A 72,089-nucleotide genomic window follows, 5' to 3' on the forward strand; every position below is an offset into this window, starting at 1 on the left:
CCTCCCCACACAGCAAACACACAGACATGATCCTTTTCAGAAACACTATGGTATTACATTGTCTTATCTCAGACCCATTTGGGCACCAATTTGTTGTCTCTCAGAGGAAAGGAGATCTTTAACTAACTATATATACACTTATATTACCCAAAACCTTGGGATTGTGTTTTTCTTATTTGATGAAATATCATCTGTCTTGTCATTGTGTAAAGACACACAACTGTAACCTGTAGTCAACAGGTCTGGTCAGGCTGCAGCTGCTGTCTTAGCTGGAAAACACACATCATGCATGCACGCTCACACGCACACACGCACACACACACAGCTAAAAGGTGAACCATATGACCATCAGATCAACCTGTCCTGCAGGTATTGTTATGCAATGGTTGTTTACTTACCCAAATGACCTGTTAAACAAATTAAACTGTTCACATTTGATTGGTCGAGCATCCCAAGGTACTGTTGTCTTTGGTTGTTAGCTAAAGGTAACTTCCTTTGATGATGAGGGTGCTGTTTTACACCAGCATAGTAGTTTATTTTAGCAGCTTCAATGGAAATGATGGTTAGCCTAGAACCCTAAATAAAGGCTACAAAAGAGCTACAATATATTGTAACGGGGTGGTACAGTACACGTCGGAATAGCCTGTAGCTACAATATTGCTACTATAGCCCCCATTATATCTATAGGCTCCATGTACATGCTGCAAAGATATTACTCATGTAGGGCTAATAGAGATAGGCTATAGCGGTATCTTTGTTTCATTGATCCTTACCTGCAGGTCAGCTTTATCCAGCTGTGCCTCCTTCTCTCCTACATCGCTGTCACTACCACTCGCTGAAGGGTCCGCAACCAGCCTCTCCAGGCACGAGGACCCCAGCGAGGAGCTCTTGTGGTGGGATTGCACCAGCTGTACTAGCGTGGGCTTCGGGATTCCCGAGCCGCCAACGACTCTCTGTGTGTCGGGCTGCATCGGCTCTTCGCCCGCCTGTCTGGAGCTGTGGCTGGTGCTCGGGTCCACTTTGCCGCAGAGGGGCGACTCCTGCAAGTCCAAACCCACCGGTTCAGAGAATAGGTCGGGCTGTGAGGAGGAGATCACCCGATCCAAAACAGGGTTTTTTTTCTTCTTCCGAAACATCCACAATGATCCCTTCTCCTTTTTCTCATCTGTGTTTCTGGCGCTGAGTTTGGGGCTAAGGATGGGTTTGGCTCTCGCTTGAAATTGTTTCCACATTGTGTTTTGCTGGGACGAGGACGAGGAGGCTTCATCGTCGTTCTCTTCACTTCTCTCCATTCTCTCCTGCTCGTTCTCTCTCTGTGTGGTGCGCTGCTGCTTTCGAAACGATAAGTGTCACAGCATGATGGACTGACAAGGCGCACTGGAGACCAGCAGCTATTGCGCATTACGCAGTTTCTCCTTTGAAGACATCGCAACGTTGCTTCGATGAACTCTGTAGGGTAGACCAATGGAGTGAGTGATAGTAGCCTAATTGCTTTACGCGGAAGTACGCTGATTTGCCGTGAACGGTAGGCTACTCTGAAAAGGGGGTGTTTGCATTTTGCCCAGATGTTTCAAAACAAGCGTATTCAACAGCCCGCAGGGTGCCAAAAATTCCTGTCTGTACACCAGGTAGACTACAAACTAATAGGCCTGTGTATAATAAATGATCAAATTAATATTACATAATGTGAGTAGCCTACTATCAAACTAGACATGCTGTTAATGTATACCAAGCTGGTTAAATAGACCTATTTAATCCAGGGGTGTAGGCATGGGTGGGGCAAAAATAAAATGCTCTTTAATTAAATGTCAGTGTTCCAAATGGGACATTATTTGTTTTTTTACATACACATGCAAAAACCCTCAGATATATTTATCATTGCAAGCAGTGCACTCGGTTAGTCAGATTTTACTAAATATAACAGAACAGATGACATGGAATGACATTCACTCTCACTGGATGGTCTGCCAAAAAATTATTAACTGAAAGCCACACACCCAATAAACCATGAATATGACTGCATTGAGGCATATGTCACTGTGCTTCTGCGGCTATTTGCACCATGCCTATGCCTATTTCATTTGTTCATTTAGAAAATAAGAGAGTTCATAATACAGTGCCTTTATCACAGTCAACACACCTATATTTGACCTTTAATTAACATTAAAAATGCATAATTTTCTCTCAGTTATCACGTTTCAGGTAAGACCAAAATGCAGACTGTGTTGAAGTAACAATGTTTATCACAGCAACAGGGGCAGGTCAAGACAGGCAGAGGTCGATAATCCAGAGTAGTGGGGCAAAGGGTTAAAAGGGTCCAAGGCAAGGGTCAAAACTAGGAGGGTGAGAAAACGAGAGACTGGAGGAAAGCAGAATCTGAGACAAAACATTGGTTGACTTGACAAACAAGACGAACTGGCAACAGACAAACAGGGAACACAGGTATAAGTACCCAGGGGATAATGGGGTAGATGAGCGACACCTGGAGGGGAATGGAGACAAGCACAAGGATGCGATGAGCATTAAAACTGCACATTTATCTCTCTGCCCATGGTAAAATATGTAGAATTGCAAGAAATGTGCTTTAAAACCGTAACATTTTCTCTTAGCATCATGGCAAAAAGTGTAAAAATAGCATGAGATTAGCTATAAAATGGCACCTTTTTCTCTTTGCCCCCCGGCAAAAACTGTAAAATATCTGGAAGTTAGTCGCTTTCCCCCTCCCAAGTTTCTGCAGGCCCACCCACCAACAAATTATTGGCTATGCCACTGATTTATGCAACCATTGCCCCTGACCAACCTTTAACAGATAGGCCTTAACTGAAGTCCCTCTATATAATGTACACTGAGTGTACAAAACATTAGGAACACCTGCTCTTTCGTGACATATACTGACCAGGTGAATCCAGATGAAAGCTATGATCCCTTAATGATATCACTTTTTAAATTCACTTCAATCAGTGTAGGTGAAGGGGATGAGACATGCCTTGAGACAATTAAGACATGGATTGTGTATGTGTGCCATTCAAACTATGAATGGGCAAGACAACATTTTTAAGTGCCTTTGAACAGCGTATGGTAGTAGGTGCCAGGTGCACTCGTCTGAGAGTGTCAACAACTGTTGCACTGTTTTTTTAACCTTTCTAAGGCAGGCGTTCTGCTAGCGGAACCCCTCGACAACATTCCGCTGAAAAGGCAGCGTGCGAAATTCAAAAATATTTTTGGGAAATATGTAACTTTCACACATTAACAAATGCAATACAGCAAATGAAAGATAAACTTCTTGTTAATCTACCCATCATGTCCGATTTCAAAAAGGCTTTACAGCGAAAGCACACCATATGATTATGTTAGGTCAGAGCCAAGTCCAAAAAATACACAGAAATATAGATACAATTAATCACTAACCTTTGATGATCTTCATCAGATGACACTCAAAGGACATCGTGTTACACAATACATGTATGTTTTGTTCGATAATGTGCATATTTATATCCAAAAATCTCAGTTTACATTGGCGCGTTACGTGCAGTAATGTTTTGATTCCAAAATATCCGGTGATTTTGCAGAAATACTCATAATAAACATTGATAAAAGATACAAGTGTTATTCACAGAATTAAAGATAGACTTCTCCTTAATGCAACCGCTGTGTCAAACTTTACGGAAAAAGCATAATCTGAGTACGGCGCTCAGAGCCCAATCCAGCCAAAGAAATATCCGCCATGTTGGAGTCAACAGAAGTTAGAAATAACATTATAAATATTCACTTACCTTTGATGATTTTCATCAGAATGCACTCCCAGGAATCCCAGTTCGACAATAAATTACTGATTTGTTCCATAAAGTCCATCATTTATGTCCAAATAGCCACTTGTTGTAAGCGTGCTGCACTACGTCCAGACAAAAACTCAAAAAGTTCCGTTACAGGTTGTAGAAACAAGTCAAATGTTGTATGGAATCAATCTTTAGGATGTTTTTAACATAAATCATCAATAAGGTTCCAACCGGAGAATTCCATTGTCTGTAGAAAAGCACTGGAATGAGAGCCAACTCTGTCGGGACCGCACGTCACGAGCCTGAGACACTCTGCCAGACCCATGACTCATTCAGCCCCCATTCCCCCCTCCTTTATTGCAGAAGCCTGAAATAAGTTTCTAAAGATGGTTGACATCTAGTGAAAGCCTTAGGAAGTTCAACTTGACCCCATAGACACTGTGTATTTGGTAGGCCAAGCTTTGAAAAACTACAAACCTCAGATGTCCCACTTCCTGGTTGGATTTGTCTCAGGTTTTCACCTGCCATATGAGTTCTGTTATACTCACAGACATCATTCAAACAGTTTTAGAAACTTCAGATTGTTTTCTATGCAATACCAATAATAATATGCATATATTAGCATCTGGGACAGAGTAGGAGGCAGTTCACTCTGGGCACGCTATTCATCCAAAAGTGAAAATGCTGCCCCTATCCCAAAAAGCTAAACAGTTTCCCGTGTGTATCAAAAATGGTCCACCACCCAAAGGACTTCCAGCCAACTTTACACTGTGGGACGCATTGGAGTCAACATGGGCCAGCATCCATGTGGAACGCTTTCGACACCTTGTGAGGCTGTTCTGAGTGCAAAAGGGGATGCTGTATATCAGGCTATATAATTATATCTAATGTATTTTAAATGTGACAGATTACAGAAAATGGGAGGAATGGCCATACCGTATGTATGTAAAATTTAATTTCATAGCATCCACTTTAAATATTTCTGTTCCCAATAAATGTTTGCTTCTGGTTGCAAAATGCTACTCCTCGTTTAATTAAGGAGAAGCAAAAGAGAGAGATAAAGCTAGCTATATTTCGTAGTATATATATATATATATATATATATATATATATATACATACAGTGGGGAGAACAAGTATTTGATACACTGCCGATTTTGCAGGTTTTCCTGCTTACAAAGCATGTAGAGGTCTGTAATTTTTATCATAGGTACACTTCAACTGTGAGAGACGGAATCTAATACAAAAATCCAGAAAATCACATTGTATGATTTTTAAGTAATTAATTTGCATTTTATTGCATGACATAAGTATTTGATACATCAGAAAAGCAGAACTTAATATTTGGTACAGAAACCTTTGTTTGCAATTACAGAGATCTTATGTTTCCTGTAGTTCTTGACCAGGTTTGCACACACTTCAGCAGGGTTTTTGGCCCAATCCTTCATACAGGCTTTTCCAGATCCTTCAGGTTTCGGGGCTGTCGCTGGGCAATACGGACTTTCAGCTACCTCCAAAGATTTTGTCTGGAGTATTCCAAAGTAACATCTGACAAAAATATCTAAAGACACTGAAGCAGCAAACTTGTGGAAATTAATATTTGTGTCATTCCTAAAACTTTTGGCCACGACTGTACAGTTGAAGTTGGAAGTTTACATACACTTAGGTTAGAGTCATTAAAACTCGTTTTTCAACCACTCCACCATTTTCTTGTTAGCAAACTATAGTTTTGGCTAGTCGGATAAGACATCTACTTTGTGCATGACAAGTAATTTTTCCAACAATTGTTTACAGACAGATTATTTAACTTCTAACTCACTGTATCACAATTCCAGTGGGGCAGAAGTTTACATACACTAAGTTGACTGTGCCTTTAAACATCATGGAAAATTCCCCAAAATTAAGTCATGGCTTTAGAAGCTTCTGATAGGCTAATTGACATCATTTGAGTCAATTTGAGGTGTACCTGTGGATGTATTTCAAGGCCTACCTTCAAACTCAGTGCCTCTTGGCTTGACATCATGGGAAAATCAAAAGAAATCAGCCAAGACTTCAGAAAAAAAAATGTAGACCTCCACAAGTCTGGTTCATCATTGGGAGCAATTTCCAAACGCCTGAAGGTACCATGTTCATCTGTACAAACAATAGTACGCAAGTATAAACACCATGGGACCACGCAGCCATCATACCGCTCTGGAAGGAGATGCATTCTGTCTCCTAGAGATGAACGTACTTTGGTGAGAAAAGTGCAAATCAATCCCAGAACAACAGCAAAGGACCTTATGAAGATACTGTTGGAAACCAGTACAAAAGTATCTATATCACAGTAAAACGAGTCCTACATGAAAATAACCTGAAAGGTCGCTCAACATGGAAGAAGCCACTGCTCCAAAATTGCCATAAAAATAGCCATACTATGGTTTGCAACTGCACATGGGGACAAAGATCATACTTCTTGGAGAATCCTCTGGTACTCTGGTCTGATGAAACAAAAATAGAACTGTTTTGCCATAATGACCATCGTTATGTTTGGAGGAAAAAGGGGGACGCTTGCAAGCTGAAGAACACCATCCCAACCGTGAAGCACGGGGGTGGCAGCATCATGTAGTGGGGGTGCTTTGCTGCAGGAGGGACTGGTGCACTTCACAAAATAGATGGCATCATGAGGCAGGAAAATTATGTGTGTACAGTGGGGCAAATAATTATTTAGTCAGCCACCAATTGTGCAAGTTCTCCCACTTAAAAAGATGAGAGAGGCCTGTAATTTTCATCATAGGTACACTTCAACTATGACAGACAAAATGAGAAAGAAAATCCAGAAAATCACAATGTAGGATTTTTAATGAATTTATTTGCAAATTATGGTGGAAAATAAGTATTTGGTAACCTACAAACAAGCAAGGTTTCTGGCTCTCACAGACATGTAACTTCTTCTTTAACTTGTGACTAGGGGGCAGTATTTTCATTTTTGTAAAAAATAACGTTCCCAAAGTAAATGGGATATTTTGTCAGGACAAGATGCTAGAATATGCATATAATTGACAGCTTAGGATAGAAAACACTTTAAAGTTTCCAAAACTGTACAAATATTGTCTGTGAGTATAACAGAACTGGTATTACAGGCGAAAGCCTGAGAAAAATCTGATCTGGAAGTGCCTCATATGAAAGCTCTGCGTTCCAATGCGTCCCTATTGAGCAGTGAATGGGCTATCAACCAGATTACTTTTTCTATGTATTCCCCAAGGTGTCTACAGCATTGTGACGTAGTTTTACGCATTTAAGTTGAAGAATACCCGTAAGCGGCTACATTGTGTAAGTGGTCACCTGATGGCTCTCAGAGTGATTCTCGCCATGTACAGAAAGTATTGAGATAAACTTTTGTTATTGACCAAATTTATTATTGACCAAATTTTCCACCATAATTTGCAAATAAATTCACAAAAAATCCTACAATGTGATTTTCTTGATTTTTTTTCTCCTATTGTCTGTCATAGTTGAGGTGTACCTATGATGAAAATTACAGGCCTCTCTCATCTTTTTAAGTGGGAGAACTTGCAAAATTGATGGCTGACTAAATACTTTTTTTGCCCCACTGGATGCATTCAAACTCACCTCTAATGCGATGGCTGAAACTGCTTATCTTTGACGAGGCGTTTGATGTCAGCTGGCGTTGAAGATGATGCTACTCGCAGCTGGTTTTCCAGGTTCGTGTCAGTCAGTCTTGAGCTGAATCGAGTCTTTGCAAGAGTCCGTTTGGAAAAGAACTGCTCACAGCAGTAGGTCGTCCCAAACTCAGATGCAAATTTAAGTGCATGTCTCCTCAGAACAGGAAAATGCTCAGCACTAACGTACATTTTGTAGAACTCAAGGAGAGGGAGGTTGTTGTACCTGGTGTTGAGCTCGTCATTGCTTTGCAGCTCAATGACTTTGTGTTGTAGGCCATCCGTCACATCCGCTGGTTCCACGTTAAACGGGGTTGCAAATATGTTCAAATCCAGTTGTTTACTTTCAAATCCTTAAACCACTCCCAAAATGCCTTCGTGAGCTTTCCACACTCACCGGTATATTCCGACATAATCTCAGGCTCTTGTCCTTGCAGAGTAGGACCCCAACCCCTTTCCAGTTGGACTTGTCATAGCTTTAATTTCGCTTCGAACGATTTCACGTTTGACAGCAGATCGCTGAGAAGCTGGTTCGGCCCTTGGAGCTTGACGTTCAAGTTAGACAGATACTTGGTTATGTCCACCATGGAGGCCAAATCACACATCCACTTGTCATCACTCAGTTCCACGACAGGTTTCCCCTTCATCTCCATGAATTGTTTAACTTCATCCTCATACTATACATCGTCCGTAAAACCGCGCGAGCATGTTTCCAAGGCTCAACCATCGCACCTCACAGTGGTAAACCAGATCACTCTCGCTCCTTAAACTGGCGGTTGTTCGGCCGTTTGCTTTTGATAAAATGGATGGTCGACACTACAGTTGCCATTACGTTGTTCGGCTTCAGGGACTGTGCACACAGACTTTCTTGATGTATGATGCAGTTGCATACAATTAAATCACTTGGATCAAGACTGAGACGACTCATTTATTTCTTCCCTAATGAGGTTAACCCCTTTTTCGAGCCAACCATGGCTGGCGCTCCATCTGTAGTAAGGCCACTTACATTTTTCAAACCGTAGCTCAAATTTGCTCATAGCCGAGACAAGTCTCTCAAACAAGTCCTCTGGTGGTGCCATGCATGGCTTCCAAAGACAGCAATTCCTCCCTGGTGTCAAACTCAAAATGGCAAATTGGCCAGTATTTGTTATGTCAGTTGTTTCATCACATGCCAAAGAGAAAAACTAGAAATTTCCTTAAAAGTTTAAAGACTAGAGTCCATAAATGTTTTTCCGATATCTTATGTCTTATGTCAGTTATCCGCTCCGTGACGATTCTTCGAGACAAACGGACAGTTTGGAACAATTTAACTTTGTCTGGTGCTAGCAAATCTGCAGTGGCAAGGAAAAACTCTTTTACAAATTCTTCTTCTGAATGAGGCTTCAGTTTCTTTGCGATTAAGCTCCCTCACCACAAAACTTGCTTGCATAACATTTTCCCAATCCAAACAAGGTTTCGTAAAGGCGGCTTGTTGGGCACCCAAACCCCGCTGAAGAGCAATGTCTTTATCCACACGAAGTTGTCCTCGCAACTCATTCAGTTTAGCATGTTTCGAGCTGTAATGACTCTCCAAATAAGCCTTTTTCATTACTGCAAGTGCATCCCCATAAAACTAGGCATACAGGTTAAATATGAATTTGTCCATTTGTCTTGGAAAACGCGACACTCCGCATCTACTTTTCTTTTCTTTACGGTAGCCATTTTTCTGATGTACAGGTGCTCAATGATGAAGAGCTGTCTGGGAGCTGTCTGGTAGATTTTTTTTAATTGTATTTTTGTGGAAAAACGACATCTAGAGATTGTTTATGAATTTGGGCCTGATCAAACGATCTAGTAGGCCGTATACGGCCCGGATGCCGGACGTCCCCCAACCCTGCTCTAGGGCAATTCAGAAAGCTGATTGAGGACCTTATTACTGATGCATATGTTTGTTTTTTATGACTGTGTATTTTACATGTTTGTGAGCCAGGACTGCACAAAGCTATACTTTTTACATAGTCCCACATTTAATAATGTAGTAGTAGACAATAACCAGAGTGACTTACAGTAGTTTACTCTGTTCACACACTGAGTGACTCCACTGTTGGGTCAGAATCTTTTTTCAATTATTGTATAAATAATCTTAGAATGATCTTATAATAAACAGTTTGTTATGGACAGTACATGCTAGAATTGTTTACATAATGCATAGGTCATGAATCAAAGATGGGGTTTGTAAAGCAGCATACAGCATGTGTAACTGATAATACATGATCATCTACTGTAAATACGTTTTTACAAATATTTGAAACATTTCAAAAGTTCTGATATAAATAAACATTCCTCATCATCTGAGCTAGTTCTCCATAACTATATCAAAGTCTTTTGAGTTCCTGCTCCATATACCTGAGCTGGTGCCATATTCTGAATGTCCAGAGCTGTACGTAAGCGTCTGTTGCCGTTTCAGCATAACATGGTAGTCTTCCAAGCAGACCATGTCAGGATATTGCCTCTGAGATACAGTGTAGTTTGCTCAATAAATATTTATTTTTTAAATGTAGCATCGAGCACTTAAGTAGACAAATTACACCACCTTTATTTACCAGCTGATAAATACTAACAATACCAACCATATCATACAAGTTATTTTATCAAGGGGGGAGCATGGGGGGAAAAAAGCAGAAAATGTATTTTATTTTCCATTAAGCAAACACATATTTCAGTAAATGCGTTGATTTAATATTTAGTTCCACAGCAAAACAGTTTGGTTTAAGGATTTCACCAGCTTCCCCTTTTTTCACATGTGACATTTCCAGATGTGAAATCATGTGATACCATGTGTTTTTGGAACACATCACATGTGGCATTTCCCATCTTTTTGAGTGATTTCATTTTGAGTGATTATCTGCTTCAGGGTTAGTGAGTGTAAGAAGGCTGTAGGATCAATCCAACTCTTATTTAATTTGTATTTATATAGATTTTCATAGAAGCTTTTAAAATTGTTATTAATAGTGTTGTTGTTTCTAATAAAGCATTTGTATCCTTATCTTTTAAAATTAGAACTGGTTTGCATGTATTCGTTTTTTGAGGGCTGCGATTTGTTTACCAGGTTTATTTGCCATTAAATAGTATGCTTTATTTAAGTTTAACCTGTAGTTGTTCTCTTCAAAAGAAAAAAACATCATATTCCTGCTTAAGTTCAGAAATTGTATTTTATAATTTACGTTCTAAATATTTTTGGGGTCTTTTTCTAAAATAGTGATGTATTTTCATTTAATTAAAATGTCTAACTCTTTCAGAGTATGAGATTATCCTTCCCATAATGTATGCCTTTAAAGCATCCCAAATAATGTTCGGTGGTTGGCTTTTCTCTGTCATCTGTCCTCTTGTAATGATAATGGTCTTTAGTTTTTCATTTTCATATTTTAATACATTTCGGATGTTGAAAATGATCTCTGTTCATTCTGCATATTCTGTCACTAAGTGTATTTCCTGTTGGTGTAGTTAAGCATGATACAGGAGAATGATCCGATATCACTACATCGTGGATTTTAGAACCCAGTACAGTATATTGTTGAGTGTATTTCCTGTTGCTGTAGTTAAGCATGATACAGGAGAATGATCCGATATCACTACATCGTGGATTTTAGAACCCAGTACAGTATATTGTTGAGTGTATTTCCTGTTGCTGTAGTTAAGCATGATACAGGAGAATGATCCGATATCACTACATCGTGGATTTTAGAACCCAGTACAGTATATTGTTGAGTGTATTTCCTGTTGCTGTAGTTAAGCATGATACAGGAGAATGATCCGATATCACTACATCGTGGATTTTAGAACCCAGTACAGTATATTGTTGAGTGTATTTCCTGTTGGTGTAGTTAAGCATGATACAGGAGAATGATCCGATATCACTACATCGTGGATTTTAGAACCCAGTACAGTATATTGTTGAGTGTATTTATGGAAATAAAATGGAGTCAATTCTTAAATAGCTTTTCTTACTTTGAGAAAAATATTTGTAAAGAGTTATTTTTTCAGCCTCTTTGAAGGTTCCTTGAATTTCCCCTTTTTATTGCGATGTCTGTCTAACTTGCTGAATTATTGATTCAGGTCACTTGCTGAAATAATGCTTCCTGTCTGGGTTTGATCTAAAATAGCTTGAATTATATCTAAAACACCAGGTTTGCCCCTGGGGGGATACACAATGAAATCAATGTGTATTTTTCCCAATGTAACATACAATAAAACATTTGGAAACGTCCTTCTTGGTCCGTATGCTCGGATATAAGGGAAAAGTGTGTATTCTTATTCATCAGGATGCCTACACCTCTGCTGGTACCACTGTTAGGTGGCAGCATAGATCTCTCCAACCCAACTTCTCTTTAAATATTGCATTATTAAATATTATTAAATATTGCATTATTTAAAAAAATGTGTAACACTTGCAGAAAAACCCCCATCTGCTGACAATCTATTTAAATGTTCAAGAACCTGTGCACATTCCATGTAATAAGTTGAAGTTGCTGGCCTCTACTTGTACAGAATCAAAGTTAACCTTGTCTGTTCCGTCTGTCATTGAAGAACCAGATAAAACATTTGAGCAGTCATGTCAAATGAAGGCTGTGGACATCTCATGGATATGGGAGTCAGAGTATGAATACAAATGTATTACATACATTACATAGAGTATTTAAAAGGTGTGAACATGTAGGAACATAAAACATACAGCAACTACTTCTTTGTACTTTGAGGTGCTGTTCCTTTTTAGGGCTTTAAAGCGCCAACTCCTCTCCTAACATGCCAGAAATCTGTGGATGATGTCATTGTAAACACATTGGAGAAAGACTGCCACTTAAATACTGTGGTCAGTTTGTAATACCTTGTGAATTAAAATAAAGTATAATGGTTGATGGGGCTCTACTTGGGGAGAGTGGGTCCACCAAGAGACCTACGTGAGATGAGTGGAGGCACCACACCCACTTCAAGGGAGTGTCTGATTCCCTCCAAGCTCCCCTGCCCTGATCCCTTTAATAGAGCCCATCTCCACTCTCGCTAACAACCACAATTGGATCTGAAATATAATCACAAACAAGGAATAATTATTATTTGACTTCTTAATTTGTCCAGAACTATTATTTATTTTACAGCTGGTTTGCAAGACACAAAAATAAATTCAATTACATTGTAGTATAGATAAATCCTTACTTCCTTCCCTCTTTCCCAAACTACAAGCTTGTCCATCTCCACCTCCCGCTCCCAGCTTTCCTTCCCCTTTACCCCCCCAAGCCAAGCTTGTCCCACCCTGCCATCCTTAACCACCCTTTTCCCACCGAAGCTAAGGTTGTCACAACCTCCCTTCCTTGCCAACCCTTATTCACCCAATTGAAGTTTGTCCCCATGTCTTTTCCTATGCACCATCCCTTTTTCTCAGACACATTTACACCTATCCATACATCGACTTACTCATCCATTCTCATTCAACATATACGTACTCATTTTCCTCCACATATTCATATTCACCATTGTTCACACACACACACACACACACACACACACACACACACACACACACACACACACAACAGTTGTTGAAATACATGCTACAATTCCTCTTTTGTATAGTCTTTTCTGTATCCACGTAGATAATCGGCTACTTCTATTGTTACATCCTCAAGAAGAGCAGTTATCATTATTCTTTTTTAAATCATTCAAGCTCTGTCAAATTGGTTGGTGATCATTGCTAGACAACCATTTTCAAGTCTTGCAATAGATTTTCAAGCTCATTTTTGTCAGACCTTTAACTCGGCCACTCTGGAAAATTCACTGTCTTCTTGCTAGCAACTTCAGAGTAGATTTGGCCTTGTGTTTTAGGTTGTTGTCCAGCTGAAAGGGGAATTGATCTCCCAGTGTCTGGTGGAAAGCAGACTGAACCAGGTTGTCCTCTAGGCTTTTGCCTGTGCTTAGCACCGTTTTTTTTATCCTGAAGAACTCCCCAGTCCTTAATGATTACAAACATACCCATAACATGATGCAGCCACCACTATGCTTTAATACATGGAGAGTGGTACTCATTCATGTTTTGTATTGGATTTGCCCCAAACATCACACTTTGTATTCAGGACAAAAGGCTAATTGCTTTGACACATTTTTTATAACATTACTGTTTTAATACTTTATTAAAACATGATTTGGAATATTTTTTATTCTGTACAGGTGTCCATCTTTTCACTCTGTCAGTTAGGTTAGTATTGTTGAGTAACTGTTAAAGGAATATAACAATTCCTATATGTGTTCATTAACCAATTCCATTAAAATCACTCTGTCCATTTCTAAGAATTTGTAAGATCCTTATTTGCATAAAATAGACAGTCTACCAAAATTTGCCAATAGCATTTATTCTCGAGAGCGCTGCTCATAGTACCATGTACATCAGTTTATATATTACATATGATGTCATAGGTTTAAAAATGTCCCTCCCCCTCACCAACCAGGACAAAGCAGCTTCAAAAGTTCATTCCAACTCACTAGCACACTATATGACACACTATATCTGGATTAACTCCTGAAGCCTCACTATAGTTTATTACCACTTAGCAGACAGTTCCAGACCCCCCCCCAGATACGGAAACCCTGGAGGGGCTCTCGCTGTTATTTTATCGCCACAGAGTTATAGCTGAGTCGGTTCAAACATAGGTTAAGGATCCTCTTTGCTTACTTTAGACACACACACATGCATTCCTCTCTTCCCCAATGGTTATCATTTCCAATTTCCCCTCGTCCATGCAATATAACCTCTAATCCTAATGGTTAAGTTTCTGGGTAGAATTATTGAATCATTTATCTTAAACCTTGATAAAATATCTTAACAGTAACTACAATGTTGTTGATCCATCCTAAGTTTTCTCCTATCACAGCCATTTAACTCTGTAACTGTTTTACAGTCACCATTGGCCTTATGGTGATATCCCTGAGCTGTTTCCTTCCTCTATGGCAACGGTTTTGTTTTGTCTTGATCATACACACCTGGTTTCCATTCCTTTCCACTTACTTATTTTTGGGTAAAGGACACATGTATCGTTGTAGTGACTGGGTGTATTGATACACCATCCAACGTGTAATTAATAACTTCACTATGCTCAAAAGGATACTTGTCTGCTTTAATTGTTTTAAACCATTTACCAATAGGTGCCCTTTTTTGCGAGGCATTAGAAAACCTCCCTGGTCTTTGTGGCTGAATCTGTTTGAAATGTACTGCTTGACTAAGTAAGGGACCTTACAGATAATTGTATATGAGGTAGTTATGTATATGAGGTAGTTATTGCACACAGAGTTGGTCCATGCAACTTATTATGCGACTTGTTAAAAACAAATTAGCTCATGAACGTATTCAATTCAATAACAAAGGGGTTGAATACTTACTGAATTAAGACATTTCAGCTTTTCATTTTGTATTCATTTGTAAACATTTCTAAAACATATTTAGACTGTGGGGTATTGTGTGTAAGATGACCAATAATTTCAATTTAATATATTTTAAATTCAGGCTGTAACACAAGAAAATGTGGAAAAATGTAACCTATGTGAATACTTTGTAACTGCCAAAAATGCTGTTATCAAGATCATTTCCTTTGTATGGGGATGTCAGTGATCACCATGTGGGAGAAGTCAGAGCTCAGGAATGATAGACACATTTTCTACTAGTAATTACCATTTGGAGGGCCGTTCAAGTTGATTTTTCCCAGTCGTATGAGTTAAATTCCCACTTCCCACTTGGTTACGAACACAGGATTAGGTGCAATCATTACTGCACTTTTAAATGTAGGTGGGGGCAATGTGCTGCGTATTTGGGGGCATTGTCTAAAATATGTTGTATTTGTGCCAACCGTCAGTGGACATTTTGTACCAGTTTAACTGGTTTATCGTTATGTTGTTGAAAGTTGAGTGCCTCTTTTGACACTATCAGTTTTGCAATTTTATAAGAACTTGTGACACTCAAGAGCGGCACTGTTAACCTTTTATTGCAGTGGGCTAAATCAGAGTCACACAGAGTGACTCTTGGCAGTCTTAAACAAATCTACTTTGAAGCAAAAGTCTTCACCTCACTCACATAGTTATGTGCTCAAAAAAAAGAAGAGGCCTGTACCATGTTGGATATAGAGTTGAATTGTATTCAATTTTGAGTGTGCATCCCACTGTTAACCTTCATATACATCACATAAGACTGAAATATAATACGATTAATAATTTACTATCAACTAGTTGCAAGTAGTTTATTATAAAATTCACAGTAATTTACTGTAGCTAATCTGTCACACTCACTGACCCGACGGTCTGGTACGTAGGTCAGTGAGTATTACAGTAACATGGTGACTAAATTTGAATTAAACATTGCATGGCTCTTTGTCATCACATGCACTTACAGTATGTCAGCCTTGTTAACTGACAATATACACAGTTAATGTTTGTGAACAAAATTCAACAGAGCATATTAACTGGGATGACATTCCCGCTCATGGGAGACCAAAAAGTAGTGATGTTACGTTTGATACTGGAGCTCCGAGACATGCGTCAAAATCGCTAAGCAGTTCACTTCGAAGCAGTGTGCCGATGCTTGCATCAGAAGCACGTGATCAATGGCGTCCGAAGCTTCATTTTGTCGAACAACCACCTGATTGGTTTGGTATTGGTTTGGTATTGGTTTGGTAGAAGACAAAAAGGACACGGCGTGTGCGGTGTTGTCTCTAATAATTTGGCTGTTCTAAATTCTTCTGACCAGCAGGTGCCACTAGCGTACAATGTGTTGATCAAAGCCAGAGGTACAAAATGGTATATCATACACTGCATTTGAGGAACAATGGGAAAGTGAGTTTTTCTGTGACTTTGTGGTGACCTAACATAATCGTTTGTGGTGCTTTCGCTGCAAAGCCTTTTTGAAATCGGACTGTGGTGGGATTAACAACAAGATTACCTTTAAAATGGTATAAAATACTTGTATGTTTGAGGAGTTTTAATTATGAGATTTCTGTTGTTTTGAATTTGGCACCCTGCACTTTCATTGGTTGTTGTCATATTGATCCCATTAACGGGATCTCAGCCCTAAGAAGTTTTTAAGACATATAGCTAGCTAGCTAAACAATGAACCTAGCTAGGTAAACTGTCTTTATGATAACACATATCACGTAATGTTAGCTAATGAGCCAGCCAGCTAACGTTAGCTAGTTAAACAACAGTGAACAAAGTGGCTAGCTAACATTAGGCTCTAACTAGAAAAGCAAATGGCTCTGGGAAACAAATAATAACGTCAGCTATGGAGCCAGCCAGCTAACGTTACTAGTTAGCTAACTGTACACTTTAGCTTGAAACGAAGCAAATTTCTGTCAAAATTAGAAATGTGTAATATCTGAAAATGTAGCTAGCTAATGCTAGACTATCTTACCTGAACACATCAACATGCATTCCTGTCAGGAATTCCATACCACGGTTACCATTAGTTTGAAGATGTAACCCGGAGACTGGTGTTTTCTCCATCTCTTTAGCTACCATACTCTAATTCCACTGGTTCAAAAACTTCATCCTCCAGAAAATGGAGAGCAACACTTATGCAGCTCCACTACACAATATATATTTTTAAAATCTGTGTTCGACAGGATTACCAACACAGACTGACGAGCTCAAATAGACAGACGCCTTCAATATGGCAGACCAATCCAAACTTCTCTCTCGGCATATCCAGCACACTCATTATATCAGCCAATCATGGCTAGTGAGAAGGTTGCTCACTTTTTCTGTGGCTTAACCAACAAGGCTCGTAATTTAACAATGTTATTCTTATTTACTGATGGCATACAAGTTGTTATTAAGGCACATGAAAGTTCACATGTCGAGAAGGTATTTCTTTTTGTTTTACGTTCAAACAGATCTCCTGTGAAGTCGTGACATACGCCTAGTTTCCTGAAACGGGTCACATATTGTCAACAGAAATGTCAGTGAATGCAAAGTGGGCTACCGGCAAGGATTGCTAGTGGCAGCAAGTGTCTTGTAAGTTACTGGCAATGTTTTGCCAGTAAGTAGTTTTGACTTTTACAATCATTTACAGATAAGTCATGTGGAGTTAAAAATGGACAAACTCACGGCAACAAATTTCCATTAAGTTACTGGAAATTGCACAATAACCTCTTTTCAGTGCAGCTCATCACTTACAACATTTGTAGAGCCGTGTTAAAGGAATTTCTCAACTTATATTGGCATAACCATCAAAGACTTAAACTGCTCCAACACTTCCTCTTACGGTTGGCACAAATAAATATATACACTGCTCAAAAAAATAAAGGCAACACTAAAATACCACATCCTAGATCTGAATGAATGAAATACTGTTATTAAATACTTTTTTCTTTACATAGTTGAATGTGCTGACAACATAATCACACAAAAATTATCAGTGGAAATCAAATGTATCAACCCATGGAGATCTGGTTTTGGAGTCACACTCAACATTAAAGTGGAAAACCACACTACAGGCTGATCCAACTTTGATGTAATGTCCTTAAAACAAGTCAAAATGAGGCTCAGTAGTGTGTGTGGCCTCCACGTGCCTGTATGACCTCCCTACAATGCTACATGCTCCTGATGAGGTGGCGGATGGTCTCCTGAGAGATCTCCTCCCAGACCTGGACTAAAGCATCCGCCAACTCCTGGACAGTCTTTGGTACAACGTGGCGTTGGTGGATGGAGCGAGACATGATGTCCCAGATGTGCTCAATTGGATTCATGTCTGGGTAACGGGCGAGCCAGTCCATAGCATCAATCCCTTCCTCTTGCAGGAACTGCTGACACACTCCAGCCACATGAGCTCTAGCATTGTCTTGCATTAGGAGGAACCCAGGGCCAACCGCACCAGCATATGGTCTCACAAGGGGTCTGAGGATCTCATCTCGGTACCTAATGGCAGTCAGGCTACCTCTGGCGAGCACATGGAGGGCTGTGCGGCCCCCCAAAGAAATGCCAACCCACACCATGACTGACCCACCGCCAAACCGGTCATGCTGGAGGATGTTGCAGGCAGCAGAACGTTCTCCACGGCATCTCCAGACTCTGTCACGTCTGTCACATATGCTCAGTGTGAATCTGCTTTCATCTGTGAAGAGCACAGGGCGCCAGTGGCGAATTTGCCAATCTTGGTGTTCTCTGGCAAATGCCAAACGTCCTGCACGGTGTTGGGCTGTAAGCACAACCCCCACCTGTGGACGATGGGCCCTCATACCACCCTGATGGAGTCTGTTTCTGACCGTTTGAGCAGACACATGCACATTTGTGGCCTGCTGGAGGTCTTTTTGAAGGGCTCTGGCAGTGCTCCTCCTGCTCCTCCTTGCAGAAAGGCGGAGGTAGCGGTCCTGCTGCTGGGTTGTTGCCCTCCTATAGCCTCCTCCACGTCTCCTGATGTACTGGCCTGTCTCCTGGTAGTGCCTCCACGCTCTGGACACTACGCTGACAGACACAGCAAACCTTCTTGCCACAGCTCACATTGATGTGCCATCCTGGATGAGCTGCACTACCTGAGCTACTTGTGTGGGTTGTAGACTCCATCTCATGCTACCACTAGAGTGAAAGCACCGCCAGCATTCAAAAGGGACCAAAACATCAGCCAGGAAGCATAGGAACTGAGAAGTGGTCTGTGGTCCCCACCTGCAGAACCACTCCTTTATTGGGGGTGTCTTGCTAAATGCCTATAATTTCCACCTGTTGTCTATGCCATTTGCACAACAGCATGTGAAATTTATTGTCAATCAGTGTTTATTTATTTTACCTTTATTTAACCAGGTAGGCAAGTTGAGAACAAGTTCTCATTTACAATTGCAATTGTGTTGCTTCCTAAGTGGACAGTTTGATTTCACAGAAGTGAAAGTGTAAGTGTTCCTTTTATTTTTTTGAGCAGTGTATTTAACCATTCCCCCAAACATATATTTGGCACAAATATACATATATTTAACCATTCCCCCAAACATATATTTGGCACAAATAAACATATATTTAACCATTCCCCCAAACATGCTAATGAGCTCTAACCAGTACATTGTTCACACCTATATTTTAAAATGGAGTGATGATCGTACCTTATATTAAAAATATTTGGTAGAAAAATCTCTCATACCTACAAGGTACCGAACTGTACCATGTGAGTTTGTGTACCTGTAAAGTGTACCTTTGACCTTTTTGTACACTGGGGATCAACACTGTACCCTAACCATACTTTTATTTTTTGAGAGTGTGTTAATATATGTTCCAAACAAAAGGTATGAACCTGGTGGCACTGCAGAAACATTGATCCACTCCCACCCGAGAAGTTGCCGTTTCAAATCCCCAAATACTTATCGTTTGCTCTACATCAAGTGTCCTTGAACATTGGTGGTGATAATTGTTCAATTATTTACTTGATTCTGAGTAGGTTTTAGCAAAGTGCAGAAATGCATTCTTGCCAATAAATCTGTGGCCATATCTCTTTTATGCTTACAGATCTGGTGCTGTAGGTGCACTGTAACAAGACACTACAGGTTGTAACGAACAAAGGGTTATTAGTTCAAATCCCATTTAAGGCCGAGTACATTTAATGTATCTAGCTACAAACTTACTGCTAAAAATAAATGATGCAGGGAGTTGATGTATCATTTCAACTTTCATTTGTTGGCAGGTAAACATGTTTCAATAAAACAGTAGATTAGTCTTGTCAATGAAGCAAATAAGTAGACTTGGCTTGTTTCCAAGACAACGTTTATTTGGTCTGGAGACCGAGGTGAGTTTACACAGCAGTATGCAGGAACAGTTATGGCAATGTATGACATATAGTATATACAGTAATAATAAATACTACAGTTCGACAAAGGGAATATTTTCATATGTGTTGGGCGGGTGCAGCGAGGTGTTCGGAGTCACTTTGATACAAGTGGAGATTGTTGTTATGGACCTTTCACATCTCCACTTATTTGTATCCAACATACTGTCCATCGTGTGAGGGATGAATTGCATGAAGGGCCCCAACAACACACGCAAGCAAGGGGATTCGGTATCCTGTGCATAGCTTCTCCCCATGTAAAAAAACAAACAAAGAGTCTGTAGGCCACTGAGCGATATTGTCTTGAAGAGAATGACAAAAATGATATTCAACTTTCACGGGCAATTGTTGTGTGCTGTTTGGATTCCTTCTGTAGCAGCACAATGCAGAAAAGTACACATCTCACAGACGTTAGCTAGCTAGCTACAACACACAGGTAGAGTTACTCAAAGACTAATATAAGTCATAAAGCCAAAGTCATTCCTTTACTCTTCATCATCATCATCAAAACACTTCTCCAGTTTTGCTCCTAATAAGATACACTGAGGCTAGCTAGGCTAGCTAGCTATAGCAGCAGACTGCATTACATTTTGTGTATAGCGAACAAAGACAGATGGCCCAACTTGGTTAGCTTTGCTTGTAGTGGTACTAGCAAGCCAGAGTTACGGCCGAATCGATCATAAAGTTATACGAGAGCTTATATTGCTAGTTAGCAACAGCAAAACAACTTACTCGTTTGTCACTGTGCCCTCCTGGTCTGGCTGGTCTGATAAGATGAGAACATCGTCGAGACAAGCCATATCTACTCGCTGGTAGCGTGATTGCGCAATCGCCGAAACACAAAGGCCACAATAATAGCAAAAAATGTAATCATTATGAATGACGTCATTGGTCGAACGCTCCCGGCGCAAACATGTGCATAGTTATGTCTGAAACACCTCGTCACTCATAATTATGCAGGGAGACTGGAAAAAAACACCTTAAATAGTGTCTAGCGTTGAAGTCTCCCTTTAAACTTTATCCCCTAAACCTAAGTCTAAAATAACGTTTTAACAAATTCGGGACAAGAAAAAAGTCCAAATTGTTCTTGTTTTCCTACCTTGTCAGGACATTCTGGTGACTTGTCAGAACATTGTGGTCCTGATAAGGTAAGAAAGCATGTCTGGGACTGCATTTTTACTCTAAGAGCACACAGTGTACAGTAACCTATGATGAGACTATTTGTTGTGGTTGCACATGGCACAGCCATGTATCAGGAGTAAACCCTGGCTCATAATCAACCATATGTGAATCATGTTTTTACCTGTCATAGGCCTTGTCTCATCCTCACAGGCAGGCAAAGCAGTTGTCCTTAGGCACAGATCTAGGGTCAGTTTACCTTCACCAAATCCTAACCCCATTAGAGGGGGAAAACATAAAGCTGACCTTAGATGAGTGCCTATGAGAAAGTTCATCCAGAGGGGATGTGACTGCGTACGAATAGATGTGGCAGGTCCCAAACGATGTGTTATGATGACGTAGTAGATTAACCAGCACTGAACAAAACAGACTGGACTGCATTTTCACAGTGTACAGTAACCTACGATGAGCCTATTGTTGAGGTTTCACACGGCACAGCCATGTATCAGGGGTAAAACACTGTCCGATGCTAAGCCACACACCCAATAACACACAGTAATATTAGTGAGCATCAAAGGTACAACGGTGGGCTTTTATTTTGTGACGAGCACCAGTGTGAGACATCACTGTGTCTGTGTGGACACAACCTTGATCATGCTGACATATGTACTCATCTATGTAGCGTACAACAATGGGATGGACCAACATACAGGCTAAACATCACCACCATTGACAAACAGGTGCAGCGTGCATACACACATATCCACATGTCTGCAAACAGGCACACACACGTTCTATTTTTTATTGTAAACAGTGTAATCTAAACGTGCCTTGTCACAGCCTGAAGGACTGACCAGGCGCTCTGGAGACCTGCAGCTAGTTGTGTCTTAGCGGTTTCTCCTTTCAAGTCTGACTCCATAACATTGGTTAGATACTCTCTGTAGACCATTGGAGTGAGTTATAGTATAGCCTATTGCTTTACTTGAAAGGAACCTAGGCTCCAGTGTAGTGAATGATACTCAGCCCATTCAACAGCCAGCAGGAGGCCAGTACATTACTGTCCACCATCAGGTAGGCTAGGCTATGAACCCATAGGACTATCCATAATAAATTATCAAATACATACTGCATAATGTGAGATGCGCAGCCTACCAGCAAACTCAACTGGTGTTCGCCAATTTTACACCAAGCTGGATAAATGGGCCCAGTTAATATCCAATCGTTGCCCCTGACAACCTTTTACAGGTCTCTGATGTTTCTCTATATAGGCTGTCCTGCAGATCTGTGGTTCTCTATGGGCAGAAGGGTTGTGTGTGAGCCAGGACTGCAGGATTCCCAGACAATCTCCCACACGCAATCTTCCCCAGCCAATCGCACAAAGGCGTGTGCGCCGACATTAGGAGTTAGCTTCTGCTGCAGCCTTTGCTGTAAAATATAACTAGTTGCGGCGGTGCTCCGGGACTGCTCTGGGACTGCTCTGGGACGGCGGTGCTCCGGGACTGCTCTGGGACGGCGGTGCTCCGGGATTGCTCTGGGACGGAGGTGCTCCGGGACGGCGGTGCTCCGGGACTGCTCCGGGACTGCCCCGGGACTGCTCTGGGACGGCGGTGCTCCGGGACTGCTCCGGGACGGCGGTGCTCCGGGACTGCTCCGGGACGGCGGTGCTCCGGGACTGCAGTGCTCCGGGACTGCAGAGGCTGTACATTTCATATTTAGACCAACATTTAGTGGTTTGCTAGTAGACACTATCCAGAGTGACTTACAGTAGCCTACACCGTTCACATATTGAGTGACTCCATTTCAAAAAAATCTAAATCCTTATTTAGTAGCTAAATTAATTTTTTTACCAATTATATAGAAAAAAAATTGACTTAAAAGGCGTTTTAATTATATATATATTTTTTTACAATAAACGTTTACGGTAGTGCATGTTAAAATACGTAATACATAGGACAATAATCAAAGATTGTTTTAAGGCAGCAATATGGGTAATATATGTACTCGGTTTGTAAATTAACTACTGTAACTTCCGGCGCCGACAGAGATGGCCGCCTCGCTTCACGTTCCTAGAAAACTATGCAGTTTTTTGTTTCTTTACGTGTTATTTCTTACATTGGTACCCCAGGTCATCTTAGGTTTCATTACATACAGTCGGGAAGAACTACTGAATATAAGAGCAACGTCAACTCACCATCAGTACGACCAGGAATATGACTTTCCCGAAGCAGATCCTGTGTTCTGCCTTTCACCCAGGACAACGGAATGGATCCCAGCCTGCGACCCAAAACAACGACGTCGTAAAAGAGGGAAACGAAGCGGTCTTCTGGTCAGGCTCCGGAGACGGGCACATCGCGCACCACTCCCCAGTATACTTCTCTCCAATGTCCAGTCTCTTGACAACAAGGTTGATGAAATCCGAGCAAGGGTAGCATTCCAGAGGGACATCAGAGACTGTAACGTTCTTTGCTTCACGGAAACATGGCTCACTCGAGAGACGCTAACGGAATCGGTGCAGCCAGCTGGTTTCTTCACGCATCGCGCAGACAGAAACAAACACCTTTCTGGTAAGAAGAGGGGCGGGGGCGTATGCCTTATGGTTAACGAGACGTGGTGTGGTCACAACAACATACAGGAACTCATGTCCTTCTGTTCACCCGATTCAGAATTCCTCACAATCAAATGTGGACCGCATTATCTACCAAGGGAATTCTCTTCGATTATAATCACAGCCGTATATATTCCCCCCAAGCATACACATCGATGGCTCTGAACAAACTTTATTTGACTCTATGTAAACTGGAAACCACATATCCTGAGGCTGCATTCATTGTAGCTGGGGATTTTAACAAGGCTAATCTGAAAAATTCCCTAAATTGTATCAGCATATCGATTGCGCAACCAGGGCTGGTAAAACCTTGGATCATTGCTATTCTAACTTCCGCGATGCATATAAGGCCCTCCCCCGCCCTCCTTTCGGAAAAAGCTGACCACGACTCCATTTTGTTGCTCCCTGCCTACAGACAGAAGCTAAAACAAGAAGCTCCCGCGCTCAGGTCTGTTCAACGCTGGTCCGACCAATCTGATTCCACGCTCCAATACTGCTTCGATCACCAGGACTGGGATATGTTCCGCATTGCATCAAACAACAACATTGACAAATACGCTGATTCGGTGAGCGAGTTCATTAGAAAGTGCATTGAAGATGTCGTTCCCATAACAACAATTAAAACATTCCCAAACCTGAAACCGTGGATTGATGGCAGCATTCCCGTGAAACTGAAAGTGTGAACCACTGCTTTTTTACCAGGGCAAGATGACCGGAAACATCACCTCTGTTGCCTGGTTTACGTCTGCAAATCTGAATGCAGATACCAGTCAGATTTACTCCTAAACTAGATTATAGATTATAACCTGATGTTTCTCTCTTCTCGTCTGAACTAGTTGCCCACATCTGTCACGAAGTCCTCTGTCTTACTGCTGTGTATACTGTCCATACTTGTTGTAGAGGCAGTGCCATATCCAGAGCTCTTCAGCCACGCTAAGACTTTGTGACGGGATCTCTTCAGCTCTTCAGAGTCTGGCTCGGAGATGTTATCTGTGGCACAATATAACTTCAACAACAGGGAAATCATTGCTGATCATGTCCGAATATTGCGTCTGAGATTTGTTTTGCCCAATAAAAAATGCATTTATATCAAAATGTCAGTAAATCGTTGATTGAATACTTCTACTCTGTATCGGCATAAATAAGCTATTATTTAGGCATCAGAGAGCCATAGAGAGGCTGTAGCTAGAGAACAGATTTCTGTGACAGAAACATTTCGGTGAATTTAAAACCGATGCAGATTATCCAAAGTTACCAGCCACTCACCATGAGATGGCAGATTCAGCTGACTGGCTATCTCTCTCCGACTCCACTCCTTCTCCAGCAGTTCCTTCCACTGTTCTCTCACCTCCAGATCTATCGACTGCAATCTTTCTAATTGTTGACCGCCTGCTATGCAAAGCAAAAAAAGACATAAGAACAGATCATAGAGAAAGATAGAGGCCTCTAGTGGCCAAAAGTCTGTATTAACATGGGCAGCATGCCAGGCACCATTGAGGGCTTCCACCATTTTAAGGTAGTCAACTGGGTGGGACTTCCTACTTCATTGGCTGATCCCTCCTGATGACTCGATTGGAGGGAGCCCAACCAGGTCATCAGTAGGTATGAGGCAATCGTGAAGAAGAAAATGGACTAATTTAAAATGGATAAAGCCTCAATGAAGCTGCCCATGCTGTCACAGACATTATAATGCCACAGATACAAAGATGAGTCCTCTATCTATCTCTATGGTACAGATGCACAAGGCTACATTGAATGGAGACAGTGCGAGGAGGGTGGAATTGAGGAAAGGATGTATATTCTGGTATAAGTTTGCTTACTGCTAACACCGTGATCCTCCCTCGGATCTTCCATTGGGATTTCTCCCTCTCCCAGTCCAGAGCTCTCCAGGGGTGGCTTGTCTCCACTGACTGTTCAGGAAAAACAATGACAATGAAGAACTTCGAACAAAGCATGCTGGGGTAAAGAGAGAGAGAAAAGTGATTACTCACAGTCAGGTCTATAAGGTTCAGGCATACTCCTATTTCCCTTTAGAATTGGTGGAGTTGATGTCTTTGCTATTTCCAAAATCTCCCAATTTCTCCGATCCCATTCCTGATTGAGAAGTTGTGAAATCTTCTCAGTGGCTTCATCATCTGCCCGTGAAATGATCCCTGTCTCCACTGGTTTATGGATCTCAGTGCTCAGGCAAAATAAACGTTTCCCTGCCACCATCTCCTCTATCTTCTCCAGCAGCTCTTTGACCTGAGCGTCTGTGTCTTTACCCTTACTGTCAAAGACATGATACCTGTTCCCACATTTCTCTATAAGCCAATGCAGGGCCTTCCCTTCGCTCTCAATGTGCTGCTCAATAGTTGTGTCTCCCAGACATGCCCCCCAGGTAAAGACCACTATAGTGTGTCTCCAGTCTCCCTCTCCTCGCGGACATCCTAATAGAGATGTTACAAGATCATTGGAGCTGTAGAATTATGATTAAAGGTATTATAGTTTTGTGGAGGAATAATAAATGGGTATATGCAGGAGGAATTGTTGCTTGGAGCATATTTATCATATTTAAGTGGTTCATGTTGTCTCTTCTGACCATTTATTTATTAACATGTGTGATTCACTCCTGAGTAGATATACCAACCATTCAGAAGCGCATTTAGTTTCTTCCTTTCGCGTTTTCAGACGTCTTTCTTTCCGATCTCTCCACCACTCCCCTTCCCGTCTCCTCAATGTTCAGCAACACTGCACCCTCAACTCCAAAAGTGGCTCCCATTGTTCCCTGCCACCATCTCCTCGATCTTCTCCAGCAGCTCTGTGACCTCAGTGCCAGTGGCTTTACCTTTACTGTCAAAGACGTAGTACCTGCTCCCACATCTCTCAATGAGTACAATAATGTGCTGCTCAATGGTTGTTGTGTCTCCCAGACCTTCCCCATAGGCGAACAGCACAATAGTGTAACCCCAGACTCTCTCACTGAGAAGCTCCAGGTGTTCCTCTACTGACTTCCTGCTTGCTGCTGTTAACCGACACTCAGCCTCAACCACAAGTATGAAAGCATGGGGTCCAGGGTGGCAAAGAGATGTACTGCTTATAAGTTCTCTCTTAACCAACTCTGGTGTGTCACCTAAACAATATTTCCTCCAACCAGCCAGGAGCTTTGACCAGAGTGAGCTTCTTCCCTCTCACTCCTCCACCTCTCTTCTCACACTGGGCAGTGATTCCCCCAGCTTGAAAGGCCTCTCTACCCAGGATTGTGTTTCCAACAGAGTGCCTCACAGACATTTGTGGCCCCACACAATCAGCACTCTCAGCTCTGAGAGATAGAAAGTGAGTGGAGGAGGAAAAGGGTAGAGAAAGACAGGAGAGGGAGGGTGATGGATCGGTAGAGGGGGAGAAAGAAGGTGAAGGAGGATGAAGGGCGAGAGAAAACATTATGAGGGAATGAGAGAGGAGAAGTGTATGCAAGGGAGATTTTTTTTTTTTTGTTGTTTTCAATTACTTTCTAATGTCATTAGTAAACATGGCAACCAACTAAACTTCAAAACATGTAACGTTCGTCATTGGGAGAAAGAGAGGAGGCCCAAGGTGCAGCGTGGTAAGTATTCATATTCTCTTTTAATGAAAACGAATACTCAAACAAAAACAACAAACACGAGAACGAAACGTAAACAGTCCTGAACGGTGAAATACAAACACAGAACAGAAAATAAACACCCACGAAACACAGGTGGAAAAGGGCTACCTAAGTATGATTCTCAATCAGAGACAACTAACGACACCTGCCTCTGATTGAGAACCATACCAGGCCAAACTCAAAACACAACATAGAAAAACGAACATAGACTACCCAGCCAACTCACGCCCTGACCATACTAAAACAGAGACATAACAAAAGAATTAAGGTCAGAACGTGCCAAAACATTGTATTCTCCTTTAAAACCAATGCCTTCCATGGAGTTCAATCTGATTAACAGACTGTAAAACAGTAACGGCCCTGTAGCTGTAATGAATACTCAGAGAGAAAAAGTTCATGCGCAGAGCGCGGCAGGTGTTTATTTCGCCTTCGCAGAAGGCAGGAATCGTGGTCAAAGGCAGTGGTCAAACACAGGTCAAACACAGGTAGGCAAACAAAACTAGGACTGAAAGCTATAACTGGTTCTCACAAACGAGGTAGGAACAGGCTTAGTAGAGTCAAAACGAACAATACCTCACAAAGGCACAAACAGAATGAACTGAACTAAATAAGGAGCTGATGAGACCAGGTGAGAAACGAACACAGGTGAAATCAATTAACAAAAATGAAAGGCAGGGCTACGTTCAAGAACACAACGAAACAGAACACAAGGTTGACTAAGAAAATAAATACAGAACCTTACAGTAGCAACAGGACTTATACAAAATGTATGTATTGCAGAACTTATTGTATATACATCTCAATGGGATGCTGTACTGGTGTACTAAATTGGTTGTACATGTATGCTAAATGAGAAAGTAACTGAGGGACTCACCTCTTTCATAGTTGGATTCAGACTTTTCCTCAATTTTTCTCAGAGTTTTGTTATAAAAATCCAAAAGATTTGGTTTCAGTAAATCTGTGTAGGTCCCAGTGTCTTGGTCTGTGTTAGCCTGAAAGAACAGTGGAAAAAATAGATTCCATACACAGGACCTATAACATAAGAGTGAACAAGGACATTTTCTCCCTGAATACCAACCCTAGAATAACTAGACTGGTTGCATTTCTCCCTACTGTTTTGGCTCATAATGAACCATACGTGAATCACGTTTTTACCTGTGATAGGGGACGACAGGCCTTGTCTCATCCTCACAGGCAGGCAAAGCAGTTGTCCTTAGGCACAGATCTAGGGTCAGTTTACCTTCACCAAATCCTAACCCCATTAGAGGGGGAAAACATAAAACTGACCTTAGATGAGTGCCTATGAGAAAGTTCATCCAGAGGGGATGTGACTGCGTACGAATAGATGTGGCAGGTCCCAAACGATGTGTTATGATGACGTAGTAGATTAACCAGCACTGAACAAAACAGACTGGACTGCATTTTCACAGTGTGCAGTAACCTACGATGAGCCTATTGTTGAGGTTTCACACTGCACAGCCATGTATCAGGGGTAAAACACTGTCCGATGCTAAGCCACACACCCAATAACACACAGTAATATTAGTGAGCATCAAAGGTACAACGGTGGGCTTTTATTTTGTGACGAGCACCAGTGTGAGACATCACTGTGTCTGTGTGGACACAACCTTGATCATGCTGACATATGTACTCATCTATGTAGCGTACAACAATGGGATGGACCAACATACAGGCTAAACCTCACCACCACTGACACACAGGCACACACACACACACACACTTAAAGGGTGTAATGCAATCTTGTCAAGGGGTTCTGGTCCAATAAAGTTTTTCATTTGAGTTTGATCTAATGATTCTTTATCTAATGTTATCTAATGTAATGTAAAGTAGACTGTCAGAGTATTGACTGTGCTGTAACACTTTGCCCCGGTTCCGTAAGAGAGCCTTCATAGACAGAAGTGGTGCTTTAGAAAGCCTCAGTCTGTCAATGGACTAAAAGGAAATTGCACATTTAGTCTCGCTTAAAACTTTGGTTCGTTTCATAACTTCTGTCAGACAGGAAATGGCACTGTGGTCTATGTTTCTGACATAGAGACAAAATCTCTATTTCTCTCACACACACACCAACTATAAACACACACACACTTACACTCACAATTTCACATGCTCACTTTTACTCATGCAAAGATGCCATCGATTAAAATGAATAACATGGAACACAATGTTAGAAACAGAATAAATTCATCTGGCCAACATTCTAACTGTGTGATCAGGTAGAGTGCAAAATACATATTCAACCATAATCATAAACAGTCTTATTAAGTCCTAAATAACTTCACCTTGAATACACAAAAAGGGGATCGGACATCAACTGCAATCTAAGGTGCAAATCTACTACAGCGCTACAAAGCTTGGCTCCAGTCTTGGCTTCTAACGGTATCCAACAGAACGTCGTTTCTTGGTTTTTCACAACACCAACAAAACATTGACAAAATGCTTGACCCTGTTTAAAAGTCAAACTCCAATGTAGGGTGTGGCCGACCTATAATGTCCATGGTTTGGAGAGTGTTTAGTGTTGGTTTTACCATGTGTCCAGTTTCTCTGTTAGTGATTGGAGACATGAACATATTCAGAAGAGGGAGTAACAATTACAGAAAGTTCAAACAGAACTGTACTGTATAGAACTCCAATGAATGTTTACGATTAAGAGGCAGTGGTCAGGTGGCAGTGTGTGATTGGCCAGCATGTGATTGACCCTGTGATACTCCTCCCACATATCATTAGGTGAGAGGAGCGAGGTAGAAGCTCTGGGGTGAAAGGTAAAGGATCAGCGCTCACAGGACCTGCTCATGTTGCATCTTCTGAAGCATCTCCTGCATCCTCCTCAACTACAGAGAGAGAAAGAGGGAAGGAAGAAAGAGAGCGAGGGATTGAGAGTGAAATAGGAAAGAAAACTCCAACACAATGTATGTGTGTCCAGTATGCATCAGTCTATCGCATTATATCAATGCAAACCACTATCATACAGGGTTGGTTAGGTTACTTTCTAAATGTAATCTATTACAGTTACTTGTTACCTGAACAAAATTGTCATCCATAACGTAAGTTTGTGGATTACCCAAACTCAGTAACATAACCTGATTACTTTCAGTTACTTTTAGATTACTTTCCCTTTAAAATATACTCCAAAAAGACAGAGGGCCAATCAAACATGTTTCTCAGGGGCAAATGATAGGTGGAACAAACTTCAGCTTCACCTGTTTTTTAATGCTGAATTGAATGTCAATGTATTTTTTCACAACATCCTTTCAGAATTTTTAAGTAATCCCAGAAGTAATCATCTACTTTTTCAAAAGTATCTGTATTCTGATTACAATCTGATTAGCTGGTAACATACAGTTCATTTTTGTTTTCTATCAGATTACATGTAATCAGTTACTCCCCAACCCTGCTATTATATAATTAGCACATACATTTAATAATCATTTGAATGTCATTAATTAACTGTAATTAACAATTCATACACTCTGGAATGACTGATACACTCTGGAATGAGGGAAAGACAGAGACAGAGAAGAGATAGAGAGAGATAGCGAGAGAGATAGCGTGAGGGATGAGAAGGAGAGTGTAAGAAGTATATATGGTGACAATTGTTTTGACATTTTTTTGTCCGCTGTGTGATCTCCACTGTGTGATCTCCACTGTGTGATCTCCACTGTGTGATCTCCACTGTGTGATCTCCACTGTGTGATCTCCACTGTGTGATCTCCACTGTGTGATCTCCACTGTGTGATCTCCACTGTGTGATCTCCACTGTGTGATCTCCACTGTGTGATCTCCACTGTGTGATCTCCACTGTGTGATACGTTACCAGCTCTCACAGGCTCGCTTCAGAATTAGAAGTTCGTTCATCAATGCTTCTGAAATGTCACATTTCGAAGTTGTTCCAAATGTCAAATTTAGATGTGTTTAATGTTCAAGTTGAAAGTTTAGGCATGAAGTCCATATGGTTGAGATGTGGGGGAAGGTTTGGAATAGGCTTGATTTAAGAAATCTAAATCAACTTTCTATTGTTTGATTTGAACTTGATGCGTATTGCCGTCTGCCATCCCTGTCCACCAGGCCCTTGCAAAACCGAAACCTACTTGAAGGTAATGGCGCTCACTGTTGCCCCTAGTGGCCGGTTTCCACATCATCTCCCAACGTCCTCAGACATGGATGGACGTGGAATACTGACTTGTATCATGGGTGACCTGGCTGGTGATCTGAGAGGAACAGTAACACCTCACCCTCAGCGTTGACTAGTTTCCTTTACTTGTGTAGGTCTGTGTGGAACAGGCTGTAGTAGACTTTCCCAAACCAGACAACACACACATACACACAAAAGCATCAGTCAGCAGCATCAATCAGCACATACACTGCGTAAGTGTGATTATGCATCTCTTACCTAACATCATGAGGGTAAAGTCAAACCCCTTCTTCACTGACTTCCTGTGGACCTGGTTGGGGAGGGTGGCAAAACCCAAATAGTCCTTCTCCTGGAGGAAACACACACATAGTTATAAGCAGGTCAACCCATTGCATTACAAGTCCTGAAGGCATGTCTCTCTCCCCTCACCCCCCTCACTGCTCTGATTTAATAAAACACGAGAGGAATTCTGGGTATGCCCTACTAACATTGACACTGTGCTGGAGGGTTGAGCTGGGGGAGAAGGGTGTCAGGACTGTAGGAGATACAGCCATCAGCTTCATTAGCTCATCTACTGTGGAATCTTCCAGAACAAAGACTAGATGCCCTGCTCTCGCTGTGTCTGTGTTTGTGTGTGCGTGCATGTATGTGGGTGTGCGTGTGTACGTGTGTACTTGCTTGTGTGTGGGCATGTGTGTGTGTGTGTGTGTGTGTGTGTGTGTGTGTGTGTGCATACGTACGTGACTGCTCTCCGCTACAATAGGACCCCAGATCGGAGCATACATTGATCTCTGTGAAACCATCTGTACTTCTGACTCCTGAGTTGCATAAAGGCCTGCGTCAGCAAATAAAATCTCATTTTATTTGTCACATGCTTCTGAAACATGTGTAGACTAATAGTGAAATGCTTGTTAACGGATCCTCTTCCAACAATGCAAAGTAAAACAAATAGATGAAAAATAAAATAAAAATTGAAATGGTGACACGAGGAATAAATACACAGTGAATAATGAATGATAAATGAGGAATAAAAATAACATGGCTATATACAGGGACTACCAGCACTGAGTCAAGGTGCAGGGGTATCAGATAATTGAGGTAGCTATGCATATAGAGGTAGGGGTAAAGTGACTAGGCAACAGGATAGATAATAGACAGTAGCAGCAGCTTATGTGGCGTGTGTGTGTGTGTGTGGCGTCAGTATGCATGTGTGCACATGTTATGCATGTGTGTGTGTGTGTGTGTGTGTGTGTGTGGCGTCAGTATGCATGTGTGCGCATGTTATGTATGTGGGGGAAAGTAGTGTGTGTGTGTGTGTGTGTGTGTGTGTGCAAGGAGAGTTAGTGCAGAAAAGGGTCAATGCAGGTAGTCCGGGTTGCCATTTGATTTAGCCGTCTTGTTTGAACACTATTATGGCTTTTGTTCAGGGTCCTATTGGTTCCAGACTTGGTGCACCGGTACCGCTTGCCATGCGGTAGCAGGGAGAACAGTCTATGGCTTGGGTGGCTTGGGTGGTTTAACAATTTTTGGGCCTTCCTCTTCCTCGGGTGCCTTGCAGGTGCCGTACGAAGCGGTGATGTAGCCAGTCAAGCTGTTCTCAATGGTGCAGCTGTAGAACTTTGAGGGCCCATTCCAAATCCTTTCAGCCTCCTGAGGGGCATGAGGCATCGTCGTGCCTTCTTCACAACTGTGTGGCTTGAGGGGCCCCTATGTTGATGGTCAGCATGGTGGATGTGTTGTTGCCTACCCTCATCACCTGGGGGGGTGGTCCGTCAGATAGTCCAGTATCCAGTTGCAGAGGGAGGTGTTCAGTCCAAGGGTCCTGAGTGTAGTGATGAGCTTGGAGGGCACTGTGGTGTTGAACGCTGAGCTGTAGTCAATGAACAGCATTCTGACATAGGTATTCATTTTGTCCAGGTGGACGTTTAAAGGTCTTCCTCGCATCGGCTATGGAGAGCGAGATCACACAGTCGTCCAGAACTTCTAGTGCCTGCATCATGTGGCTGAGGGGTAATAATAAATAGCTAAATGGCTTGGCTGCATTCAAACAACACAGAGATAAGCAGGAGAAGGAAGCCCCCTCCTAAAAGAACCTGTGTGAAAATGTTGTGTGAAAAAAAAGAAGAGAGGGGGGGACAGAGAGAGAGTTATTTGAGACAGAGTGGAGGAGTGTGAGTGAGTGCTGCAGTGTTGTGCCACGTCTACAGTATTGAACAGTAGGTAAGCGTCTAGAATTAGTAGACCAACTCCCTAGGAGAGCAGCGGGGGAGCTAGGCCTGGAGGAGAGTCGGAGGTGGGCGGGGGGATGGGGAACAGAGAGTGGGAGGATAGAGTATAGGGAAAAGGACAAACTGAGAGGGAGCATAATGAGAGAATAAGAGAGACCGAGAGAAAAAGAAAGAATAGAAAGGGAGAGGTTGGAAGAGCGAAAGCCCAGCCATTTCAAGCTGCTGTATCTCCTCTGGCAGTGCCGAAAGACAATCACATTAACAGGGGTTGCTATGACGACAGCTAACGACCATTCAAAATTATCGTGGCCAATTTGACGTGTAAAAAAATGCCCTCAAATCCTGCACACCCAGCTTTCTCTGGGAGCTTGGAGGTTGGCCAACGCTAGACGAGGGAGCTGTAAAATTAGCAGTGAGCACCTTCACAGACAGCAGCTTGTAAATAGACAGCTACCCACACGAAGATAGACACCTATAGATACACCTGTCTCTGTGATCTATGCACAGCTCTGTGTGTGTGTGTGTGTGTGTGTGTGTGTGTGTGTGTGTGTGTGTGTCTGATAAAATAAGACAGCATCCTAATTGGGGTCACGGGGGGGAAATGGTCTTTGCTTTTTTTCTTTCGTGCCCCAATTGGCTGCTGCTTCCGCCTGCTGCTGTGATAAGATACCAGAAAGGATAAGTGGCACCATGCAGGCGTAATGTGATCATTCATAACAGGGCCGAACCATAACAGCTAACACTTTCTTCAAAGATGCCATAGAGGACGAAATATTCCTCTCTTTCCCATATTGAAGAGAACGCTTATTGAATATATTTTTCCAGATGTGGAAATCACATTTCGATTGTAGCCTAATGAAGACATGACTTATGCGAGTAGATAATTACATTTCAAGAACACTTTTCTGGTAACACAGACAGGCCGCAGTCATATGGGGGCGACAGGCCCGTTATAAAACGGTTATAGCGGTCACTCGGGGCTCAGTTCTCGATTGATTGGCGATCCCCTGGAGTAATGTGGTGCCTGATCTGAGCACGCGGCTCTTGTGCCTGGTGTTGCTTGTTATCTTGGCTGCCGAAACCTACCAGATCTCACAGTCTCTAGCTGGTGTTCGAATACTCATACTGACCGCACTAACCATACTATTTGTGACATAAATTGAGTATGTAGTGTGCTTATTAGTCATAGTATGGATATAGTTAATATGCTTAAAGTTCCCGGATGTCGTACTACATTTGCCAAAAGACGAAGTATGCATGCAGTGGACACTATTTCCGTGCTTTCAGGGCCCATAATGCAATTCTTCCCGAAAATGGGCGTGGCTTCAAAGTTTTCAGATTTGAATAAAATTGTGGAAAATATGCAGCTGAAGTCCGACGTCGCTTTAACTAATTATGACAAATGTTAACAAATGTTGAGCAAAGTAATAAAGTCATGACTTTTCAAATATGTTACGTTACACGTTATGTTGGGTGACAATTTGTTAGCTACACTGTCCTTACGAACCACACAGCATATCATTACAGTGTGTACCGGGTCTGTTAGCTACCTACTGTAATGTTAGTTGGCTACTAATACATTGAACTTGCCAGTATATTCACGTCATGGTATCTCACTACCCAAAGTTTTTTTTGACTTGATTAGTCTCGCCATTCATAGATTAGCTAAGTGGTATAGTGGTTCATCTCTCAGAACTGTATGTAGTTAATGGTTACGGCCGAAGATTGGCAGTCTAATACCACTCCTAAACAAGACGGTGAATGGCTCTGCATACTATTTGACAGGTAGGCTACAGTAGATGGGGCTGTATCTTTACTATGGAAGAGCTGAGAGAGAGCTGAGAGAGAGAGAGCTGAGAGAGAGAGAGCTGAGAGAGAGAGAGCTGAGAGAGAGAGAGCTGAGAGAGAGAGAGCTGAGAGAGAGAGAGCTGAGAGAGAGAGAGCTGAGAGAGAGAGAGCTGAGAGAGAGAGAGAGCTGAGAGAGAGAGAGAGCTGAGAGAGAGAGAGAGCTGAGAGAGAGAGAGCTGAGAGAGAGAGAGCTGAGAGAGAGAGAGCTGAGAGAGAGAGAGCTGAGAGAGAGAGAGCTGAGAGAGAGAGAGCTGAGAGAGAGAGCTGAGAGAGAGAGAGCTGAGAGAGAGAGAGCTGAGAGAGAGAGCTGAGAGAGAGAGAGCTGAGAGAGAGAGCTGAGAGAGAGAGCTGAGAGAGAGAGAGCTGAGAGAGAGAGAGCTGGGAGAGAGAGAGCTGAGAGAGAGAGCTGAGAGAGAGAGAGCTGAGAGAGAGAGAGAGAGAGAGAGAGCTGAGAGAGAGAGCTGAGAGAGAGAAGAGAGCAGAGAGAGAGAGAGAGAGAGCATTTAACACACTCTGTTTGTGGCGACAGAATGGTGCTTACAATGAAAAGCTCTTTGAGACCTAGTGAATGTAGGTTAGGCCATTATTGTTGTTCTAGTTGTGACACAGAAAGGAAGTGTTTTGACAGGTACTCAGAGTTGGCCTCTCAGAAATGCCCCTACTCTCCCCTGGGAACGGATATAAATGTTTTCAACAATAACATCAAAGGGACTTTGCCTTAGAACTGTATCGATAAGCTACATAGAACTCAGTCTCTCTCACTCTCTCTAACAGTCCGACACAATGTCTCTCTCCATCTCTCTAACAGTCCGACACAATGTCTCTCTCACTCTCTCTAACAGTCCGACACAATGTCTCTCTCACTCTCTCTAACAGTCCGACACAATGTCTCTCTCACTCTCTCTAACAGTCCGACACAATGTCTCTCTCCATCTCTCTAACAGTCCGACACAATGTCTCTCTCACTCTCTCTAACAGTCCGACACAATGTCTCTCTCCATCTCTCTAACAGTCCGACACAATGTCTCTCTCCATCTCTCTAACAGTCCGACACAATGTCTCTCTCCATCTCTCTAACAGTCCGACACAATGTCTCTCTCACTCTCTCTAACAGTCCGACACAATGTCTCTCTCCATCTCTCTAACAGTCCGACACAATGTCTCTCTCACTCTCTCTAACAGTCCGACACAATGTCTCTCTCACTCTCTCTAACAGTCCGACACAATGTCTCTCTCCATCTCTCTCTCTCTTACACAACACGTTTGTTTTACTATTCTTGTGGGGACAAAATAATTGATTTCCAATTCAAAATCCAATTTTCCCTGAACCTAAACCTAAACCTGAACCTTAACCCCAAAACCCTGATACTTATTCTAACCCTAATTCTAACCCTAAACCCAGGGTTCCTCAAACTCTGTCCTCGGGACCCCAAGGGGTGCACGTTTTTGTTTTTGCCCTATCACTACACTGCCGATTAAATTAATCAACTAACCATCAAGCTTTGATCATTTGAATCAGGTGTGTAGTGTTTCGGCTGAATGGCCTTCGTCAGGAAGTACAAATGTACGATAATACAATGTCCTCTTTTGAACAGCTTTTTCCAATCAACCCTGATTTGATGAGAGATTGGTTACAGAATTCATTAGACAACACCAAGTAAGCAATACTATACACATTGAACAGTGAAATACTGTAGATGTATTATCAAAAATTCTAATCTTGACTAGAAGCATCAGAACCCCTTGATAGGTAGTTCTAATCTAGAATATGACTGGGCAAAGTGTTAAGCATAGGAGAGCCACCTATTTTATAGTACACGAGAACACAGCAAACATGGACCACAACAGTCTAAACATAGCTGAAGGCAATAGAGCAATATGTCCACTAGATGACAGCAAAGGGACCTCTCACAGCAAACATGGACCACAACAGTCTAAACATAGCTGAGGGCAATAGAGCAATATGTCCACTAGATGACAGCAAAGGGACCTCTCACGACCCTACAGGAAAGGTGAGAAGTCCATATCTTCATTTAAACCAGGGTATTTAGTGGCCTGTAGTTTGTAAATCCATATCTCCATTTAAACCAGGGTACTTAGTGGCCTGTAGTTTGTAAATCCATATCTCCATTTAAACCAGGGTACTTAGTGGCCTGTAGTTTGTAAATCCATATCTCCATTTAAACCAGGGTACTTAGTGGCCTGTAGTTTGTAAATCCATATCTCCATTTAAACCAGGGTACTTAGTGGCCTGTAGTTTGTAAATCCATATCTCCATTTAAACCAGGGTATTTAGTGGCCTGTAGTTTGTAAATCCATATCTTCATTTAAACCAGGGTACTTAGTGGCCTGTAGTTTGTAAATCCATATCTCCATTTAAACCAGGGTATTTAGTGGCCTGTAGTTTGTAAATCCATATCTCCATTTAAACCAGGGTATTTAGTGGCCTGTAGTTTGTAAATCCATATCTTCATTTAAACCAGGGTACTTAGTGGCCTGTAGTTTGTAAATCCATATCTCCATTTAAACCAGGGTATTTAGTGGCCTGTAGTTTGTAAATCCATATCTCCATTTAAACCAGGGTATTTAGTGGCCTGTAGTTTGTAAATCCATATCTCCATTTAAACCAGGGTATTTAGTGGCCTGTAGTTTGTAAATCCATATCTCCATTTAAACCAGGGTATTTAGTGGCCTGTAGTTTGTAAATCCATATCTCCATTTAAACCAGGGTATTTAGTGGCCTGTAGTTTGTAAATCCATATCTCCATTTAAACCAGGGTACTTAGTGGCCTGTAGTTTGTAAATCCATATCTCCATTTAAACCAGGGTATTTAGTGGCCTGTAGTTTGTAAATCCATATCTCCATTTAAACCAGGGTACTTAGTGGCCTGTAGTTTGTAAATCCATATCTCCATTTAAACCAGGGTATTTAGTGGCCTGTAGTTTGTAAATCCATATCTCCATTTAAACCAGGGTACTTAGTGGCCTGTAGTTTGTAAATCCATATCTTCATTTAAACCAGGGTACTTAGTGGCCTGTAGTTTGTAAATCCATATCTCCATTTAAACCAGGGTACTTAGTGGCCTGTAGTTTGTAAATCCATATCTCCATTTAAACCAGGGTACTTAGTGGCCTGTAGTTTGTAAATCCATATCTCCATTTAAACCAGGGTATTTAGTGGCCTGTAGTTTGTAAATCCATATCTCCATTTAAACCAGGGTATTTAGTGGCCTGTAGTTTGTAAATCCATATCTCCATTTAAACCAGGGTATTTAGTGGCCTGTAGTTTGTAAATCCATATCTCCATTTAAACCAGGGTATTTAGTGGCCTGTAGTTTGTAAATCCATATCTCCATTTAAACCAGGGTATTTAGTGGCCTGTAGTTTGTAAATCCATATCTCCATTTAAACCAGGGTATTTAGTGGCCTGTAGTTTGTAAATCCATATCTCCATTTAAACCAGGGTACTTAGTGGCCTGTAGTTTGTAAATCCATATCTCCATTTAAACCAGGGTATTTAGTGGCCTGTAGTTTGTAAATCCATATCTCCATTTAAACCAGGGTACTTATTGGCCTGTAGTTTGTAAATCCATATCTCCATTTAAACCAGGGTATTTAGTGGCCTGTAGTTTGTAAATCCATATCTCCATTTAAACCAGGGTATTTAGTGGCCTGTAGTTTGTAAATCCATTTCTCCATTTAAACCAGGGTACTTAGTGGCCTGTAGTTTGTAAATCCATATCTCCATTTAAACCAGGGTATTTAGTGGCCTGTAGTTTGTAAATCCATATCTCCATTTAAACCAGGGTACTTATTGGCCTGTAGTTTGTAAATCCATATCTCCATTTAAACCAGGGTATTTAGTGGCCTGTAGTTTGTAAATCCATATCTCCATTTAAACCAGGGTACTTAGTGGCCTGTAGTTTGTAAATCCATATCTCCATTTAAACCAGGGTATTTAGTGGCCTGTAGTTTGTAAATCCATATCTCCATTTAAACCAGGGTACTTATTGGCCTGTAGTTTGTAAATCCATATCTCCATTTAAACCAGGGTATTTAGTGGCCTGTAGTTTGTAAATCCATATCTCCATTTAAACCAGGGTACCTATTGGCCTGTAGTTTGTAAATCCATATCTCCATTTAAACCAGGGTATTTAGTGGCCTGTAGTTTGTAAATCCATATCTCCATTTAAACCAGGGTACTTAGTGGCCTGTAGTTTGTAAATCCATATCTCCATTTAAACCAGGGTATTTAGTGGCCTGTAGTTTGTAAATCCATATCTCCATTTAAACCAGGGTACCTATTGGCCTGTAGTTTGTAAATCCATATCTCCATTTAAACCAGGGTATTTAGTGGCCTGTAGTTTGTAAATCCATATCTCCATTTAAACCAGGGTACCTATTGGCCTGTAGTTTGTAAATCCAAAAACGTTCTCTTTGGTTTAGCTGTTTAAATATATTTTTTAAGATGATCCCCTTTTCTAATTGAGGCCCGGAACATGATCGATACCCACAGCTTGTAGGGAGGCAGGGTCGCCATGGTGTAAGGACTTGTAGTACCTTGCCATGGGGTAGTCTTCATTTCCTGTCTGTATGGCGTACTTATGTTCTGCTAAGCAGTCATGACGGTGTCTCTTTGTCCATCCAACGTAGAACGTCTTACACTGTGGACATTCCAATCTGTAGGTGACATGAGTGGTTTTGCAGTTATTGAAATGCTTTGACCATTTGAGAAGCTGTTTCAGCAAAACACTTTTCCTGTGCAATATTTCTGGTCGCACTGGTTGCATTTAAACGAGCCCCTGGGTTCGTGGTCTTGCCAAGTTTTTTTTTGAGTCACCAGGAAGATAGCTGTGGACTAATTTGTCATTTAGGGTAGGACATCTCTTAAAGCTTAGGACTGGTAGCTCAGGAAAGACTTGGCGTAGTAGCGTATCACATTGAATGATTCCCCAAATATTTTCAGTGTTTTTTGAAATGTTCTCTTCTTCAAATCAAATACAATTTTATTTGTCACATACACATGGTTAGCAGATGTTAATGCGAGTGTAGTGAAATGCTTGCGCTTCTAATTCCGACCATGCAGTAATAAGTAACAAGGAATCTAACAATTTCACAACAACTACCTTTTACACACAAGTGTAAAGGAATGAATAAGAATATGTACATATAAATATATGGATGAGCGATGGCCGAACGGCATAGGCAAGATGCAGCAGATGGTATAGAGTACAGTATATACATATGAGATGAGTAATGTAGCGTATGTAAACATTATATAAAGTGGCATTGTTTAAAGTGACTAGTGATACATTTCTTACATCCAATTTTTAATTGTTAAAGTGGCTAGAGATTTGAGTCAGTATGTTGGCAGCAGCCACTCAATGTTAGTGATGGCTGTTTAACAGTCTGATGGCCTTGAGATAGAAGCTGTTTTTCAGTCTCTCGGTCCCAGCATTGATGCACCTGTACTGACCTCGCCTTCTGGATGATTGTGGGGTGAACAGGCAGTGGCTCGGGTGGTTGTTGTCCTTGATAAACTTGTTGGCCTTCCTGTGACATCGGGTGGTGTAGGTGTCCTGGAGGGCAGGTAGTTTGCCCCCGGTGATGCGTTGTGCAGACCTCACTACCCTCTGGAGAGCCTTACGGTTGTGGGCGGAGCAGACCTCACTACCCTCTGGAGAGCCATACGGTTGTGGGCGGAGCAGACCTCACTACCCTCTGGAGAGCCTTACGGTTGTGGGCGGAGCAGACCTCACTACCCTCTGGAGAGCCTTACGGTTGTGGGTGGAGCAGTTGCGGTACCAGGCGGTGATACAGCCCGACAGGATGCTCTCGATTGTGCATCTGTAAAAGTTTGTGAGTGTTTTTGGTGACAAGCCGAATTTCTTCAGCCTCCTGAGGTTGAAGAGGCGCTGTGGTGCCTTCTTCACCATGTTGTCTGTGTGGGGGGACCAATTCAGTTTGTCCGTGATGGTACGCCGAGGAACTTAAAACTTTCCACCGTCTCCACTACTGTCCTGTTGATGTGGATAGGGGGGTGCTCCCTCTGCTGTTTCCTGCAGTCCACAATCATCTCCTTTGTTTTGTTGACATTGGGTGAGAGGTTATTTTCCTGACACCACACTCCGAGGAACCTCACCTCCTCCCTGTAGGCCTCGTCGTTGTTGGTAATCAAGCCTACCACTGTCCGACGGGACAGTAGTGGAGAAGGTGGAAAGTTGTAAGTTCCTCGGCGTACACATCACGGACAAACTGACATGGTCCACCCACACAGACAGCGTAGTGAAGAAGGCGCAACAGTGCCTCTTCAACCTCAGAAGGCTGAAGAAATTAGGCTCGTCACCAAAAACACTCACAAACTTGTATCACCACCTGGTACGGCAACTGCTCCTCCCACGGCTCTCCAGCGGGTAGTGATGTCTGCACAACGCATCACCGGGGGCAAACTACCTGACCTCCAGGACACCTACACCACCCGTTGTCACAGGAAGGCCAAAAAGTTTATCAAGGACAACAACCACCCGAGCCACTGCCTGTTCACCCCACAATCATCCAGAAGGCGAGGTCAGTACAGGTGCATCAATGCTGGGACCGAGAGACTGAAAAACAGCTTCTATCTCAAGGCCATCAGACTGTTAAACAGCCATCACTAACATTGAGTGGCTGCTGCCAACATACTGACTCAAATCTCTGTCTCAAGGCCATCGAACTGTTAAACAGCCATCACTAACATTGAGTGGCTGCTGCCAACATACTGACTCAAATCTCTAGCCACTTCAATAATAAAAAATGTGATGTAATAAATGTATCACTAGTCACTTTAAACAATGCCACTTTATAATGTTTACATACCCTACATTACTCATCTCATATGTATATACTGTACTCTATACCATCTACTGCATCTTGCCTATGCCGTTCGGCCATCGCTCATCCATATATTTATATGTACATATTCTTATTCATTCCATTACACTTGTGTGTATGAGGTAGTTGTTGTGAAATTGTTTGATTACTTGTTAGATAATACTGCATGGTCTGAACTAGAAGCACAAGCATTTCGCTACACTCGCATTAACATCTGCTAACCATGTGTATGTGACCACTAAAATTTGATTTGATGTTGGTGTGCTGTGCCTTTTTTTTCTACACATAGTGTTGTGTGTTCCTTCCAAACAACACAACTTTAGTTTCATCTGTCCACAGAATATTTTGCCAGTAGCGCTGTGGAACATCCAGGTGATCTTTTGCGAACTTCAGACGTGCAACAATGTTTATTTTGGACAGCAGTGGCTTCTTCCGTGGTGTCCTCCCATGAACAGTTGGAGTGGGGTAAGTTGAGCCACCTGATTCTAGGAAACCCTACACAAAATGTATTATTTGACCAAATATTTAGCAGGAGGTCATCATTGAATGGAGTCTGTGATGGAAGAACCCACAAGGAAAAAGTGGAAAGCAAGTTAGGTCCAAAAAAACAGATTTTCACAGTTGAATTAATGTATTGTGTTAGTGGTTTCATGATGCTTGTATCTAAACCAAAGTAGATCATTTTAAGATTGTTCTATACATCAGTTGGGGTCTCTATAAGCTTCAATATGAGGTCCTTAACCTAGCATAAAAGTGAATCCTTGTAGCTATGTGGGATAAAATAGTTATAATTTTGCCTTGGGGTAAATTGAGACAATGGTCATGAGGTAAATACTGCCAATTTTAAGTTGAGTTTTATTTGACCTTTATTTAACTAGGCAAGTCAGTTAAGAACAAATTCTTATTTTCAATGATGGCCTAGGAACAGTGGGTTAACTGACAGATTTGTACCTTGTCAGCTCGGGGATTTGAACATGCAAACTTTCAGTTACAAGTCCAACGCTCTAACCACTAGGCTACCCTGCCTCCCCATAAATTGAAGTGCTTTCTTCCTAGGTGTAATGAAAGACATTATCACTGGGCTATGAGGTTCCAACAGGGCCTGGCCAATGTTAAAAGTATTGAAAAAAGTACAAAGTGTTTGTATGGTGTTATTCCTGTGTTAAAAGATGCTTAAAATGTTTAAAAGGCAAAACAGAGATTATGATTGTGTTGGATTGTGTTTGGGAAATAAAGATAGACATGGTTTCAAAAAGGTTGTGGTAATATTTCATTCGGTACAGAAATTTGTAGGAGACTGACCTCTACAGGATCGGTGGGTTCGCCATGGGACGGTTGAGCTAATGTAGGCTAATGCGATTAGCATGAGGTTGTAAGTAACAAGAACATTTCCCAGGACATAGACATATCTGATATTGGCAGAAAGCTTAAATTCTTGTTAATCTAATCGCACTGTCCAATTTACAGTAGCTATTACAGTGAAATAATACCATGCTATTGTTTGAGGAGAGTGCACAGTTATGAACTTGAAAAGTTATTAAGGCACATTTGGGCAGTCTTGATGCAACATTTTGAACAGAAATTCAATGGTTCATTGGATCAGTCAAAAACTTTGCACATACACTGCTGCCATCTAGCGGCCTAAATCAGAATTTCCCCTGGGCTGGAATAATACATTATGGCCTTTCTCTTGCATTTCAAAGATGGTACAAAAAATACAAAAAAACATGTTTTTTTCATTGTATTATCTTTTCCCATATCTATGTTATATTCTCCTACATTCCTTTCCCATTTCCACAAACTTCAAAGTGTTTCCTTTCAAATGGTATCAAGAATATGCATATCCTTGCTTCAGGTCCTAAGCTAGATTTGGGTATGTCATTTTAGGCAAAAATTTGAAACAAGGGGCAGATCTTTAAGATTAATTCTGACCAGCAGCACAATTTACTCCAACTTACTCCGTAAGTTGTGACAAGAGACCACTTTTTTGGGGGACAAGCTAGGTTTTCAAAACTGTAATGTTGACATGAATTCTCATTATTACCGGAGATACAAAACATCCTGAATATATATTTTGATATCTTTGTTAGATAGAATACCATATTTCCGTTGACGGAGTGATGCTGAATGTAAAAAAAATGGTTAAACTTACCCCACTGTCCGCTACTTACTGTTTGTGTTGGGATATGACATGTAGGTCAAAGCAAATGTAGTCTCCTTTCCCCTACCTTTCATATTCCTCCTACCAGACCTCACATTCCATTAGTAGGCTGATAATGAGCAGGTACAGGAAATTACATCACTGCCATAGAGGAAGTGTGGTGGTCTGCCAGTAACAGGGTTATTTTTGTTTGTTCAATTTAATGTGAGGATATTGTACTACCTACTATAATCTTCCTCTGTTTTATTTTAGCTGAAGTACACCCTTAGAGAAAAGGTGCTATCTCGAACCTAAAAGGGTTATTTGGCTATCCCCGTAGGAGAACCCTTTGAAGAACCCTTTTTGGTTTTAGGTATAACCCTTTTGGGTTCCATGTAGAACCCTCTCTGTGGAACAAAAAGGGTTGTACCTGGAACCAAAAAGTGCTATCCTATGGGGACAGCTGAAGAACCATTTTGGAGCCCTTTTTTCTAACAGTGTAAGATTGTCATCACTTTCCCCAATGACATCACATTTACATGAAGTCATTGAGTCATTTAGCAGGTGCTCTTATCACTAATAGATGTGACTTATAGGATCAATTAGGGTGAAGAGCTTTGCTCAAGGGCACATCGTACATTTTTGTTCACCTAGTCAGGTCTGGGATTTTGAACCAGCAACCTTTCAGTTACTGGCCCAACGCTCTTAACCACTACTTGCCTCCCACCTTCCCTAAGAAGCATGGAACCTGATATTTTGTGATCCGGATGATATTTTTGGTGTTGGTCACGTAAAGTGTTATTGTTCAGAAGGTCCCTGGTTCCAGCATTGGTCGGGACAGAGCCTACTCTGTTACACAACACATAGCCTACTCACATGCATGTGTGCGTTATACTCACGTGTGTGTAGTGTATACACTTATGTACAGTAAGTGTGAGTGAACATTCTCTGAGTGTTTCCTCCGTACAGATTGAGATATAACCCAGGGTCACAATGACTTTAGCTGGGAAATGGGTTACCTCAGAAAAGCCCACACGCATACAGTAGCCCATCAAGTACCTTGTGTATTTTCCCATTCAGCGCCCCACTGCAGAGCAGCCTAACTCGCTGCAGGAAGCAGTTATTGTTCTCAAAAAGCTATTTCTCCACAGCTGAGGAACAATTGCGGAAGACGAGGGTAAAAGGGTTTGTCTTCGGGTGAAAGAGAGGAGGACCAAAATGCAGCGTGATGATTATCCATATTTAATAGGAAACTTAAACAATGAACAAAAACAACAAACCGACAAAAATGAACGAAGCCGAAACAGTCCCGTAACGTGGACACTAACACTGGAAACGGGAACAATCACCCACAAATGACCCAAAGAATATGGCTGCCTAAATATGGTTCCCAATCAGAGACAACGATAAGCACCTGCCTCTAATTGAGAACCAATCTAGGCAACCATAGACTTACAAAAACACCTAGATAGGAAACACCGCCATAAACATACAAAAAACCCTAGACAAAGTAAAACACATACATCACCCATGTCACACCCTGACCTAACCAAAATCATAAAGAAAACAAAGAATACTAAGGTCAGGGTGTGACAGGGTTAGAGAGAACAAGGAGGAAAACATTACTGTTGTAATTGTTGTTGTTGTGCAGACTGATGTATAGGAAAGGGAGTATGAGTAATGGTGTGCTGGTGGTAAAATCAGTGTGTTCCTCTCGGTACATTCCTTTTTTTCTCCAAACCCAGAGGATGAGAGTTACTCTGCTCCCACTGGTTAAGTTTTTTTTTTACCATAACGGTTAGTTGTTTGTTTTTGAAAGATTGATCTTATTATCGGTCTGGTATGACTAAACAAGAAAGAGTAGATAAGAGGGTGAGGGTGGGAGAGGGGGAGTGGGCGTGACACTCATTCGTAACTCTATCTTAATCTTCACATAGTCTTCTCAAAATGACTCATCTGATATGAGTGTTCAGGAGGAGGGAGGGTACAGGAGAGAGGATAGAGGGAGGGGGAAGGGAGAGAGAGGTAGAGAGAAAGGGAGAGACTGTGTTATCTCTCTGATTGCTCTTAATGGGGCCTGGAAACTGTGTCATTCCGAGGAGGAAATGTGCTGATCGGACGATAGGAGGGGGAGGAAAATGGCTCCAGAAAATCATAACAGGCAAGGAACATGAGGAGAAACAGCTAGTGGAGACCAGGGAGGGGTTGTTCAAATAATGGTGGAACTCAGCGGGAGAAAGTAGACTATCTATAGTGGCTCACAGATTATTCAGTTTGTGTAATGACTGTAACTCAGAGACGAATACGCCCAAAGAAGCCCGTCAGGCTGGGTGGTAAACTAAGCTGTGAGCTGGTTTAACGCATCCTGGTGTAGCGCAACAGTGTGGGTTTACCTCATGCCTTTTTTCTGACTGGCAATAATGTTAGGCCGAAATTCAATTCGAGGCTCGTTGTAGAGCACTTCACGTGTGCAGATCATTTCAGATTGAGCCGACATCTGCAGTGTTGACAGTGAATGCGATCTCCTTCGAATGTGGGAACGTTGCCTTTAAAAGGCGCATTGTCAAAAGCGCTCTACAACGCACCTTGGATGGAATCCCAGCCTTCGTCTTACCCCTCCGGACAGGCCCGCTGCTATTAAGACAATCATAGCAACCCCCTAGAGGCCTACTGGCCACTTAGGTCTTAGAGAACCACTTGGGCTAACACACGCTATCAAGATGACCGACTAAACTTTTCCATGAGATAGCATCGTGGTCGTCAGAGTGTTTAAACGTGACGGTAAACAGACAATACACTGTAGATGTAAACAGTGACATGTCTGTCACCGCGGTGATTGCCCTGACAGGAAACGCACAGCATTAGTCTGATTGCTGCTAGCATCTCAAGCATCATTAGCGTAGTTAGCAGCATTAGGATTGTTAGCATCATTAGTCCTTTATGGAATAACTTTCAAGTGGACCGAATGTCATGAGAATGTCCCGTTATTGTTCTTGGAACAATTGACATAACGTCCCATAACTAGAATAGAAATCGTCCTGAGGATGTCCCCCTGAGAGATATCGGGAACTGGATGAGGAAAGAGAGGGGAATTTTATATGACATACAGTTCATGGTAAAAGGCAGTGAAAGTTTGTGAAACATTGTGACATTGTGGGGCTGCCCAAAGTCCTTGGAATGTTCTTGTTACTCACCCAAAACCATGCTAGCCGCAACCCAATGTTTAGCAGTGACTTGAGAGGGACTGGCTCCGATGTGGCCCACCATTGGGACCCAACCCAGTGTTTGGGACGCACTAGTCCAGGGTTATCTGTGGTCATACAACTGGATGCTCTGCTATGCTGAAATAGAACTACAGAGAACAAAGTGACCACTAATTCAGACATGCAAATACACATACATGCACCAAGTGTCAGACCCAACACGCACGCGTATCAAATTCTGGGCGCAAAACACATACACGCCAAGAGATGTTTCAGCAGGGGTGGCAGGTAGCCTAGTGGTTAGAGCGTTGGGCCAGTAACCAGAAGGTTTCTGGATCGAATCCCCGAGCTGACAAGGTAAAAATCTGAACAAGGCATTTAACCCACTGTTCCCCGGGAGGCTGTCATTGTAAATAAGAATAACTGACTTGCCTAGTTAAATAAAAAATAAATGTAAAGTGCCAAATCTCAGACACACATGTCACAGTGTGTGTGTAATCAGAGACAGGACATCTTAACTGCTACTCCCTCCTCTCTCTCTCAGCTGGCCCCCAATAAGTAACACACTCCCCTTCCCTGCCTGGAGAAGCTGTCACTCTGACCCCCTTGGTTGCTCCTGTGCTTTATTCCTCCACCCACATACACAACTTGTTGTAGCAGTTAAGATGTCCTAACGTTTCCCCTGAGCCGATGGTTCTCTGGTACCAGTGATCATCCCCTCCTCACTTTCCACATTACTCCTTGAAATGGCTCCAAGAGTCTTCAACAAGTGAGAAGCATATAACAGTGTGTTTCAGTCATTTTTAGCCCCGGTGGATATATTTGGGATGGGCATATCACCCACTCGTTCTCTTTTGTCCTATTACCTTTGCCCCCCTGACCTCTTGCCCATCCCCCAGCTTCTCACCAGGCCTCCCAGCCTTGAGGTGTATTTGTCTGTGCACAGCCAACTACCTGCATCCCAGGCTCTGATGTAGATTATGAGGCCCAGAAAGCTAAGTCAGAGACACCTGGTGCTCAAGTAATACACACATCGGCATGCAACACACACACCATAGCCGAGCAGAGGAAACATCTGGCCAGGATGCTAATACAACACACACACACAAACACCAAGCAGTGATTTCATGTCTGGGCCAGGGACCATTGTATAGATAGCTAGTGGACATCCGTGACCCCTCACCCAGTGCCTGACATCATACACCGAGTGTGTGTGTGTGTGTGTGTGTGTGTGTGTGTGTGTGTGTGTGTGTGTGTGTGTGTGTGTGTGTGTGTGTGTGTGTGTGTGTGTGTGTGTGTGTGTGTGTGTGTGTGTGTGTGTGTGTGAACTGAGAATGTGCGTGCATACTTCACTAATGACATTTTGATACGGATAAGAGCTGATTGTCATATGAATGGAATGTTGTTTGTCAGCATGTCGACAACAACAAACATCTAGTGCATCTGGGAATGTTGCTCAAATACATTTAATATAAAACCCATTCACCCTTCATTTAGTAAACTTCATTATGGAAATCAGACAGGGGGGATAATATAAGGAAGGGGAAGTTGATCATAAGCAAATATATTATTATTTGAATGAATTCTCACGCAGGCGTTAAGTACCCTCAACCTACATCCACGACAAAACACAAACTTCATGTCTTGTTTTGTGATTCTTTCTCCTGTTTAGGACAAAGTTGTTATCTGGGAGTCCCAGGCTTCCCTCCTCCATCCCTGTCTGTCTGTGTGACTGTCTGTGTGTGTGTGTGTGTGACTGTCTGTGTGTGTGTGTGTGTGTGTGTGTGTGTGTGTGTGTGTGTGTGTGTGTGTGTGTGTGTGTGTGTGTGTGTGTGTGTGTGTGTGTGTGTGTGTGTGTGTGTGTGTGTGACTGTGTGTGTGTGTGTGTGTGTGTGTGTGTGTGTGTGTGTGTGTGTGTGTGTGTGTGTGTGTGTGTGTGTGTGTGTGTGTGACTGTGTGTGTGTGACTGTGTGTGTGTGTTTTGGCCATCGTGCCACTGTGGAGGCATTGGTGTGGTTAAGAGTATTTAGTTTTGCCACATGTTGATTTAATAATTAGGAGGGGTCCACATCGTTATCAACACGCATCACTTCCCTCAGCAGTAAACACTGTGGGCCCACATTACCCATCACACACACACAGAGTGATGAGTGTGCATCTTCTCACAATGTGTAAGAACACACACAAACATCGGGAGTCAGTGTGATTGTTACTTAGACTAACCAGTCACTTACTGTAAGTTTAGTGAGACCAGACAATAATAAAAGAACATTGAGAGAACATTTGCCAACCTTGTGGGAACACAATAGTGAGAACCAATAGAGCCCTATGGAGAGTATTCTGGCTACCTCTATCAAATCAAATCAAAGTTTATTTGTCACGTGCGCCAAATACAACACCTTACAGCGAAATGCTTACTTCAGGCTCTAACCAATAGTGCAAAAAAAGGTATTAGATGAACAATAGGTAGGTAAAGATATAAAACAACAGTAAAAAGACAGGCTATATACAGTAGCGAGGCTACATACAGACACCGGTTAGTCTGGCTGATTGAGGTAGTATGTACATGTAGATATGGTTAAAGTGACTATGGATATATGATGAACAGAGAGTAGCATCAGCGTAAAAGAGGGGTTGGGGGACACACACACAATGCAAATAGTCTGGGAAGCCATTTGATGACCTGCTCAGGAGTCTTATGGCTTGGGGGTAAAAACTGTTGAGAAGCCTTTTGTCCTAGACTTGGCACTCCGGTACCGCTTGCCATGCGGTAGTAGAGAGAACAGTCTATGACTGGGGTGGCTGGGGCCTTCCTCTGACACCGCCTGGTGTAGAGGTCCTGGATGGAAGGCCGCTTAGCCTTAGTGATGTACTGGGCCGTACGCACTACCCTCTGTAGTGCCTTGTGGTCAAAGGCCGAGCAATTGCCGTACCAGCCAGTGATGAACCAGTCGGGATGCTCTCAATATTGCAGCTGTAGAACCTTTTGAGGATCTGAGGACCCATGACAAATCTTTTTAGTTTCCTGAGGGGGAATAGGCTTTGTCGTCCCCTCTTCACGACTGTCTTGGTGTGTTTGGACCATTCTAGTTTGTTTTTGATGTGGACACCAAGGAACTTGAATCTCTCAACCTGCTCCATTACAGCCCCGTCGATGAGAATGGGGGCGTACTCGGTCCTCCACCCGACCAGGTCTCTGACCTCCTCCCTATAGGCTGTCTCGTCATTGTCGGTGATCAGGCCTACCACTGTTGTGTTGTCTGCAAACTGAATGATGGTGTTGGAGTCGTGCCTGACCATGCAGTAATGGGTGAACAGGGAGTACAGGAGGGGACTGATCACGCACCCCTGGGGAGCTCCAGTGTTGAGGATCAGCATGGCAGATGTGTTGCTACCTACCCTCACCACCTGGGGGTGGCCCGTCAAGAAGTCCAGGATCCAGTTGCAGAGGGAGGTGTTTAGTCCCAGGGTCCTTAGCTTAGTGATGAGCTTTGAGGGTACTATGGTGTTGAACAATGAGCTGTAGTCAATGAATAGCATTCTCACATCAGTGTTCCTTTTGTCCAGGTGGTAAAAGGCAGTGTGGAGTGCAATAGAGATTGCATCATCTGTGGATCTGTTTGGGCGTTATGCAAATTGGAGTGGGTCTAGGGATTCTGGGATAATGGTGTTGATGTGAGCCATTACCAACCTTTCAAAGCACTTCATGGCTACAGACGTGAGTGCTACGGATCTGTAGTCATTTAGGCAGGTTGCCTTCATGTTCTTGGGCACAGGGACTATGGTGGTCTGCTTGAAACATGTTGGTACTCAATCAGGGACACGTTGAAAATGTCAGTGAAGACACCTGCCAGTTGGTCAGCACATGCCCGGAGCACACATCCTGGTAATCCGTCTGGCCCCGCAGCCTTGTGTATGTTGACCTGTTTAAAGGTCTTACTCACGTCGGCTACGGAGAGTGTGATCACACAGTCGTCCGGAACAGCTGATGCTCTCATGCATGCCTCAGTGTTGCTTGCCTCGAATTGAGCATAGGAGTGATTTAGCTCATCTGGTAGGCTTGTGTCACTGGGCAGCTCGCAGCTGTGCTTCCCTTTGTAGTCTGGCCTGTCTGACTGATGTGAGTGACAGCCTCCATTAGTGCAGTGGGGTTGTTTTTGGGGGGTATCTGTACTTTATGTTACTATTTATATTTTTGCCAACTTTTTACTTTTACTTCACTTCATTCCTCAAGAAAATAATGTACGTTTTACTCTATACATGTTCCCTGACACCCAAAAGTACTCGTTTCATTTTGACATCCCTACTGCCTCTGATCTGGCGGACTCACTAAACACAAATGCTTTGTTTGTAAATTATGTCTGAGTGTTGGAGTGTGCTCTTGGTAATCCGTTAATTAAAAAAAACGAAAATTGTGCCATCTGGCTCTGCTGAATATAAGGAATTTTAACTGGTTTATACTTTTACTTTTGATAATTTATGCATTTTAGCAATTCCATATACTTTTGATACTTAAGTATATTTAAAGCCAAATACTTTTAGACTTTTACTCAAGTAGTATTTTACTGGGTGACTTTCACTTTTACTTGAATCATTTTCTATTAAGGTATCTTTACTTTGCCTCCCGGGTGGCGCAGTGGTTAAGTGCGCTGGACCTCCCGGCCGCGACCGGGAGGTCCGTGGGGCGACATACAATTGGCCTAGCGTCGTCCGGGTTAGGGAGGGCTTGGTCGGTAGAGATGTCCTTGTCTCATCGCGCACCAGCGACTCCTGTGGCGGGCCGGGCGCAGTGCGCACTAGCTAAGGTTGCCAGGTGCACGGTGTACCCTCCGACACATTGGTGCGGCTGGCTTCGGGGTTGGATGCGCTCTGTGTTAAGAAGCAGTGCGGCTGGTTGGGTTGTGTATCGGAGGACGCATGACTTTCAACCTTTGTCTCATCCGAGCCCATACGGGAGTTGTAGCGATGAGACAAGGTAGTAGCTACTACAACAATTGGATACCACGAAATTGGGGAGAAAAAGGGGTTAAAAATATATATATATTTTTTAAAAGGTATCTTTACTTTTACTCAAGTATGACAATTGAGTACTTTTTCCACCACTGCATTAGTGCACCAGATAGCATTTCAGGGAGATGGGGGCCGTCGAAATTGGACATCTATTCATGTCCTTAGCAATTGCCACGCACTTAGATGAGCTTTCAAAGTCTCTCGACGGATACTTCCCTACAAGAGAGTCATATCCAGCATGGGTGAGACAGCCGTTCACGTTTAGTGTTGAGACAACAGATGTCAATGATGAATACCTCGGTGAAATCATTGAAATACAGCAGAGCCAGGTTCAACAGCAACTCTTCAGAACAACAACGCTTTCAACGTGTTGGTGTCAACAAATGGTAACGTACCCTGTTATTGCTAAGAAAGCTCTGGAGATTTTCATACCGTTTCTTACAACATATCTTTGCGAGCAATCCTTTTCGCAGATGCTGGACATAAAAACGAAGAAAAGGAACAGACTTTGTTGTGAAAATGACATGAGAGTGGCACGTGCCAAGGTGAAGCCGCGCATTTCTGAACTGGTCTCTGAAAGGCAACAGCAGAAGTCACACTGATTTGCAGTAAATATTCATTATTATGTTTTTGTTTTCGTGTGAAAATCATGTTTTGATGGTTTTGTTCTTTGAACACAGTGATGTTGATGCACGGTTCATTTTGTGCACCAGTCAAATATATACCTATGTTTTGAATTTGAAAAAATCATATTTTATTTTTCCAATTAAGAAGGGTTCGGTGAATGCTGGGGTTGGTGGGGTTCAGTACCTCCAACAAGGTTAAGAACCACTGCCTTAGAATGTTGGGAAATGCCTTCAAACCTGCCACTAGGGGCAACAGTGAGCGCTATTACCATCAAGTAGCCTTCGGTTTTACTTGGTGGTGTGGATCCCATGACTGTGGATCAGAAGGTTGTGTGTTCAATCCCAGTTGTGGACACTGTTTTTTAAATACATTTTTTAACCCTATCCCAAACGTTAACCCTTACCTTAACCATTCGGAGTGAGTGCCTAAACTTAACCTTTAGCTTCGAAATTTGACATTTGGAGAAATGGAACAATTACAGCACAGCAGGATGAATGTTACAGAGAAGCAGGAGCAACCTAAACACTTTGAAATTTGACGTTTGGAGAAGGTGGATAGACGTCTACTTCTGCAGTGAGACTGTGAGAGCTTGTTGTCCTCCACTAAGTCAACAGCTCGATCGCCTCCATGCAAACCAAATACAGTGTCTTCAGAAAGTATTCATACCCCTTGACTTACGTTATTCCAAATGCTGTTATGTTACAGCATGAATTCAAAATGGATTGACATTGATTTCCTGTCTCACCCATCTACACAAAATACCCCATAATGACAAAGTGAAAACATGTTTTTAGAAATGTTTGCAAATCCATTGAAAATGAAATGCAGAAAAATACAATAAACAATTACATAAATATTCACAGCCCTGAGTCAATAAATGTTAGAATCTCCTTTGGCAGCGATTACAGCTGTGATTCTTTCTGGGAATGTCTCTAAGAGTACACCTGGATTGTACAATATTTGTACAGTGCCTTGCGAAAGTATTCGGCCCCCTTGAACTTTGCGACCTTTTGCCACATTTCAGGCTTCAAACGTAAAGATATAAAACTGCATTTTTTTGTGAAGAATCAACCACAAGTGGGACACAATCATGAAGTGGAACGACATTTATTGGATATTTCAAACTTTTTTAACAATTCAAAAACTGAAAAATTGGGCGTGCAAAATTATTCAGCCCCTTTACTTTCAGTGCAGCAAACTCTGTCCAGAAGTTCGGTGAGGATCTCTGAATGATCCAATGTTGACCTAAATGACTAATGATGATAAATTAAATCCACCTGTGTGTAATCAAGTCTCCGTATAAATGCACCTGGACTGTGATAGTCTCAGAGGTCCGTTAAAAGCGCAGAGAGCATCATGAAGAACAAGGAACACACCAGGCAGGTCCGAGATACTGTTGTGAAGAAGTTTAAAGCCGGATTTGGATACAAAAATATTTCCCAAGCTTTAAACATCCCAAGGAGCACTGTGCAAACGATAAAATTGAAATGGAAGGAGTATCAGACCACTGCAAATCTACCAAGACCTGGCCGTCCCTCTAAACTTTCAGCTCATAAAAGGAGAAGACTGATCAGAGATGCAGCCAAGAGGCCCATGATCACTCTGGATGAACTGCAGAGATCTACAGCTGAGGTGGGAGACTCTGTCCATAGGACAACAATCAGTCGTATATTGCACAAATCTGGCCTTTATGGAAGAGGGGCAAGAAGAAAGCCATTTCTTAAAGATATCCATAAAAAGTATCATTTAAAGTTTGCCACAAGCCACCTGGGAGACACACTAAACATGTGGAAGAAGGTGCTCTGGTCAGATGAAACCAAATTTGAACTTTTTGGCAACAATGCAAAACGTTATGTTTGGCGTAAAAGCAACACAGCTCATCACCCTGAACACACTATCCCCACTGTCAAACATGGTGGTGGCAGCATCATGGTTTGGGCCTGCTTTTCTTCAGCAGGGACAGGGAAGATGGTTAAAATGGATGGGAAGATGAATGAAGCCAAATACAGGACCATTCTGGAAGAAAACCTGATGGAGTCTGCAAAAGACCTGAGACTGGGACGGAGATTTGTCTTCCAACAAGACAATGATCCAAAACATAAAGCAAAATCTACAATGGAATGGTTCAAAAATAAACATATCCAGGTGTTAGAATGGCCAAGTCAAAGTCCAGACCTGAATCCAATCAAGAATCTGTGGAAAGAACTGAAAACTGCTGTTCACAAATGCTCTCCATCCAACCTCACTGAGCTCGAGCTGTTTTGCAAGGAGGAATGGGGAAAAAATTCAGTCTCTCGATGTGCAAAACTGATAGAGACATACCCCAAGCGACTTACAGCTGTAATCGCAGCAAAAGGTGGCGCTACAAAGTATTAACTTAAGGGGCTGAATAATTTTGCACGCCCAATTTTTCAGTTTTTGATTTGTTAAAAAAGTTTGAAATATCCAATAAATGTCGTTCCACTTCATGATTGTGTCCCACTTGTTGTTGATTCTTCACAAAAAAATGCAGTTTTATATCTTTATGTTTGAAGCCTGAAATGTGGCAAAAGGTCGCAAAGTTCAAGGGGGCCGAATACTTTCGCAAGGCACTGTACATTATTCTGTAAAAAAATATTCAAGCTCTGTCAAGTTGGTTGTTGATCATTGCTAGACAGCCATTTTCAAGTTTTCCATAGATTTTCAAGCTGATTTAAGTCAAAACTGTAACTAAGCCGCTCAGCAACATTCAATGTCATCTTGGTTAACAACTCCAGTCTATATTTGGCCTTGTGTTTTAGGTTACTTTCCTGCTGAAATGTGAATTTGTCTCCCAGTGTTTGTTGGAAAACAGACTGAACCAGGTTTTCCTTTAGGATTTTGCCTGTGCAAACTCCCTAGGCTTTGCCGATGACAAGCATATCCATAACATGATGCAGCTACCACCATGCTTGAAAATAAGAGTGTTACTCTGTGATGTGTTACTGTATGTTGGATTTGCCCCAAACATACGCTTTGTATTCAGAACATTTATTTCTTTGCCACATTTTTTGCCGTTTTACTTTAGTGCTTTATTGCAAACAGGATGCATGTTTTGGAATTTGTTTTTTTCTGGACAGGCTTCCGTCTTTTCACTCTGTCATTTAGGTTAGCATTGTGGAGTAACTATAATGTTGTTGATCCATCCTCTGTTTTCTCCTATCACAGCCATTAAACTCTGTAACTGTTTAAAATGGTGAAATCCCTGAGCAGTTTCCTTCCTCTCCGGCAACTGAGTTAGGAATTATGCATGTATCTTTGTACTGATTGGGTGTATTGATGCACCATACAAAGTGTCATTAATAACTTCAAAGGGATATTCAATGACTGCTTTTTTATTTTTACACTTCTACCTTTCTTTGTGAGGCATTGGAAAACCTCCATGGTCTTTGTGGTTGAATTTGTGTTTGAAATTCACTGCTCGACCGAGGGCCCTTACAGAGGATTGTTTGTGTGGGGTACAGAAATGAGGTAGAAATTCAAAAATTATGATAAACACTATTATTGCACAAAAAGTCTTATGTGAACTGTTAATCACATTTTTACTCCTGGATTTATTTATGCTTGCCACAACAAAGAGTTGGAATACTTATTAACTCAAGGCATATGAGCTTTTAATTTTTATTCATTAGTAAAAATGTCAAAAGTCATAATTACACTTTAACATTATAGGGTATTGTATGTAGGCTGGTGACACAAAAATTCAGGCTGTACACAACAAAATTTGGAAAAAGTCAAGGGGTGTGAATACTATCGAAAGGCACTGTATAAAGATATAACAGATTCAAAACTCTTGGTCTCTCCATTGTCTTTCCAATGTTTGCATTAATCCTTACCGTCATTCCTTCTCCATCCCTCCAACCATCCACCCCCTTCCACCACTCTTTCCATCCTTCTCTCTCCTAGCAGCTGTGTCCAGCGATAGGCCAGAGAATGACACAGCAGACAACACTTCCTGTTTATGTATTTCCCAGAATTCCATGTGGCAGGCAAGAGGTCTCGGGAAAGACGGCGAGGACACAAACAGGGAAAGGAAAGAGAAACAGACTTTGTCTGACATTGGCTTGTGGGGAACATGCACACACAAACACACACAAACACACACAAACACACACACTTAAGTGATACTAGTTTTCTTAATAGTTTTTCTCAGAGGTAAAGCTGAGGCAGGGCCTGGCTGGGCAGAGGTCCTGCCAGATTAAACACTTACCCACCCAATCAGGCTGCCTTACAATATATATATATATATATACATTACCAGTCAAACGTTTAGACAAACCTACTCATTCCAGGGATTTTCTTTATTTTCACTATTTTCTACATTGTAGAATAATAGTGAAGACATCAAAATTATGAAATAACACATATGGAATCATGTGGGAACCAAAAAAGTGTTAAACAAAGTATATTTGAGATTCTTCAAAGTAGCCACCTTTGGCCTTGATGACAGATTTGCACACTCTTGCAATGCTCTCAAACACCTTCATGAGGTAGTCTCCTGGAATGCATTTCAATCAACAGGTGTGCATTGTTAAAAGTTCATTTGTGGGATTACTTTCTTTCTTAGTGCGTTTGAGACAATCAGTTGTGTTGTGACAAGGTAGGGGTGGTATACAGAAGATAGCCCTATTTGGTAAAAACATGGCAAGAACAGCTCAAATAAGCAAAGAGAAATGACAGTCGATCATTACTTGAAGACATGAAGGTCAGTCAAACCTGAAAATTTCAAGAACTTTATATGTTTCTTCAAATGCAGTCGCAAAAACCATCAAGCGCCTTGATGAAACTGGCTCTCATGAGGACCGCCACAGGAAGGAAAGACCCAGAGTTACCTCTGCTGCAGAGTTACCAGCCTCAGAAATTGCAGCCCAAATAAATGCTTCACAGAGTTCAAGTAACAGACACATCTCAACATCAACTGTTGAGAGGAGACTGCGTGAATCAGGCCTTCATGGTCGAATTGCTGCAAATAAACAACTAAAGGACACCAATAAGAAGAAGAGACTTGCTTGGGCCAAGAAACACAAGCAATGGACATTAGATCGGGGAGAAATCTGTCCTTTGGTCAGATGAGTCCAAATTTGAGATTTTTGGTTCCAACCACCATGTCTTTGTGAGATGCAGAGTAGGTGAACGAATGATCTCTGCATGTATGTTTCCTGCCGTGAAGCATGGAGTAGGTGTGATGGTGTGGGGATGCTTTGCTGGTGACATTGTCAGTGATTTATTTATAATTCAAGGTACACTTAACCAGCATGGCTACCACAGCATTCTGCAGTGATACGTCATCCCATCTGGTTTGCGCTTAGTGGGACTATCATTTGCTTTTTAACAGGAAAATGACCCAACACACCTCCAGGCTGTGTAAGGGCTATTTGACCAAGAAGGAGAGTGATAGAGTGCTGCATCAGATGACCTGGCCTCCACAGTCACCTGACCTCAACCCAATTGAGATGGTTAGGGATGAGTTAGACAGCAGAGCGAAGGAAAAGCAGCCAAGTGCTCAGCATATGTGAGGACTCCTTCACCACTGTTGGAAAAGCATTCCAGGTGAAACTGGTTGAGAGAATGCCAAACGTGTGCAAAGCTGTCATCAAGGCAATGTTTGGCTACTTTGAAGAATCTAAAATATAACATATATTTTGATGTATTTAACACTTTTTTGGTTACTACATGATTCCATATGTGTTATTTCACAGTTTTGATGTCTTCAGTATTATTCAACAATATTGAAAATGTCAGAGAGACAGGCAGCAAGGTTTTTTCAAATCTCTGTTGAAAACCAAATGCTTGTCTAAAAGAAAGTGGAAATCATGTCTAGATGCTTTTTTACATTGGAGATCCATTTTTCGAATCGCCTGGCTCTGGCTGGGCTGATGAGACAGAATGCACCGTGAAATTGAACAGTAAATAGGCATTTCAATGTCATAGCTTTAGCCAGTGGTAACTTGTGAATTATAAACCAGGTAGTTTGGGTCCTGGATGCTGATTGGCTGGAAGCTGTGGAATATCAGACAATATAGTATGAGTATGACACAAAATTACTTGTTTACTGTCCTCACGCTGGTAACCAGTTTATAATAGCAATAAGGCCCCTCAGGTGTTTGTGGTATATGGCCAATATACCACGGCTAAGGGCTGTATCTAGGTACACACACTATGGTTTGCATATATTGTATAACAACGAATTAAATCCGTTTTCTCCTAATCTATATAATGTCTATTATCATAAATAGTTGACCATTTCTGTTTCTGGTCTTCTGACCTCACATCATTGTTATTTTTTCTTTCTTCCTCAGGATCAATTCCAGGAAGACAGTTAACCTGTTGTGTTCCTTTTTGTGTTACTGCCATGCACACACTCTCTCTCTCTCTCTCTGTCTCGCTCTCTCTCTCTCTCTCTCTCTCTCTCTCTGTCTCTCTCTCTCTCTCTCTCTCTCTCTCTCTCTCCTCATTGAACTCTTTTGTCTCTCCGCATCCGAATTCTGCCTACTCATTGGCTGATGCGGAGATGCGCTTGTCACTGGTTGGCTCAAAGTTTATCCGCTTTGTTTTGACATATGTGTGCAACTGTCACACTGGACGTTAGCGTGCGAATAACGGTCCCATAAATGACAAAGGCTGCACCCCCTTCTGGCACAGAGTGGATTCAGACCTGCTAGAGAGCCTATATATCTTATTAAACAGGTTCTTCTCCTAGCCTCTCTTTGATCATCTATTACAAGCCTAACATTTCTAGAGCGAATAGGAGAAAGAGATTCTTCTGATACTCGAGTGGATATTAAATTACATTTGTGTTCACTCTCCTCTCTCTGTTTTAAAGAAGAAAAAGGCTCACCATGCTCTCTGCGTGTCTGGAGGTCCTTGGGATGGGGTTGTGCCTACTGGGCTCGCTCCTGGTCATGGTCGCGTGCGGGCTGCCCATGTGGAAGGTGACGGCGTTCATCGATATGAATATCGTGGTTGCGCAGACCATCTGGGACGGGCTCTGGATGTCGTGCGTGGTGCAGAGCACGGGTCAGATGCAGTGCAAAATGCACGACTCGATGCTTGCGCTCAGCCAGGACCTGCAGACGGCGCGCGCCCTCACGGTGATATCGGCGGTGCTGGGGGTGGCGGGGCTGGTGGTGACCATCGCTGGAGCACAGTGCACCAACTGCATCAAGACCGAATCGGTGAAAGCCAAAGTGGTGAACGCAGGTGGGGTGGTCTACATCATCAGCGGTCTATTGGTGCTGGTTCCTCTCTGTTGGATGGCCAATAACATCATAGTAGACTTCTACAACCCAGATGTGTCTTCGTCCAAGAAGAGGGAGATAGGAGCAGCCATCTACATTGGCTGGGCGGCCACAGCCCTGCTCCTTCTGGGGGGAACCCTGCTGTGCTGCTCCTGTCCCCAGGGAGCCAAGAGCACCTACCCCATCAAATATGCCCCCACCAAGACCATCTCGGCCAATGGAGACTTCGACAAGAAACATTATGTGTAGGTGAGGAGAGGAGAGTTTTACTCACATCAAAACTTGGCACAGGACCTGGACGGACAAGTTGTCTACTTAGCCTACTGTTTGATGCCCATTGCGTATGTTATCTTTATTGTGTTTCTCTAGAAGGGAAGCTTCGATAAGGGACATTATGTGTAGGCGAGATGATATCAGGATCCTTTTTTTCCCTCCTTTGCTTTGATTGGCATGGCGACTTCACCAAAATGTATTTTTTCTGTGTTGTAGGCTACAACCTTGTTTAGGGGTCTGGCCATGGGTTCATGGGTCTGATGAACAGAAAAGGAAAATTTCAATTTTTTGCCAAAGGAATGGAACCCTATAGCGCCGAGATCGTAGCTCAAGACTGACCAAGAAGTTGAAAAACTTGTTGTGTAGTCTATCTATTGCGTAACATTTTCAAGACTTAAATCTTGTATTTGCATATGATTATCTTACATCAGGTATTATATAGGCTTTCTGTACAAATGTTCATGTTCATGTTGTTATCGTTTGACACTAGTCTATTGTCTCGCCAGAGTCTGCTGTCACGGTCTGAATAAAGCTCATTGTTCTCCACTGGCTTTACTGTGTCTGCTTGGAAGTTTTAAATAACTAGTGAATGCTACTCAGACAAATGTTCACTCATACCATGATCAAAGGAGCTTATTTGCGTTTGGATGCTGTTGTATTTTACTGCATGGCTGAGTGTGTATCTATCTTTTGTCCTAGCCCTCTTTAAAGTACTGGGCAATTGTTGTTCTTTAATAAAGAAGGAAATCCCAATTCACAATCTCCCTTGTGTTTCTGTGTAGTAGTATTATTGTGCATTAGGCTACTTTTGTTATAATATTATGACTGAATATCTTTATCAAGTAAAGTTCACAATACATTTTCAGTTGAACTACTGAAGTTTCTCTACATTGACCTTTTACCACACACACACACACACACACACACACACACACACACACACACACACACACACACACACACACACACACACACACACACACACACCAAAGCTTTACACAAACACAGAGGGAATGTGTGTAATCCTAACCACAGCCAATTCAGCACACACCAGCTATCACCATCTGGTTCACAATGACATAAACAAGCACTGATGGATGAATGTGACTCAAAGTGACTGAATGTAAAAACACAAGCTAATGACAGTTGACGGTTCACAAAAAAACGCTTTGGCCCAAAAATGTGTCGTATTTATTTGGAGAGCAGCGTGTGTGAGTCTAACAGAAAGGGAGAACTACAGTAGGCCTACAGGACTGTTCTCTGAACACAGTACAGCAAATCTCAAATGACACTGTGCGGGTTTTCGCTCCTCCCTTGTAATTGATTAGGAACTCCCCTCTCCTGGTTGTCTAGGTGTTAATTGGACACAAATTGAAAGCAAACAATAAAAACCATTAGACATTCTACCCTCTGAGAATTGAGATTGACACCCCCTGGTATAGTGACTAGGGGGTATTAGCTAGGAAGGGAGGGGCAGAGGGTGGAATTGGGATTGGGTGTGTGCCTCTACTGAAGCTGCCTGTGTCGGAAGGTCAGAGGTTAGGGTGGTGTCTTATCTGGTGTCGTTTCCAGTCGCTATCTTGGGAGAACCACTTCCCGCACACAGAGATGGAGCCGGAGAAGAAGGCTGACGTTTTACATGTCCCTAACTGTTTGTTTCTTCATATTGTTTGTACTTATTTTGTACCTAATGTTGCTGCTACTGTCTCTTATAACCAAAAAGATCTTCAGGACATCATAACTGCGATTACTCACCATGAACTGGCAGAATCATTTTTTTCCTTTAAAGAGTCAGACGAGCCCGATGTGAATGATATACTGCTTCCCCGGGAACAGGCCCAGATCCCCATCATTTGCGTGAAGACAAGGCAGAGAAAAAGGGTCCGGAGGTCGGGGTGCCTTCTGAGAATTCGTAGGCAATCAAACAAACCACCACCGCCTTCCATTCTGCTAGCAAACGTGCTGTCTTTGGAAAACAAAATTGATGACCTACGCCGGAAGATTAACGTCTTCGATATAGGGGGCGCTCTTTTAATTTTTTGATAAAACAACGTTCCCGTTTTAAACAATATATTTTGTCACGAAAAGATGCTCGACTATGTATATAATTGACAGCTTTGGAAAGAAAACACTTTCCCCACCGTAGCCCCACCGTAGCCTCTCCCCTGCCTGAGAGGTGTAGCCCCCTCTCCCCACCGTAGCCTCTCCCCTGCCTGAGAGGTGCAGCCCCCTCTCCCCACCGTAGCCTCTCCCCTGCCTGAGAGGTGTAGCCCCTCTCCCCACCGTAGCCTCTCCCCTGCCTGAGAGGTGTAGCCCCCTCTCCCCACCGTAGCCTCTCCCCTGCCTGAGAGGTGTAGCCCCCTCTCCCCACCGTAGCCTCTCCCCTGCCTGAGAGGTGTAGCCCCCTCTCCCCACCGTAGCCTCTCCCCTGCCTGAGAGGTGCAGCCCCCTCTCCCCACCGTAGCCTCTCCCCTGCCTGAGAGGTGCAGCCCCCTCTCCCCACCGTAGCCTCTCCCCTGCCTGAGAGGTGCAGCCCCCTCTCCCCACCGTAGCCTCTCCCCTGCCTGAGAGGTGTAGCCCACTCTCCCCACCGTAGCCTCTCCCCTGCCTGAGAGGTGTAGCCCCCTCTCCCCACCGTAGCCTCTCCCCTGCCTGAGAGGTGTAGCCCCCTCTCCCCACCGTAGCCTCTCCCCTGCCTGAGAGGTGTAGCCCCCTCTCCCCACCGTAGCCTCTCCCCTGCCTGAGAGGTGTAGCCCCTCTCCCCACCGTAGCCTCTCCCCTGCCTGAGAGGTGTAGCCCCCTCTCCCCACCGTAGCCTCTCCCCTGCCTGAGAGGTGTAGCCCCTCTCCCCACCGTAGCCTCTCCCCTGCCTGAGAGGTGTAGCCCCTCTCCCCACCGTAGCCTCTCCCCTGCCTGAGAGGTGTAGCCCCCTCTCCCCACCGTAGCCTCTCCCCTGCCTGAGAGGTGTAGCCCCTCTCCCCACCGTAGCCTCTCCCCTGCCTGAGAGGTGTAGCCCCCTCTCCCCACCGTAGCCTCTCCCCTGCCTGAGAGGTGTAGCCCCTCTCCCCACCGTAGCCTCTCCCCTGCCTGAGAGGTGTAGCCCCTCTCCCCACCGTAGCCTCTCCCCTGCCTGAGAGGTGTAGCCCCCTCTCCCCACCGTAGCCTCTCCCCTGCCTGAGAGGTGTAGCCCCTCTCCCCACCGTAGCCTCTCCCCTGCCTGAGAGGTGTAGCCCCTCTCCCCACCGTAGCCTCTCCCATGCCTGAGAGGTGTAGCCCCTCTCCCCACCGTAGCCTCTCCCCTGCCTGAGAGGTGTAGCCCCCTCTCCCCACCGTAGCCTCTCCCCTGCCTGAAAGGTGTAGCCCCTCTCCCCACCGTAGCCTCTCCCCTGCCTGAGAGGTGTAGCCCCTCTCCCCACCGTAGCTTCTCCCCTGCCTGAGAGGTGTAGCCCCCTCTCCCCACTGTAGCCTCTCCCCTGCCTGAGAGGTGTAGCCCCCTCTCCCCACCGTAGCCTCTCCCCTGCCTGAGAGGTGTAGCCCCTCTCCCCACCGTAGCCTCTCCCCTGCCTGAGAGGTGTAGCCCCCTCTCCCCACCGTAGCCTCTCTCCTGCCTGAGAGGTGTAGCCCCCTCTCCCCACCATAGCCTCTCCCCTGCCTGAGAGGTGTAGCCCCCTCTCCCCACCGTAGCCTCTCCCCTGCCTGAGAGGTGTAGCCCCTCTCCCCACCGTAGCCTCTCCCCTGCCTGAGAGGTGTAGCCCCCTCTCCCCACCGTAGCCTCTCCCCTGCCTGAGAGGTGTAGCCCCCTCTCCCCACCGTAGCCTCTCCCCTGCCTGAGAGGTGTAGCCCCCTCTCCCCACCGTAGCCTCTCCCCTGCCTGAGAGGTGTAGCCCCCTCTCCCCACCGTAGCCTCTCCCCTGCCTGAGAGGTGTAGCCCCCTCTCCCCACCGTAGCCTCTCCCCTGCCTGAGAGGTGTAGCCCCCTCTCCCCACCGTAGCCTCTCCCCTGCCTGAGAGGTGTAGCCCCCTCTCCCCACCGTAGCCTCTCCCCTGCCTGAGAGGTGTAGCCCCCTCTCCCCACCGTAGCCTCTCCCCTGCCTGAGAGGTGTAGCCCCTCTCCCCACCGTAGCCTCTCCCCTGCCTGAGAGGTGTAGCTCCCTCTCCCCACCGTAGCCTCTCCCCTCCCTGAGTGAGAGGTGCAGCCCCCTCTCCCCACCGTAGCCTCTCCCCTGCCTGAGTGAGAGGTGCAGCCCCCTCTCTCCACCGTAGCCTCTCCCCTGCCTGAGTGAGAGGTGCAGCCCCCTCTCCCCACCGTAGCATCTCCCCTGCCCGAGTGAGAGGTGTAGCCCCCTCTCCCCACCGTAGCCTCTCCCCTGCCTGAGTGAGAGGTGTAGCCCCCTCTCCCCACCTTAGCCTCTCCCCTGCCTGAGTGAGAGGTGTAGCCCCCTCTCCCCACCGTAGCCTCTCCCCTGCCTGAGAGGTGCAGCCCCCTCTCCCCACCGTAGCCTCTCCCCTGCCTGAGAGGTGCAGCCCCCTCTCCCCACCGTAGCCTCTCCCCTGCCCGAGTGAGAGGTGCAGCCCCCTCTCCCCACCGTAGCCTCTCCCCTGCCTGAGTGAGAGGTGCAGCCCCCTCTCCCCACCGTAGCCTCTCCCCTGCCCGAGTGAGAGGTGCAGCCCCCTCTCCCCACCGTAGCCTCTCCCCTGCCCGAGTGAGAGGTGCAGCCCCCTCTCCCCACTGTAGCCTCTCCCCTGCCTGAGAGGTGCAGCCCCCTCTCCCCACCGTAGCCTCTCCGCTGCCCGAGTGAGAGGTGTAGCCCCCTCTCCCCACCGTAGCCTCTCCCCTGCCTGAGAGGTGTAGCCCCTCTCCCCACCGTAGCCTCTCCCCTGCCTGAGAGGTGTAGCCCCTCTCCCCACCATAGCCTCTCCCCTGCCTGAGAGGTGCAGCCCCCTCTCCCCACCGTAGCCTCTCCCCTGCCCGAGTGAGAGGTGCAGCCCCCTCTCCCCACCGTAGCCTCTCCCCTGCCTGAGTGAGAGTTGTAGCCCCCTCTCCCCACCGTAGCCTCTCCCCTGCCTGAGAGGTGTAGCCCCTCTCCCCACCGTAGCCTCTCCCCTGCCTGAGAGGTGTAGCCCCTCTCCCCACCATAGCCTCTCCCCTGCCTGAGAGGTGCAGCCCCCTCTCCCCACCGTAGCCTCTCCCCTGCCCGAGTGAGAGGTGCAGCCCCCTCTCCCCACCGTAGCCTCTCCCCTGCCCGAGTGAGAGGTGCAGCCCCCTCTCCCCACCGTAGCCTCTCCCCTGCCCGAGTGAGAGGTGCAGCCCCCTCTCCCCACCGTAGCCTCTCCCCTGCCCGAGTGAGAGGTGCAGCCCCCTCTCCCCACCGTAGCCTCTCCCCTGCCCGAGTGAGATGTGCAGCCCCCTCTCCCCACCGTAGCCTCTCCCCTGCCTGAGTGAGAGGTGCAGCCCCCTCTCCCCACCGTAGCCTCTCCCCTGCCTGAGTGAGAGGTGTAGCCCCCTCTCCCCACCGTAGCCTCTCCCCTGCCTGAGTGAGAGGTGCAGGTTGCAGACAGCTGTCTGAGGAGATAAGTATCTAACAAAGAAATTGCCAGATATACAGCGGAGGAGCTGAGAAGTAAACACTTGGCAACCAGAATAACAGCCAGGGACAGGGCCAGGGAGATTCCAGCTGAACTTTACATGGATGGAGGAGTACTTTTCTGCTAAGTCTGTCAGCATTGAACGTCTGGGAACACATACGTCATCAGAGTGCGCAGCTGAACACTGTATGCTGGAAACACTCGATTTGTTATTTTTTACTCAAACATAACCAATCTTTGTTAACTATGAATACCGGACTTGTTTTTGCATGGACTCCGTGCCGCAGTTAACGGCTAGGGACGCTATTCCTTGTCCCGGAATCCCGCTTAACTGACAGGTTGAAGCCTGCATGACCCAGCTAAACTGCTAGCCATCAAGCTAACAAATTTAGTCACAGATGAGTTTTGCAATGGAGCCCACTTTGTCTGGAGAGTGAATGAAAGGTTCCAGCGCTGTAGGAGCTGTATCTACTGCGCTTTGTTTCGGGACAAACTGGATCATTTAGAGTTCCAAAGCTACGATTGTTTGAGGTTTATTGTCTTGAGGTGGCTTCCTTGATCACACAGGTCAACAGCCAATGTAAAAAACTGGGGAAAACGCAGAGTGGAATGTTGACCTTTCCTACGCCGGTGGCTGGACAGCGTTTGCGCTTGTTGGATGCATCTCTGCCTTGTCGTTTGTCGTTATCCGACTGGCCGGTGTTTCCCGGAGTTTGTTCGCCAGGGGAGCCATCTCCTACCTCTCCTCCCCCATCTGATAGCGGAGTCAAAGGAGCACAGCAAGATAAACGTGGTTGCACGTCCCGAGCAGTGGATGTCACAGTGGCCTTCCACGAAGGAGTCTACACTCCCAACAAGAAGCCCGGAGTGGATACAAACAACAAATATTTTTTCCGCCCTGGAACCTGATCTTCCTGCACCTTTGTTTCTGGGTGTACCTGTGTCTGCAGCCGCTTTGCCTACTCCTACTCCTTCCACTACGATTTCGAAGTCGAGGTCGGCAACCTTCCGCCCCTGGATTGAGCGGGGCTCCTCCATTTGTCGGAGGCTGGGAGCAGACACTGGGAGCTAAGGACTCAAGTTATCCTGCCGCTCACCCATTCTTAAAGGGTTCTCCATTTGTCGGAGGCCTGCACCAGACACTGGGAGCTAAGGACTCAAGTTATCCTGCCGCTCACCCATTCTTAAAGGGTTCTCCATTTGTCGGAGGAGCACCAGACACTGGGAGCTAAGGACTCAAGTTATCCTGCCGCTCACCCATTCTTAAAGGGTTCTCCATTTGTTGGAGGAGCACCAGACACTGGGAGCTCAAGTTATCTTGCCGCTCACCCATTCTTAAAGGGTTCTCCGAATCCTGTGAAGAGTGGGAGGATTTCCTCATCCTTCTCTCCAGCTGTGAATTTAGTTAGCTCCATGATAAGAAATGTGACTGTTCCAGGTGCAAAAACAATGCCCCATCCCAGAACTCGAGTAAATTACATTAATAAGATGCTAACAAATGTACTACATCAGGATATGTCCATGTGGGTTTTAATGACATGAAGGGAAGCTCGGAACAGCTGGATTTTAAAGAGCCGATTGACTCTCTGCTAGACACTAATGTCTAACCCATCATATCTGGCCCTGTGCCCTCTCTGAATTGTAGCATTGAACACTTTAGCAGGATTCTTTCACTTCACAACTGGCTACATGATTATTGCAGCTCAATGGGTGTAACTTTTGTTGACAATTTCAATACCATTGAAAACAAAGCACGTTTTATAAGGTGGATGGGATCCACCCAAATCATTTGGCTTCCTGTATTCTTTCACAGCATTATAAGACTGTGTTGAGACAATGACTGATCAATGACCCAAGCCCAGCTCAGATAATCCCTACCATTGTGTCACTGAGTTGTCATAATGCTTTAGCAAATATACATCATAACAGGGGCGTTGGTAGACACAATGTAAGTAACCTAATTTAGGTCCCTGAATGCCTCTGCTGATCCTACAGCTATTGTATGCAGCAATGATGTGCATATGAACCAGATTTATGCTGTTAGCACTGAGGCGGTGTGCCTTAGTTGGAAGTCCACTGTGTTCAGCTCACCCTGCCCTAACATAAATAACATGAGCATGTCTACTTCTGCTACGCTTCCCAGTAAAGCAATGAAAACAAGAAAGCATCCCAGAAAAGTGCTCAAAATAGCCCGCGTTAACATATGTAGCTTAACAAACAAGGTTCATGAAATTAATAACTCGCTAGTAACAGATTACATTAATATCTCTGAAACTCACTTAGATAATGCATTTGATGATGCAGTGGTGGCAATACAAGGTTATAACACCTACAGAAAAAACAGAAATGCCAGTGGTGGAGGTGTTGCTGTTTATATTCAGAGCCACATTCCTGTAAATCTTAGAGAGGATCTAATGTTAAATACTGTTGAAGTAATACAGCTACAGGTTCATCTGCCTCACCTAAAGCTTCAAACTGTAACCAGTGCCTGCAACCTGGTTCAGGTTATTAGTCAACCCACTAGGGTAGTTACAAACAGCACAGGAATGAAATCCTCAACATGTATTGATCACATCTTTACCTAATGCTGCAGAAATTTGCTTGAAAACAGTATCCAGATCCATCGAATGTAGTGATCACAATGTAGTAGCCATATCTAGGAAAACCAAAGTTCCAAAAGATACAAAGATAAATGACAAAGATTCATAGAATCATTCTTTCTGTGAAGAACATGTAAAATAACACATTTTCATTGAGTGCAACCCCCAGACATTTATATTACATGTGGTGTTCAGGTCCACTGGACCCGAGGGTAATAGAAGTGTGGAAAGTGTGCGTGTAAGTGAAAACCACAGGTGCAGCAGCAGTGTCTCCCGTCTGTAGAGTGAACACAAGAGTTCCTAAATTCTCCGACAATGTCTTCAGCCGCGCCTCATGGCGACCAATCACTGTTCCATGGTGAGTGAGAGCCGACCGTAAATGGTGGAGCTTGGAGTGTCCCTCGGACGATGGAGAAATCTCTGCTAGGTGACATTAGTGCTAGTACGAACTCAGACCCAGGTGCATAGAAACACAACAGGCAGAGGTAAGGGTAAATCCATAATATTTACTTAAGGTCTCCATAGCAAAACAACAATGCAAGGGCACACGAGAACACTGACCAAAACATGAGACCTGAGCAACTGGCCCAGTCCACAGAGGAACCTAAATAGTCATCCAGCAGGTGATCCCAATAAGCCTAATCAGGGTCACCTGGATACTAGAAGTAACCCACGGGTGCTCTCCAGTGGCAACCTCAGGAAGTACACTGAAGGGAGAAAACCCTGACCTGTGACACAATGATGGGATAACTGAATTGCTATTGCCCAAATGAAGACAACCCAAATTTAATTAACAACCGTATAGCAAATCTGACTTAAAAAACATGCTTTTTATTGTCAACTTTTTTTTAAATGAACTTTGTTCCTTAATGTAAATTCCTAGAATATCTACATGTACATACTACCTCAATCAGCCTGACTAACCGGTGTCTGCATGTAGCCTCGCTACTGTATATAGCCTCGCTACTGTTACAGCCTCGCTACTGTATATAGCCTCGCTACTGTTACAGCCTCGCTACTGTATATAGCCTCACTACTGTTACAGCCTCACTACTGTATATAGCCTCACTACTGTTACAGCCTCACTACTGTATATAGCCTCGCTACTGTTACAGCCTCACTACTGTATGTAGCCTCACTACTGTATATAGCCTCACTACTGTATATAGCCTCCCTACTGTATATAGCCTCACTACTGTATGTAGCCTCACTACTGTATGTAGCCTCACTACTGTATATAGCCTCACTACTGTATATAGCCTCACTACTGTATATAGCCTCACTACTGTATGTAGCCTCACTACTGTATGTAGCCTCACTACTGTATGTAGCCTCACTACTGTATATAGCCTCACTACTGTATATAGCCTCACTACTGTATATAGCCTCGCTACTGTATATAGCCTCACTACTGTATATAGCCTCACTACTGTATATAGCCTCGCTACTGTATATAGCCTCACTACTGTATATAGCCTCACTACTGTATATAGCCTCACTACTGTATATAGCCTCGCTACTGTATGTAGCCTCTCTACTGTATATAGCCTCACTACTGTATATAGCCTCGCTACTGTATATAGACTCACTACTGTATGTAGCCTCACTACTGTATGTAGCCTCACTACTGTATATAGCCTCACTACTGTATATAGCCTCGCTACTGTATATAGCCTCACTACTGTATATAGCCTCACTACTGTATGTAGCCTCACTACTGTATATAGCCTCACTACTGTATATAGCCTCACTACTGTATATAGCCTCGCTACTGTATATAGCCTCACTACTGTATGTAGCCTCACTACTGTATATAGCCTCACTACTGTATATAGCCTCGCTACTGTATATAGCCTCACTACTGTATATAGCCTCACTACTGTATATAGCCTCACTACTGTTGAAGCCTCACTACTGTATATAGCCTCACTACTGTATATAGCCTCACTACTGTATATAGCCTCGCTACTGTTTATAGCCTCACTACTGTATGTAGCCTCACTACTGTATGTAGCCTCACTACTGTATATAGCCTCACTACTGTATATAGCCTCTCTACTGTATATAGCCTCACTACTGTATATAGCCTCACTACTGTATATAGCCTCACTACTGTATATAGCCTCACTACTGTATATTTTTCACTGTCTTTTTACTGTTGTTTTTATTTCTTTACTTACCTATTGTTCAGCTAATACCTTTTTTGCACTATTTGTTAGAGCCTGAAAGTAAGCATTTCACTGTAAGGTCTACATCTGTTGTATTCGGCGCACGTGACAAATAAACTTTGATTTGATTTGATTTTATCATAGTCCTTCACTTTTAAGCTCAAACTCCTATGCCAATGACATTGACATGGCGATTCAACACAATGTTACTGGGAGATAAGGAGTTTACCTCATATCTCAATACTGTCACGTTATGACCTTAGTTCCTTTTGTATGTCTTTGTGTTAGGTTGGTCAGGGCGTTAGTTGGAGTGGGTAGTCTATGTTCTTTTTTTCTATGTTGTCATATTTCTATGTGTTTGGCCTAGTATGGTTCTCAATCAGAGGCAGGTGTCGTTCATTGTCTCTGATTGAGAATCATACTTACGCAGCCTGGTTTCCCCATTTTAGTTGTGGGTGTTTGTCTTCTGTGTCTGTATTTCACGTTGTTATTTTATAGGCATATTAGGCATAGGCATATTAGGCATAGGCATAT

At 43.5% G+C, this 72,089-nt stretch overlaps 2 protein-coding genes and 1 long non-coding RNA gene across 5 annotated transcripts in view; 1 reads left to right on the top strand and 2 right to left on the bottom strand.

Annotated features, from left to right (window-relative positions):
* Positions 1 to 1,460, bottom strand: part of LOC109873562 (multiple C2 and transmembrane domain-containing protein 1) — a 52,152-nt gene extending 50,692 nt beyond the window's left edge. For 2 of the 3 annotated variants that reach the window (XM_031808908.1, XM_031808910.1), the window contains exon 1: positions 774 to 1,459. In XM_031808908.1, coding sequence (XP_031664768.1) covers positions 774 to 1,292 — 519 coding nt within the window. In that variant the 5' untranslated portion in view covers positions 1,293 to 1,459. Of the gene's footprint in view, positions 1 to 773 lie in introns of all 3 variants that reach the window. The other variant, XM_031808909.1, reaches the window with a different exon arrangement.
* A 27,691-nt stretch (positions 1,461 to 29,151) lies between these two features.
* On the bottom strand, positions 29,152 to 48,303 carry LOC116358243 (uncharacterized). Its single transcript, XR_004206122.1, has 4 exons — positions 45,893 to 48,303; positions 40,384 to 40,503; positions 32,006 to 32,096; positions 29,152 to 30,446 (listed from the first exon to the last, which is right to left on the bottom strand). It is a non-coding gene; the product is annotated as an uncharacterized LOC116358243 (long non-coding RNA).
* Positions 48,304 to 60,185: 11,882 nt separating this feature from the next.
* LOC109874195 (claudin-4) lies at positions 60,186 to 61,964 on the top strand. The gene has a single exon (XM_031808915.1). The coding sequence runs from the start codon at positions 60,531 to 60,533 to the stop codon at positions 61,176 to 61,178; it is 648 nt and encodes a 215-aa protein (XP_031664775.1). The 5' UTR covers positions 60,186 to 60,530; the 3' UTR covers positions 61,179 to 61,964.
* The last annotated feature ends 10,125 nt before the right edge of the window (positions 61,965 to 72,089 follow it).

This window comes from Oncorhynchus kisutch, linkage group LG29, assembly GCF_002021735.2.
Source record: "Oncorhynchus kisutch isolate 150728-3 linkage group LG29, Okis_V2, whole genome shotgun sequence".
NCBI lineage: Eukaryota > Metazoa > Chordata > Actinopteri > Salmoniformes > Salmonidae > Oncorhynchus > Oncorhynchus kisutch.

Coding starts and splice junctions, on each gene's coding strand:
- LOC109874195 (XM_031808915.1), top strand. CDS start 60,531: ATGCTCTCTGCGTGTCTGGAGGTCCTTGGGATGGGGTTGTGCCTACTG.